Source organism: Anser brachyrhynchus (genome assembly GCF_964034855.1).
Source record: "Anser brachyrhynchus genome assembly, chromosome: 13".
Lineage (NCBI taxonomy): Eukaryota > Metazoa > Chordata > Aves > Anseriformes > Anatidae > Anser > Anser brachyrhynchus.
In genome coordinates this window covers 2,014,405-2,083,755 of record NC_137708.1, presented here as the reverse complement: position 1 = coordinate 2,083,755, position 69,351 = coordinate 2,014,405, and the positions used below count along the sequence as shown (strand labels likewise).

Here is a 69,351-nt window from a genome sequence, read left to right as displayed (position 1 = left end):
ACTGTTATTGCCTCCAGTCTTTTTTTTAGAAAACAAATAAACAGCGAGTATTTGTCAATCTCAGCAATAAACTATAGTGGCAGCAAACTTAATCTGGTGTTAATTAGGCTTGTGGAAAACTAAATCAAGCATCAGAAACCACAGATTATTTTAGGCTTCCTCTAGCATAAACACAAAGGCTTGAGGATCCATAACATATTATTTTTGTTGACAGTTTTCCACTTTTCCCCCAATTTATTTCATGTATCCGATAGGCTGCTCCTTGATTGCTTTTAGCTCTGTCTTCTTTTGGCCTCAGCGTGGCAGTTTGTTAATCCTTCCTATTTTTGTGTATTTAAGCAGGATTACAAACTTCAAATACATTGTAAAAGGAACCTGTATACAATCTTTCAAAATCACTTAAGTGGGCCAATGACAGAAGTACCAGCCTTGCAAGTAAATACAGAACATTTCGGAAATCATCCCCAGTGTTTATTTATAAGCCATTTTTAATTACTCAGTGGGAATGAATGAAAGAACTAGAAAATGGAAGACGACAGAGGGTTTTGCATTAAGTTACAGCTCACAGAGAACAAGGGAGTGATCACAGCGCTTTCAAGTCGGGATGGTTTGAGTGTATAATTACACCCTGCTGGTTTATTGACAACCTAATAAAATTAAACTGCAAACTATTTTTCAAATAGCATGAGGAGGATCTCTTGAAACGCTCCACGCAGCACAGAGGAATAGCAGATGTCTTCCCTGGGGGAGCAGCAGGTAAGGAAGGCAGGGAAATAGTAGGGCAGAACACTTGCCCAGGACCAGGACAGTGACTTTAGCACCACCAAGGAGGAGAGAAGCAGGCCCCAGCTTTTGGTCCCATCTGGGATGCGACAGCAAGGGGCAGCCGGGCAAGGAACCTGCAGGAGGTGGAAACTGCACGCAGAGCTCCCTGGCCTGCATGAAATGGGAACACGGTGCTTCGGAGCGGGGCTGCACGCAAAGCGAAGCTGTCGGTGACTTTGTCACTGAGCCACGACGAGGTCGAGGACTTCTTCAAACTGTTTGCCATGGTGCAGCCTCCAAAGCAGTCCCTGCACCCGGGGCTGTAACTCCTTGCAGGTGTCACTCACAGCAGGGTGAGTTTTCTTCTGGGAAGTGTCACGAGTGCGGCACTTCAAAATAAAAGCAAAATAAATAGAATTATTCAGGGTATCTGCAGCTCCCAGGCTCTAGCTACAGGCTCGCCAGCAATTTGATGATGCTGTGAGACCAAACCGGAGGTGTGGACAGCTTTGGAGGACAGCTCCAGGGAGGCTGGGCGCTGCGGTGGGGGCAAGGGAAAACGTTCTTCTGGAAATACTCTGCCCAACCCCAGTACAAAACCAGAGCGCTTTCTGGATTGGTCTCAGGGCCGAAATAATGAAGTGGGCTTGCAAAATGTTGGCATTTGCCAGAGCGATGCTGTGGGGAGTCCCTGGAGCCTGCACAGCTCCAGCACGGCTCAGCAACAAGCAGAGCACGGTACGCTGCACCGCAGGAATGCAGGGATCTGGAAACGGGCAGCGTGCGCATGCAGCTCCAGTTTACACGGGACTGAGGAATAATTAATCGGCAACAAATAAAGGAGAAAAAAACACATGAAGGAGACAATCTCATTTCTGAAAAGCCTGTCTCAGGGGATGAGCAGAAAAAGCAGCGCGCTGCGGCCAAGCTCGAGAAAACCCTGCAAAAAGTCGCCCTGACCGTTAAGGCACAGGGATGGGAAATCTCTTACAGATGATGGCAGTTTAGTCAACAGCTTGAACACATTCCTTGTCTCATTATTCAGCTGAGAAGCTGGAGGTCAACTTGTCTCAGACGAGCAGACGTGTTACGGAGACAAAAGGAGCAAAGTTCTCCGCGAGCCCCTGCGACTCGCTGGGAGAGCTCGAGCATGCTGGCTGCACACCAAAATCCAGCACTTGCTGTCACTGCACAACTCCTCCTTGGATATTTAACTGCATTTTTATTGATTGCTTATAAATAAGCGTGCTGGTGTAGCTGTGAAGCGTCACTTAAAGCTGGCTAGTAAAGAGTCAGTGCTGGGACTGCCTGCCAGAAGAGCTTTCCACAGCGCAGAGGGAAATAGCAGCAGTACCCGAGAAGCACTGCCAGGAATCCAGGTGATGGAGGCAGGTGGCAATTTAGCATCTTTGAAAGTTTTTAAACTATTTATTTTATGGTCTGGGAAAGGTGAGAGGTCCCCACCCTACCCCAGCCAGCTGATTGTGACCCTGTGGCCTTCCTAAAATCTCCCTTAGAGATTTTAGATTCTTAAAGTAGAGAGATTTCCTTAGAGATTAGGGTGCACCAGAAGGGTGCATCCTTCCGAGCAGCCCCTCGGGGAGGTAAGCAGCTGCTGTGACTACCTAAAAGCTGCAAAAAAATGATGCAAGCAGTAATTTCGGAAGTGTAGGTGCACGAGTGTGGTGTGCTCATCTGTCTTTAGGGCAGTTGCACGGAAAATACTTTGAGTTGTGTAAGGCATGTCCTTAGGGAACAAATCCGCGAGTGCAGGAGGCAGTGCTAAGGGAAGGAGAGATGCTGTGATGCCATCGATTTAGCTAAAAATTGTTTTATCTGCATTTCCCACAAGAAAGCCCAAGGCAGGGCAGGCTGGCTTCCCAGGCAGCTCGTGCTCACAGCGGAAGCACAGGGCCACGCCGATGGCTTTGTCCCTCTTGTCCTTTCCCGTCACATGGCTCAGCCCCACATTTACAGACAAAAACAAGGGATTTTCCTCATACTGCTGAAAAACTTCCTTGCTGTATGCTGCATGTACACTGCACAGCAACACCTGCGTTCAGACACTACCAGCACCACCTTTACAGACCTCACTTTTCCCAGTGTTCATTCCTCCTCGAGTTTCTCTTCCAATAAAAGTTAGTACTAGATGGCCTGAGAAAGAACAGCGTGTTCATTTATCGGGACAAGATGATTTTCAAGCTGATTTGTATTAATTTTGAAAGTAAGATTTTTTGTTCCCATCCCTTTCCAGGAAAAACTGAAGTCATATGAGAGCAGACCATGCATTGCCTGGTTTTGATCACTTGGCATACTCCGAACCAAACTCCTCAAAGTAAATATTTCCTATGAAGATCATTAAGGGTGCGACCAACATGTAAGGAACAGCAACAGGAAAATACTGCTTTAAACCTAATACCACATCATGTTGCATTCATTAGTTACTTGACATTGTAGCTGGAACAGGAAAAAATAAAAAGGCACGGAGCAGAAAGATACTTCAGTTCATTAAACGCTTCTGAATCAGTACAATTACCCCCAAAATTGCGGTAATTCCCCACATGTTGAACAAATGCAGCAGCCACTGCTGCCTGTGCACTGCCTTTTCCCAGTGGGCACGGGAGGAAGGAGGTGTGGGAGCTCCGGCTCCGCTCAGGACCACGCCACAGCCTGTCGCCAGAGGGACATCCAGCATCCCCGAGGCGTGATCCGGGAGATGACACCGTGCTCCCTGCATCGCCACAGAGCAAAAATCATTTCACCAGGACACGGCCCCCAGCCGGGACAGCCCAACCATGGCCCCCCGGTGGCCCGGCCTGGAGGTCCCAGGACAGCCGGCCGGCGTGCTCGTGGGCCGAGAGCCCCATCCAGCCCTGGCCATGCTCCTGGGAGCTCTCCAGCTTGCAAACCAGCCTTACTTTACATTAGTTTATATTTAGCAAGAAAAAAAAGCTGACGCACTCCGGCGAGGTTCTGGCGGAAGGAAGATAAGGCAGCGGTTCTCCTTCCTCCCCGGCTGCCCAAGGGAAAGCCCGTGTGTTATCTGGTGGAGGCAGGGCGGCCCAGCGCCTGCTCCCAAGCATGGGGCACGGTGTCGGGGAAGGGGTTGTAAGACACACTGCAACACTTTGGTAGCTGAGAGTGGCCAATGGCCCTGATGGCCATGGCTCGTGCCGTGCTGCTCCCCACGGGGACCTGGCTGCCCTCATGGGTTTCGGAAACAACTCCCAAGCTCTCTTCCCTTTAGTCACCGTCCCTTCCTGCCATGTTGTGAATAAATATAGTAAGAAGGAAGAAACAACCCCCTGCAAAGAGGAGGGAAGGAGATGTGGTCTGAAAATATGCAAGAAAATAGAGTGAACAGGAGCGGCTTCCCCATGGCATCAGCTGCAGGCCTGGTGCCCAAAGGCCCAGGCCGCACGGGGCCGGCGCCTCAGTCCTGCGGCCACCAGCAGGGAGGGGATGGCCCCACAGCCACCAGCACGGTGCTGGGCAAAGAGGACGACAGGCATGAGCGGGATCTTCCAGCGTTTCATTTCTGCCTTCCAGAACATCGGCCATTTGGGCATTTCGGGAACGCTACGGCCCCGCCTGCCGCTCTGGGGCTCGCGCTGGCGTTACACTGAACTTACCCTGCACATCAGTGAGCAACCCCTTTCATCGCCTTCGATTTTTATTTCACAATAACTGAATTTGCTTTACTTTGCCACAAGATGGAGCCTTGAGATTAAACTCGATGTTTGAGGGTTGATTGTTACCTAAGAAAATTAAGCCATATTTAGAGATGCATGTGTTTAATTTTCTTAGATGATTATCTGTGGTGTTTTGTTTTTTTTTTATGAATCATATTTTTCATCATCTCCTATTAGTCAGATATGAGGAAACGACGAAGGCACTGCCGAAATAGGTGCCACTCTGGCATAGCTCAGTTAGGGGAAGATGCTGAACAATGCAGCTTTTCTTCCTCAAGAAGAAATCAAACAGACACCGCGCAATATTCGGGATGCTGCTGCAGGGACAGTGGGCAAAAGAAGGAGCACGATGAGGAAACGCTGGGGCATGAATGAGGGATAAGAAAGAGATTTGGATGTCTTTTCTTCTCTCATATTTATCTTCTGGTTCAATTTTACATCTGAAAAATCCCCTAGTTAGATACCCTACGGTGATTTCTGAAGGGCAATAGAGAAGTAGAGCTGAGAGGATTTTTCTGTGTGCTAGCATTCGCTATGAGCAGAACTGCAAGGGCGCAGCCGTGCCGGCAGCACGCAGCGCTCCCGCTCGCTGTTTGTCCATCTGTCTGTGTCACGTTCCTCCCTGACCTTTGCCAACAGTTGCTTCCCCAAAATACAAAGCTTGTCTGTAGAAATTGTATTTCTCTTTTGATTTCACTTCCTTTCAGCCTGGAGGGATTGAACTTTTTGTTTTGCACTGTGCTTTTTTTTTTTTTTTTCTTTCTTAAAGCTATTGTGGAAAAACTGGGAAAAGAAACGAGGTCTGGATTTTTCTCTGACGGCACTAGGTCTCTAGAAAAGTCTCTGAAGCCGGTGGGAGTGGGTTTTACAGCTGCCTCTTGGCTTCCCAGGAAAGAACCGTCTCCTGTGTTTGGGCGGCAGTCCCGAGAGCAGCAGCTGCACGGCTCCAGCGCACCCCACCCCTGCTGGGACCTGCGCCAGAAGGAGAAGGTTTGGAGGAGAAAGACCAAAAGTTCGAATTTGATTCAGTGTTTGCCAGAAGGCAGGGGCTGATAAGGCTTTCTGGGCCCTTGGCGTCCCCCCTTCGGACTCAGCAGTGACATGGAAATGGCTGAATTCAGCCAGGGGAAGGCAGATCGGCCAATGCTGTGAGCAGATAACAAGCTGATGAATGAACCTCCTCTCTCTGGTCTCCAATAAGCCCCGGCCCATCTGGCTCCCCGCAACACAGCAGGGCAACCTCTCTTGTCCTCCTCCATAGGGTGAGCAGGATCAGGGCACGGCTGCCCACAGCCTCAGAGAGCTTATCCACCGGGCCCAGGCAGCAGAGGACTTGGGTGGAGGGTGTGGGTGATCCTCTGCATGGATCCCAAAGGAATGGTCCGGCTCACGGACCAACAGTCTCCCGCTGTTCCACTCTTAGCATCACATCTCTAGACCACAGAGGAGCAGTGAAGGCCTGAACCCCAGCCACTTGCTATGGTCTGAGCAGAGAGAAGGAGGTGCCATGGATGACCATGGCCACGGCCACCCCAACGCCGCGTTTCACTCTTCCAGACTTTCCCCTGCTCTGTAACTCAGCCTGCTGCCATCCTTTCAGACAGAGCTTAGCACAACGGTTGGACGCCTGCTGCTCGTCCTGCCGAGCAGCCAGCAAGTTCCATGCTCCACACCAACATGCCCATCGCAGGCTGACAGCACAAGCCCAGCAGCGTGGTTGTGCTGCAAGAGGCGGGGATGGGAGCGAGGATGCTGGCAGCAGCCGCCTCTCCTGCCTGCGGCACGTCCAGGTGTTGGGCAACCCTCCCTGGGAGCTCCACCCTTGGAGAGCCCTTGGTCTTTTTAGATAGAAGCCAACGCCCTTTCACATGGCTTCTTGTACCAGCTGCATTTTACAATACATATTATATATAATGTATTGTTAATTATAAATGTATTATAAATTTTATATATATATATATACACAACAAATGCAGAGCTGAGAGCACATGATCCCTGAAATATTTGTCTGTTGAAGAGTTAAATACACACTGTGCTTCTGTTACATATGGGGTCTTAGCATGCTGATTTATAGCATCTTTTGTAATCTACGACTGTCTACTTTGTGGTTTCCTGTTCAGAAAATACAGCTAGGTAGGCAGGAGACACCACAGGCAGAACCTGACTGCAGGAACACGTGCGGTGGAGGACAGCAGCACCTTGCTGGGCCACGGCTTCTCCTGGGGACGAGGCAGGGGAGGGTGGGCTGGGGGGGCTGAGCACAGCTGGGGAGCGCTTGGCCACGGGGCTGCACGGCCCAGGGGAGGGATGGCCAGGCAGAAAGCAGCATGGCAGGAGAGAGAAGCATCGGGGCAGCAGCCATGGGTCTGTGACACGTTTGTAACACGTGGCTCCCAGGAGCAAACACACACACGCACGTTTATTGCTGCTGAGTTTGCAGCAGATCCTCTCATACCGGTACCAAACCTTCAGAGTCAGGTGTTGTAAATAATTTCTTTATCTGTTTTCTGATTGCAAATGACAGTGCTCTCTCAGTAAGACATAGACTCAAGGAGACAGCGATGTGCTCAAGCACCGAGGCCGTACTTCCTCAGCATAAGTACGGCTCCAAATCCACCCTCAGTGCAATGCTGCCTGATGGCTGCAATGCTTTGCACAGAGGACCAGAATGGGTATGTGAAGTGTAAAATATTTTTAAAGAGCACCGGATTTTACATTTTAGCAAGCCCTTCCTTCCCCTTTCCTCCAGTGCTGCTCTCCACCACTTTCCTACCCATGCCACTTGTTCTTTCCTCTCCAGCTCTTTGCCCTGCACAGCGCTGTTCCAGCACCTCCTTCCTTGCTGATCAGACTGATGAAAGCACAGTGAGCAATGTCGTTATGAAAACAACAATCTGTGCTCTATCGTCAGTGGAATGACCATTTCTAATGTCCGCATGATGGAAAACAGGGCTGAAGCTGCATGCACCTTATCCTTCTGGTACAGTAATTGAACAGAAACTGCCCCCAGTTAATATTATTTCTAATAGGTCTTGAAATGAACCAGACACAGTTCTGCTAATTAAGGTGAAAAAGAAGCTCATCCAAATAATTGAAGCAATGTTCTCACAAAGCAATTCCAAAGACACTTCTATTTGTTATATTCTGTCTACTTATTATTCTCAGTAGGTTATACAGGATGTAAGTGGAAGAATTCTAACATTCTCATTAATTTCCGTGACATCGTTTTGTATCACAGAACACCATCCAACTCTACCTAATGAAAGTAGCTAAATTTCAGGAGAGTGGCGATGCACGCTTGACACAGGGTTAAATTTGGATTCAAGATAGCTCCATCTCCAGGCCTCCGGCAAATGACAGACAGTAAGCAGGACACAGCAGGGGAGATCATGTCCTTCACTAATGGAAATATTCACTTGGGAAGAAGGAGGAGAAAATAACCTAGAAATAAGGTCATCGTTCTCCAGACAACCCCCTGGGAAACCCGCGGAGTGCTGAGACTGAACTAATTTTCCTGCTGAGCATGGCGGGCATGTGGACGCCACTTCACCGGGCAGCAAGAGCAGCAGGCTGTGAGCAGCAGAAGCAGCCCTAATGTAGGCTTTGGGAAATATCAAAACCCCAAGAGACTGTGAAGAGTCATTAGCCCTTAGGGCAAATGATCCCATGTGAATTTCCAGCATATGAATTTCAAGATTATCGTTGCATGAAGCTGGGACATAATTTGGTTCCGTGTGTGTGTGAGCATTACCAAAGGATGCAGCATTGCAACATAACTGTCGAGAACTGTATTCTTCTGTGAGGCAATCCTTAAAGAAGTGGAAGTAAACACACTGCTGCCTCTGCATGGCTCTTCCTGCAGGGCGACTGCATTGCCGTCTCCAGGAAATGAAGCGCCGACACAATTCACACCAGAAAGGCTACCGAAATTCTAAGGAATTCAAAACTGCAGAAGAACAGAGATGGGTTTGCCAGGGCAGAACATTCACATTCCTGGAAACCCTCCGTCCTATACGCTCAGTTGCATGACAGGAGAACAGCCGAGGGTCAGAAACAGGGCAGCAGGAACAAGACATCCTCCACATCACTGGAGCTGACCCCCTGGGCTCTGGCTGAGCACTGCCTCCTACCAGTATCACTCTGCCCCTGCCCCAGCACGAAAGGAAAGCCCTGCTGGAAAGCACCTGGGGATTACAGCAGATGCCAGGCTGAGCGTGAGCCAACAGCGTGCTCATGTCTTGAACAAGGCAAGCCACATGCTGGGCTACGTTAGGATGAGGGAAACTATTATTCCCTTCTACTGAGTGAGGCCTGGAGGCTGCATTTAGCTTTACGGCTGCTCAAGGACGCAGAGACACCAGAGAGGGCCCAGAGCCAAACGATGGAGGCCCAGGGCACCTGAGCTGCAGCCAGAGGCTGCTGAGAGGAGGCCGGGGGTGGCCCTAAGAGCTGCCCACAGCTATCTGAAGGGCATTTGCAGAGATGCCAGAAGCAAACTCCTGCCAGCGGTGCCAGAAGGCAAAAGCAAGGCGCAATGGCCACAGGTTGTGGCTTGGGAGACACAGGTTGAACATTAGGAAGCCAAAACTCAGTCGGAAGGCAGTGTGGTACGGGAACAGGTTACCAAGGCAAGCTGGAAAGTCTTCATCCTTTGTGTTTTTCACAATTCAGCTACACAAAACCCCACCTAATGTTGGTGGTAGTACTTATCTGAGTCAGAGTTTGAACTAAATAACCAACCAAATTCCCCTCCAACAAACATTTCCATGTTTCTATGGTCTTAAATCTAGGCCAATACACATGCCCTTAACAGTAGTTTTGTGAGATTTCAGTATATCCCAAATTGGGGATATATTCAGTATATATTCTGAACTGGGGAGCTTCATACAAAAGTGCCATACAAGAAAGCGCCGTATTTATTTATTTATTTGTTTGTTTGTTTGTTTGTTTGTTTGTTTTTCGGGATTTCTTAGTCCCACTCCTTCAAAACCAGAATGCTATTCACTCTGCTGTCTGCTGGAGATTCAACACGTTCAAAAATAGCATTGCATTGGGTCCCATCAAAGACTGCCAACATCACCAGGTGTCTCCTCAGCATGAAAACAAATTCTTTGAAGAGATTTCTTGGAACAGGAAAATAAAGTACCACAAGTTATTTCCTGTATCGTGATGTGGTATCATACGAACAGAAAACACCTTCTGCAGTAAAACCCGTAGTCTGCAAAAATGCTGTAGACAGTAGATTTCCTTTCCATTAGAATCAAAAGCCACCTTCTCAAAACTAATAAGAAATAGTAATGCTATTAGGATTTGTTCTGACAACATAATATTTCATATATGCATCAAACTTAGCACGTGTAAGTGTGCGCTTGTGTATAAGTGTGTGTGTGCATGTGATCATGTTTCTTCCTCTCTTAATGCTTCTTCCTCTCTGCACTGCAAAGAGGAAACTCAAGCTGGGCTTCGTAGCCTGCGTCTTACAGAATGAGCTTTCATCTTCACCCCGGAACAGACACCGCAACCTTGTTGAGGCTTTGCCTCTCAGTGCTGTAAGTCCCTTTGCTCAGAGATAAAGACCGTGACAGGATACCACTATCACCTGTTCTGCTCCTTAACAGAAAATCTCCAGCCCATTGCACAACTTTGCCTACAATCTGCAGGAAAAAAAGAGCAACAAATCTCTTTAACTGACAAGATTTGCACTCCAAGCTGCTGTTGGGACAGGTGTTCTGCGGTATTTCTATTTTTGACAGTATAGGCTTCACACAGATGAAAAGGGACACCTGTACGCTAAAAAAATGCCCGGAGGAGTAGATGAGGGTGAAGACAGGTTCACTTTCCATAAGTGCATCTTTTCTGAAAATTCGTATTATATCATTAGTTGAAAGAAAGTAAAACTGCAGAGCAACTGGCTGCAAAATTAGCAATGCATTTTTACTCAAAGGCAAGTACAATGGCAATTTTTGTCAGCATTAATGGACAGCAGGTTGGTAAGTAAGGTGACAAAATATTTTGTTAAGTTCTTACAAATTTGTTATATTGCTATAACATCTAAAATATATACTTGCTCTTCTTCAGATAGACAAGTAACAGCAAACAGGGTGTATTGGAGGAAAGGTGCCTCTTTAACTGTAGTATAGCTTTTTTTACTAACTATATGCTATCAGCTCCAATTTTCATATACCTCTGCATGATTAATGAAACTCTGCTAAAGCCCATGAAAGATCCACCTACGAGTTTTCACCCCAGCTCTGAAACCTCCTATAGTCTCTTAGTGCAGTGCTCAGACTGGTGCCTGATTATATCATCTTGTAAATAAGCAGAGTCTCCAGCTGGAATGTTGTCTAGCTATAAATCCTTTATTAATACCATATTAACAGATACAGCTGTTCAATATGCAAGCGGTACGCATGGAACACGTACGGATGTAAACAATCAGACCAAACCCCGGCTTCTTTCAGAACTGCCTCCTCACTGAAAACCTGAATCGGTGTTAAGCTGATCACACAGCGATCATTCACACCGTTTAGGAGCGTCCCATCTCTGCAGGCAGTATTTTCATTATGCCAGACAAGAGCTGTGTGCAGAGCTCTATCGACATGTCCCGAAGTACAACCGCACGTAACGAGTCCAACAAGCTGCACCGGGCATTGCACAGTTCTGACAGTGCATTAGGGATCTCTGCCAACACAGCGCTGTTGATTTGGGAAGATGATCACACGGCCGCAACATACGCATGGCTCTAGCTTAACTGCACTTGTAGGCAAGCACGCCGAGCTCGGCACAGCTTCGTAAAACATAGCCAAACAAGCTGCGCCTGTGTCCGTGCTTGCACCAGAGCTAAGTTCAACCTAAGCCTGTGTTCACAAGCACAGTCAACGCGTGGTTGTTTTGCTGCTGTTGATAAGCGAGGCTGGACATTGCAGCAATGCCTGCCAGGCCCCGGCTGGGGGGCGGAGGTGTGGGCCGTGCTGCTGCTGCGCTGCATTCCTGCACAGGGGCTCTGCCACCGCCCCGCCGCCACTGCGAGCAGGCGGGGGGGGTAGGACACAGAGAAAATGCCAAGGATGGAGGGGTGGGGTTAACCCCAGCACTTTCCCATTTAGGGTGCCTAATAAGTAACAGCCCCATGGTTCTCGCCTAGGCTGGGGTCCCTCGCCCGAAGCAGCCCCAGGCAGGTGGACTCGCAGCATGGTGCCATCGAGCAGCAGAGCAAACTGAGCCTCAGCAAGCCCACCTTGGCCAGAGGGAGAATTGCTGGGGGCATACAGTCCGTCTGGGTGGTTCTGGGGGAAAGCAAAAAGGGGGGACCTGAGATGACACCCCTCAATGCCCAGGTAAACAATAATCTCTGTCCAAAAATGCCTATTCGGTCAGTTCGGTAGAAGATAGCTTGAGCTTTGAGTGTTTATTGCTTTTCCTCTAATACCGGAGTTTAGCAACGCTTTTTCAGACCTGCCAAGATGCTGGGGCCCTCACATCCCTCTGGTGTAATTCTGCTTGCTTCACTGCAGTTACACCAGAGGTGAATCCGGCCCTTTAGTCACTGGGGTTGCTGATCACTCTGGGCGTGCTGCTTGCTTTGCAGATTTTCTGGAGGACTGGAATTTCTTGCAGAATTCTGCTCTGTGAGGCATCTGCTGTGTGGGCAGCCGGGTCCTCTGCGCTGCTCAGTCTGGGCACAGTCATTAGAGGATATGCTGTTGACGTTGCTGCTTGGTCGGTAATCACCTCTCCGTCTCTGTCTCCCTGAGGCTCACTTTTCTGCTCATCACTTCCGCAGTTTGTCACTACAGAGAAAATGGGCTCCTGACTTTCTCCTGAATGCAAATAGGCTACTTTGCATTTAGCTAATATCCCTGTTATAGTATTTGGTAATGAGGTGATCAGTAGAAATGAGTAATGTTTGCTGGCTTTGCCTCAGATATTAATCTAATGCTGCTGTAACAAAGAAAAGCACTCCGGGAAGTCAGTGGAGCAAACACGGTAATCTCTGTCCAGAAACTGGTCTCTTCAGTCACAGCCCCAAATTCATCACAACCCAGGGGGAAAACCTTTCCCCTGTGAAAGTTTGTATTGGCAGCTGGCAGCGTGGCAGTTTCGTAGTCTGAAGTGCTGATAGGTTCCTTATCAACAGCCTTATAAACACGAGTGAGGTAGAAATGCAGGGACCAAAAGAGGAAAGAACCACGATCTCTGATTTGAGAAGCAGTGAAGACAGCGAATATCAGAGCTAGGGAGTGAAGGAAAAGAGGCTGAGGAGATGAGGAAGGAGGAAGTCTTACAAAGAGGGATGAAAAGGACCAGAGTTTAAAAACAGGACTTCAAGTATCTGGGTAACTATAAACAGCCAAAATTAGGGAAGGTTTCCTTTTGTAAACGTTAGCACCCTTGTAGCTTCTCTTTCATTTTTAATGGTCTTATGTGATGTACTCATTATTTACCTTTTGTTGCCCTTCTTTCAGTGACTATGCTACTCATAAAAAAAAATCATTTGATAGATATAGTCTATATTTTAAACTGTTATCAATTACTTGTATTAATTACTGTTTCTCTGTGTGCTACCTTGCTTCCAGGCTGGGGCTCAGCAGTGCAATGCTCCTGTATGTGTATTGAATAAGGGCCAGTCACTGTACATGTGAATTTGTGTAAAGGGCAGGAAGAGTACCAAGCCCCTGCTGCCTGAATGTGCACTTCAGTACTTAGCTATGTACATGGTTTTCAGTCTAACAAAAAACTTAAACACATGCTTAATATTAAGCTGTGAGTGACCATTGAAATGTAAAGCGTGTGCTTACATGTCTTGCCAGACTGCAGCCCTCTTGATCATACTTTTGTTTGAACTAGAACAATGCACATGACTGAAGACTGTGCACACACGTAGTGCCTTCTACTTCAAAGCCCGAGAATACGAGCTATGACAAATGTAATACCATATTGTTCCCAAAAGGTAAAAAAGCATTCTGCTGGCATACATGAGAAGGAGATAGAATAAACATGAACACGCTTTGAAGCTTGTGGTTTTTAAAAAGTACATCAGAATAGTTTAAAAACTCCTACACATTGAAAATTAGTTTTAGTGCTACAGCAGGGTTGCTCAAAAAGATGGTTCAAGTGACGTTATCTGCTGAATCAATGATTGGCTCAATAAAACATACTGCTGCACATTATAATTAATATTCTTAGACTGTCTGGTCTACTTATGTCATCACTACCACTACAATGAGAGGTGTCCGTGTTTAATATCACTTTTAAGAGACGTGGTTCACAGCAATTCATGAGCAGGCTTAAAGGCAAGAGAATCATAGCCAATACGGCACACCCATTCACCCTTCTTCTTTTGGCCGAATTCCTCCAGTCTCTAAGACAATCCGATCTGTACATTTGTTACATTTTAGAGCGGTATTGCTTTAACGTTACAAATCCAGAAGAATTAAAAAGATAATTAAGGATGAGGGGATTACCTCTTGCCTTTCAAGGTGATTAAGATGATCACCTGAATAAATACCTAAATAAATAAATAAATAAGCAAGCCCAGGATGCTTTAGTAGAAGGAAAATCAAAGATATTACTAAATTCAAAAGAATAAATGATGCTACTTGTTTAGATGTCTTGGAATTTCCAAGCCTAAACTAGAGCCAACATGTGGGAAAAGTCTGAAAGAAAACTGGGCCAGTACTAAGAGGCTAATACAAAAGCATTTTACAGACAAAACGATGAAGTCACCCATGGAGATCTCTAATATTTATTCGGTAGAACAGCCTGATGATTTCAGGATGGCAAAAAAATTGAATTGCCTTATGTCTGTGCATCTCAGGGCGGAATTTGTCTTCCCAGGCCTGTTACTTCGCATTACAGCTGGTCTACAAAATACAATCAGAATGTTGTACAATGATTTTACATGGAAGGAAAAGTTACTGACTAAATTGACAGCTATTATCAGTGCATAAAGATAGGAAAAAATTGTCTGATGATACTGGAATAACTTTTTCCTGGACATTGCACATTTTAAAGAAGTTTTGAACATATTAAGATATTTTTTTTTCACATGTGGGTTGTCACAGATGCTACAAACAGAAATGAAAAAAAAAAAAAAAAGATGAATCTTATGACAGTTCCAGTTTTGCAAATTCAGTGAATTCAGGTTAAAAAAAAAAATGTATTTGAATTGTTATCTGAGCACAGTCTTTCAAGGTGCATCCATCCCTTGCAGTGCATCACAGGATGTAGACAGTGAAGCAAGCAGGATGTACAGACACTAGCCTTGATAAATAGCAAGGGTCTATTCCAGCTTCATTTCTGTGTCATTTTTTTAAGTAAAGGTGTTGGGTAATTGGAAAATAAAGTCAGTTTGTTTAAGCACTAAATAATTAGCCTAGATTGAGATACTGAAAATTTCTTATATAATAGATAAACTGTCAGCTTATAGAGCACAGATATTGCATTGGCCACACAGGAAATTTCTCTAATCTCTTTTTAAATCTGTGTTTTAAGGACTATGCTAATAGTATGCTTTAACTCATTCTTAACATGCTAAGGCTATGAAGTACGAAAATTAAATTTTAGCTGGTTTCTTGGCAAAATGAGGTAAAAGTGTTTTCTGTTACTAGACAAAGTCAGGTTAAATAAACATAAAAGCCTGTTCTTCTCTGAACGAAGTCAAAGTCAAAATTCTTACTAACATGAAAGGCGGCAATATCAAACCTATGATCTTGAAAGGAAATAACAGTGATATTGCATCTGTAGAATAACAGGAACATGCTTTGAATGCTGGAATACACACTGCATTTTGTTTACACTTGGAAGAATTACTTATTGCAATATTTGCATAGGGTTCAGTTCTGTTTAATTACAGCTGTCTGCGGGGAAGAGTTCAATGGGATAGGCACCAGATTCAAAACAGATTTCTTTCAAGAGCCGTAAAGTCAAATTCCAATGAGGCTGACACAGACTTTCATCATATGAAGGAGAAGATGGTTTCAGACATTCTAACATATGAAGCCTTTTCTTCTTCTCCCCCTTTGGAGACATTAATGAATGGTGATGTTTTGTCTGTCTTCTAGCCTCCTTAGGCCATATTTCGTAGGAGACGGGAGGTGGCTGTTGGTGCACTTGACTAAAAATATCCTACCCCAGTGCCATGCTGAGTATGGCCCCGAGACGCCTCCTTTTCACTGGTGACGTGCTCTGGGGGCAAACACATAATATTAATCATTTATGGGATTACCCACTTGAGCAGCGTGCAGAGAGGGGCCCAGATAAAAGGAAGGAGGCTGGGGGATCGTGCAGCGGGTGCCATCTCCCTGCTACTGTCCCCTCACCGCGTGCTACCACGTCACTGGTGGCCTCTCCCAGATTTGAGGCCATTGTTAGGATGCGGGTGTTTTAAGGCAGCGGTGAGGTCTGTACCCTTGCCTGCAAGGCTCCAGGTGCGGCTGTGGAGCTGTACGAACCCCAGTGGGGAGAAACCGTGGTGCTTCTGGAAGGTTCCCTGACAGCACGGGTTGCTCGCTGAGGCCCGTGCTGAGGGCTGGGGAGGCAGATCGACCTTGGCACGGGGGACAGGTGAGATGCTGTGCCCATCTCACCACCCAGGTGCCCCGGTGACTCGTTTATCCCCCGCAGGGTGCCCGCAGGGTGCCATCCTGCCGCGTGTTCCCCCAGCACCCCCACACGCGGCGGCGGCGGGCACCCTCACGGAGCTTACGGCACCCCGTGTAATGGCGCCTGTGCTGCGTGGACCTTACAGCACCCCGTGCAACGGTGGTGCCTGTGCTTCCTTGCACTTCATTCCCCGCTTTCTGGGGGCAAGCAGCGTGGTTTTAGGGCTGAAAAGGGACTTTGGCACACTGAGGGCCCCCCACACAGCCGGACGCTCCCCCCCACCCCGGGACTGCAGGGGGCGGAGCTTCGAGGAGGCCCCGCCCCCTTTGATCGGAGGGGGCGTGGCCACGGCGCTCAGGCCCCGCCCCGCCGAGCGGAGCCCGTTGAGCGGCGGAACGCGGCGGCGGCGGCGCCATGGTGAAGATCGCCTTCAGCTCCCCCTTCGCGCAGAAGGACGGCGCCAAGAAGGAGGCGGCCGAGGCGCTGGTGGCCGACAGGGTGCGGGCGGCGGGGCTCGGCGGGGGGCGAGGGCCGAGAGGGCGAGGAGGCGGTGAGGGAGGGCGAGGAGGAGGAGGAGGAGGAGGAGGAAGCGGCCGCCGCCATTTTGTGACGGCTGCCGGCGCTCCGGGTGCGGGGTCCCCTCACGGCCCCCTCACGGTTTCGGCCGCTCGGGCGGCTTCCAGGCGGCTTCCAGGCGGCTGCCAGCGCCTCCCGGCAGGGCTGCGGGGCCCCGGGGCGCGGCGCTGCGGGTGCGGGGCCGGAGCTGCCGGGCCGGAGCTGCGGAGGTTGCGGCGGAGCGCTGGAAATAGAAACCCGGCGCCCTGCGGTCGGCTTTTCCTTCCCGGCCGCCCGCTGTCGCGCTGCTGACTCGCGCTGAACTTTGCAAGTTTGTGGGAGGCTTTGTTTTGGAGGTGCCTTGCGTAGCTGCCAGCGGTTTCAGTCAGCTGGAGGCCGGCCGCTAGGTAAATAAAGCGGTAGGTCTAGAAGAGCACCGCGGGCTGAGTTTATTCCTTTTCGTGGAGAGGAGCTGTTGTGTTCTGGTTTTTAACCGACTGGTAACCCAGCACACACCGCCAGGAGCCGTGCCCTCACCTGGAGGAGCCTCCCCTCGACACGGGGAAGGCTGTGCCGTGGCGTTGCTGCCCAGCGGGCTCCCTCGAGCTGCCCGAGCCGTGCCCCGTACGGCTGCCGCCACAGCACCGGCTGCAGGTCGAGGAGGAAGCTGAGAAACTGCGCGCAGAGGGCAAGCTCCAAATTAGAGAGGTCAGATAGCTCCTTGTGGGACAAACTCATCAGCTGCTCCTCAGGCAGCTTTTGCAGTGCGTGTCTTTAGCGGCCTCTGCCATGCAGCTTCTGAGTGTAGCCCTAACGTTGTCTTATGCCCTCCCTTCTATTCTCACGATAGCTAAACTCCTTCAGTTTAGAAGCAGCTTACACCGTTTTGTCGTGCACACCACAGTATTCTCGGTCAGTCCGTGTGTGCATACATGTCTGACTATTTTTCTAATATCTCTTCACTCTGACTTCAGGGCGTGCAGACAGCGAGGTCACAACTCTCCTTGAAGACAAACTTGTTCTAATGCTTATTCTTTTGATGGAATATTTGTGGAGAGCAAACAAGCTTAATGGCTAACAATGGTTGAACCAGCACAGCAAAAGTCCCCTAGACTACCTGCACCAAACCCTTGAGCTTGCAGAGTGCTCTCCTGGCGGATACTTTGGAGTGGACTGTGTCAACAGCGTCTCTTGACCTAGCTGCCCATGTTAACAGGAGTGATTTCTTTCCTCCGTTATGCCTAGTTTTCTTTGCTTGTCACTGCACAGCTTAGAACTGCGTTTTCCTTGCAGGTATTTTATTGCTCATATTGGTTTTGAGCAGAGGCTGTGTAACCTGTTGGAGCAAAGTCTTGGAATTGTGTTCTCTTATCAGCTCTGTCAACTCGGTCGTCTGAGATCCAGGCTTCTGACATTGCTTTTTAATATGATAAATAGCTTGGCTTTGTTTGAAACAAGTGTGGCGCAAGTGTAGCTACTTAGCCCTTGACATCATCCGAGCGCTGGGACGTCTGTAGTGCTGGAACCTGGCGCAGGCTGCTGCGTTCAGCTAATGATAGGCCTTACTAACGATGAGTAAGGAACGGCGAGGTGGAGGAGATGGCAGAACACGATGAGAACAGAACCAGCCTTGATCTTAAAACCAAGCTAGCTCTGAAAGATGGCTTCCACATAACGACATGTAAATGTGGCGTAATTCTGACATGAAACTAGTTGAGTTTTTTGTTTTGACAAACACTTAACCAGCCAATTGGAGCAGCTTATGTCTTGCTGAACCAACGCTTTTCTGTTTGGAGGATGAGAGCGTGGAATGTAGGAGTGTTGACTTTCACTAAACAGAGTGTTTTTTTGTTTCATTAGTCGCATAGCTGATGTGTTTGACTTTTAACACTGCTATATCTTGCTGAGCATGGAAATATGCACAGCCTTTGTAAAAATACTGTGACTTGTTTTGATCACAGGTCGCTTTGATGTATTGTGTTGTACAGGAGTGCAAATAAGGGGACCAGAATTAGGAATGGCCGTGGAGGCAGCTGTGCTGAATCTAGGAACAGCACAGAGGAAAACCGTTTTTTTTTTTCACCCCATGTGAAATCTTTTTTTTTTTTTTTTACATTTTGAATTGAAAGAGCAGGTTGTGAAAGCAAACTGTTAAATGCTGTAGTCGTGAATCATTAAACGGACTATGTGCCAAACATGTAGGTTATCTGAGTATTTGTGGCTTTTTTCTTTCTTCATAGACTAAAGAGTTTATTTGTCCAGGTGAATGTCTATTCTGTTTGCCTAGGATTTGACAGTGCTTTTGTTCTTCTCCCAACTTCTCTTGTGTGGGCTTTTTGACTGAAAGCCTAGGAAGGCACCTAAAGAACAGGGCTTTAAAATGTGTCAGATATCGCCCCTAACTCTGGATCGGCATTACACAAGTGATCACCGTGTTATGTAATGGTGAGAGTTGTTTCCCTTGGCTGCAGTCCTCTGTCTGAAAGCGCACCAGGAAAAAACAAAGTCAGTGAACTATAGGCTTTTAGGCTGCTATATACAAAACGTTACTCAGCCTTCCACCAAGGGAGCAGGATTTTGAAGCTGCAAGGTAGGATGTACCACAGGAGTTTATTCTTATTTGACATAATTTGAGGCTGTGCTTGAGCCGATGAGTGGTTCTCCTTCACAGTGAATGTGCATATTCTGAGAAAGTTCTGAAACCCAAATGTGGGATTTATGTCAGATGTCTCTTTCCCAACTAATAGACAAAATTGCGTCTTAGCTTCCTGTGTTAGTCCAGCTCTGTTAAGAACAGTAATGCTATTTTTCTTCCATCTGATGGAGGAGGAGAGGATAGGAAGTAGGCTTTGGGAACACTGTGTTCCTGAAAATGACCTTGCTCTACAAATCTTGCTATCCTTGTACAATATTGTGGCTGCAGCGCTGTATCTAATTGTTACAGTTATTTAAATTTCTTACAGCTCAAATAGTTTTTTTTTCAAATAGCTACAGTTTCTGGACAGAGGTTTGTCTAGAAAGATTATTGCAATGAAGGAAATATCCTCTGTTCAGTGCTGTGTGAAAACACATCTTGATATGATACAGCAGTATTTCGTGGAAGTGCTTTCTTACTTTATGATGCTTGACTTCTCAGCACACACCAGAGGAAATAAAATCGTCGGGTTGTAGGGCAAAGTGAAGCACTTGGTAGCTGTCTACGTTAAATTATGGGCGGCTACACTTTTTCAGTTCTTATCCTTCTCTGTTTAAAGGATCCGGAAGTTGCCACACACGGAGGTGAAAACTCCTCTGGAAGATGTCTGTTGACTCTGCTGGGCTTAGCGTTCATCTTGGCAGGAGTTGTCGTCGGTGGAGCCTGCATCTACAAGTCCTTCATGCCCAAGGTAGTGTGAAAGTTCTTTTTAAGCATGGCTAAACAAAAAGTGCAACAATAAATGGGTTACCTCTGTAATAGAAATCTTTTGGTAACTGGGACCTCAAGGCTTCTGTACCCTTTATAAAAGCTTCAGGTCTCAGACTTGCACTTCTTTGTAACATAGGTGGTGGAAGTGTAGTTTTAAAGCAATATTCACTGTAAAAAAATAACTAATCTTGCTCTTACTTTCAGCATAAGGTGTACCGTGGCGAAATGTGTTACTTTGAAAATGAAAACCGGGATCGTGCTGTGGAACCGTATTTCCTCCCTATTGCCGAAGAAGCTGACATTCGGGAAGACGATAACATAGCCATCATCGATGTGCCTGTTCCGAAATTCTCAGACAGTGATCCAGCCGCGATTGTCCATGACTTTGATAGGGTAAGTACGTGTGCAGCAGTAAGAAATAACCAGTTCACAGCTCACTGGGAAACTAGAGCGAATGCTAGTCAGGATAGCTCCAAGGTTTTCATTCCTGAGACCTGTAAATGCAGGTGATTCTGGCTGAGTGCTCTGCAAAGTTGTATTTAAAAAAAAAAAAGTGGGGGGGGAGGTGGCAGATTATGTTGGTAATTCTAGTCTCTGCATTTTTTTGCACCCAGTGGTAGGGATGAAGTGACTAGGAAGACCTTAATGCTTTGTCTGAACAATTACTTGTAGAGAACAATCACTTATCAGCTGTTGGATTCCTCTTGTCTGTACTGTTCTTAATTGGACTCCTTCAGTTATGACAGCACACTGCCAAGTACTTTCTCTGTAGTGATAGAAACTTTACTCTTGTTAAGAATTAGGACAAACTGCTTTTATAGTCAGCTCCCAGTTCTGTTGTAAAGTGTAATTAAGAACTTTGGAAAAGTGATAATAGCGAAGTTCTTACATTGGAGGCTTGTATCAAAGCAGTGCATTCGGCCAGCTGTTCATGATCTTCATCTTTTTGAAGTTACTTCTTAGACTTTGTAGAAGTGTGCTAATAATCAAAAAGCCATGGTTAATCAGTTGAAAACCTTTTTTCCCTCCAAAACAGCTTTTGACGGCGTATCTTGACTTGCAACTGGGTAACTGCTATGTGATTCCGTTGAACACATCCATAGTTATGCCACCAAGGAATTTGATGGATCTCTTTGCGAAACTGGCGGTATGTGGAGACTTGGTTGTTTAGTTATGCTGATGAGAGAATTCCTGATAAGAATGCTGGATGTTGCTCCTGAACTACAATCTTTTGCTAGAACAGTCCTCTTGCCATCGAAGTACATAATCCCCCTGGCTCAGTCACTGTACTAAAGTTAAGGCCAGCTGTCAGTGTATATTATGTTGAGTAGGTTCATGGGTAATGCTCTTATTAATACATAGCTTTATGAAAGCTGAAAGCAACTAGTAAATAAGGTTAAATTTAGCTATTATAAAGCAATTTGATGAAGTTCCAAGTGTCATTGAAAGCCTAAACCTCAAAGTTGCCGCTGGAAAGCTCGCTTGCCCTGCGAGTTTTAATGAAAAGAACAATTGTTCTGTTTTACTGGCACTGTAGTTAGGAGCTCACCGCAAGCATTTTGACTGTCCAGTGACTAAAAATGGTATTCTTCTGTGAAGGCTTATCTTATGGGTCAATCTGATAGAGCTTGCTGCTACTTCCAAATTAAATGTGATACTGAACTATCGTGTGTCGAATATACTTTTTTAAAAAGTCATCAACTCCTCAATATCTAATGCTAGGTGCCACCTGATGTAGCTTAGCTCATTTATTTTTTTTTAGCTTAATGAAGATCAGCTTTGTGTGTCCCCTTGCCCCTGCTTTTAGGAGTTGATGGCGAGGGGTGGCAAGTTATTTCAATAGTGCTATAACATTTTGGTGAAGACTTCATTTTTCATGTTTGAGGCAATTATACCTAATACAAAGAAAAAAAACAGCATGACCTACAAAAGTTAAGTATTATGAAAGTTTCCCTGTTTTAACTGCAAACTTTGTTGCATACAAATAAACTTGAACAGGTTCTCTTAATGTTGACTTCATATGAAGCAAGCAATTTGCAAAGCACTTGAAAGCAGAGTTAAGATTAACTGCACTCTACTTGAATGTAATTGCAACTGTTTGACATGGCCTTTGTCAGTTTTTAACTTCTCTGGTGTGCAACTCTTCAAGACTAGCATATCTTTAATATTAAACTGATGGAAAGCTGAAATCTAGGCTTCAAGTCCTTCCAAAGCAAATAAAAAAAGTAGTGTCAGTTGTTACTGTTATAGTATATCTCAAGGTATTTTCTCTTTTTAGACTGGTTCTTACCTGCCTCAGACTTACCTAGTCCGTGAAGAAATGGTGGTTACGGAGGAGATAGATAATGTATCTGATCTGGGTATCTTCATTTACCAACTGTGTGTTGGAAAAGAGACTTTCAGACTTCAGCGCAGAGACCAGATAACAGGTAAGTTTCCTTCTGTTAAAAAACAAAACAAACCACTCCTATTGGAGTAGGGAAAGGGTAAATACACCGTCAGGGTTTTTAGACCTGGAAATCTGCATGTTCAGCATAACTTCTGAGCTGAGGCTACTGTTAGAACTGATGGATATTTTTTTCCCTATTTTCAAATACAAGTCTAAGTTTCAGTCAAGCATGGTGAGAGAAGCTTCTGGTTACAGAGTTAGAAGGTTAAGTGCCCAAAACAGGTTTGAACATAAGCAAATCTGTTCCATTTTTGTGGTTGAAGCCATGGATTAGTTTGGCCTAAAAACTCATACAGCCCATCAGATTATGTGGGTCTCTGTAGGTGTTGATTACTCTTTCACTGTCCTTTCTGAAACTGGGTTGCAGGAGCACCAAATAACAACATCATCTTCTTGTTCATTTGCTCTGAAAAATACTGAACACCTAGATCTGGACATCCCAGACTTCTCCTCTGAAAGAGGAAGAGCACATCATGGGAACTTCTGAGCTCTATTTCTGCTTCGCCATGTCTCTTTGTGCCACCCCTAGCCATTCTGTGAAAAAGGAATGAATTTGTGTCAGTGGTTTGACATATTGGAAGGAGGCCTGAAGTGCAGAAATGTGATGCTGTGGATTTTAGTTCATTGTAGCTCTCAAACCATTTAGTCTGCTGCTCTCATCAAATGCAGAGCAAACTAATCCTTTGTCAGTTACTGCCTTTCAGAATGCAAATGATGGGTTTGTCAGAACTCTCTGCTCTAGTTTTCCTGCCAAACTCTTGGGCAAGATTTTCCTCTCCCCAGTTACAGCTTGCAGCGTCAGGAGCCACATCTGCTGTTTGCTGGAGACTACGTCCTGTTACTACAAGACGGAAGGCTCTGTATGTGGCAACATAAAACAGTGGTCCTAAATAGCAAAAGCAGATGAAGAAACAGTAAATGTTCCTTTTATGGGAGGGAGAGGCATGTGTCAGAGCTGTTGTGAACAAGTCTGAACTGACTGCTCTTGTGTCTGAAAGACTGTAGCCTACTGACAGTACTGCAGAGAGTGTTTTGCAGTGTTTCCTTAAGATCGTCTTGCTATAGCATGTTTCAATTCATGTTGCTGACAGCTCTGCTGCACGGTAAATGACTTCCACAGAATACTTCCACAAAAGGATTCTAACAAGCGAACAATGCCCCTTAGTACAGTTTCTTTCCTGTAACTGACCTTGTTTTGCTCTTGGTAGGGGGAGAAACTTCTAGTGAAATGGAGGAATGCTGCTGAGGAGAAAACTGTTCTTGTTCTCCGGATTAGATTTCTAGTACACCTTTCTTCAAGTATGCACAAAACCAGGCCAACTTAAATAATTAGACTGCAGTGGATAAACTCCTGTAAACCGTGTGGAGAAGACTGTTCACTTAGCTGATGCTGCATTTGCACTCAGATTTTGTGGAGTTTGTGGAGTGCTTTGTTAGATCAGACAGTTCCCTGGAGGCCTAAGTGAAGGCGTGAGAGACTGGACAGGTCTTCCTGACTGTTGGACGTGTGCATCCGGTTGGATAGCCATCGGAAACTTCTTAGCTAAGATAGAGGTGAATTGAGGAGCTAATAGTCCAGCTGTTAAGTGTTTACAAAACGAAACAGTACCCTGCTGTGTTTGATTTAGGAGAATGCTTGTGGGCTTCTATGGATAGCTCTGCTCGCATACTCTGAACGATTCTGTGCTTATTAAACAAGCTTAAAGCTTTCTTCTCTAATTCTTGTATACCGATGTGCTTCAATCAGCTTGTCTTTGATTTCAGGACTACAGTGTTCTCTTGTCCCCTATTAAAGCTTCACAGTTGATAGAGGTAAACTGCCTGTATCAGATCCAGTGCTGGCATGTCCCAGAATAGAGAAAATCACCTTAATAGTGTTAGGAAAAAAATTCAGTAAGACCATCAGCTGAGTGGTAAATCCTCATCTCTCTTCCCATGTGAAGACTGTGCTATAGAATTACTCTGTTAATGCATACTGGGGTGGAGAGAAGTGCTGATAAAGAACTATTTTTTTTACTTTTTTTTACCCCTCACCTTTTTAGAGTTTTTCAGCTCTTTCCCTGTAATTTCAGTTGTCTTTGCCTTACTTTCCTTTGTGGTTAGGAAGGGCTATGAGAAACAATCTGTTCAGTGTTCTGTCACTAAAGTAATTACAGGATGCTAGGTAAAATGACAGTATCTTGCTTTATTCTCTGTCTGTATCTAGCCCCCTCTTAAGTTGTCACTGTTCTGAGAACGGGGGAGGTTTTCTGATGGAAAACCAGCCCGTATCCAGCTCAAATGGTAATTTGTGGGTGTAAAAAACACTCTGCACAGAATGATTGTATTTCATTGTTGTTTGTGATGACTTAAACAAACAAAACCTGTAAATACTTGCTGCAAAGTTACAGGTCTCTTGCTTTACTTAGGCTCTCATCTTGTCTCGTCCCCAGGTCTGCAGAAACGTTCAGCGGAGAACTGTCACTCAATCAGACACTTTGAAAACTCTTTCGTTGTTGAAACAAAGATCTGTCAACAGTGAAAGGCGTTGGATGGGAGGTGACTAGTTCACACCTTCATTGAGAAGTCTCACCATTAGATGTCGACTTCTTAAATTAAAATGTGCAGTGATAATCAAAAGCCTTATGCATTTTCTGTGTATTGCTTGTATTTCAGAAGACAGTCACCATTTCAGCTTTCTTTGATCCTTGGTATACCTATTCTTAGTTTTCTGTAGAATTTAAATTTGAGTAAGGTGTTTTGGTTTTGTTTGTTGTTTTTTTTTTTTTTTTTTTTTTCCAGAAGGGTAACATCAATTTATCCATTGAATGTGTGTGATCTACAGTAATCTGGGAATGGCAGAAAAACATATATACAGAAATGTTAACCGACTCCTTGGCTGGAACCAGTTCTGTTCACCTTAACTTTCACAGGATGATTAATGTATTAATAATCTGTGGTTTGCACATCTTGTGTAGTTCTGTAGAGTAGCTCTGCACTCAGTCTCCTGGCTAAAAACCTCCTGATGCATATCATTAAAGGTTTATTTTAACATCCATGTGTGAAGCATGTAAAATCCAACCTCAGTGATCATAAACCTCTAACACTACCCTTTCTTTTTGTGCAATTACTGTATTGAATTCGTATGTATATTTGGAACCTTCCCTGAGCTTACACTTAATTCTTCTACCTTTGTTTGGTTTTGTGGTATTTAGTTCTTAGATTCAGATCGAGTTGCTCTTAAAGCTTGTCAGTATTTTGGTTATGAGTTGGTTTATCCTGTAACTTTCTATTTCAAGAATCTGTTCTGGTAATAGCTCACTTGTGAACGTGACTGTAGTTGTAAACTTAAACTACTGGCTTATACAAGCTTTTTAGATCAACTTTTTATGAGCAAGTAGCAGTTACTACTGCAGTCAGAGCATTGTTCCTTTTTTGAAAGCTGTAGTATAAAGACAGCGAAGACATAGCATCCTGCAGTTGATGAGAGTTTTATTAAGGGACTTTATATTGGCATAAATTCTGCAACCCTGTAATAAATGTTTCTCTAAAAATTCGGTGTTTGTGTGACTTCCTCGTGCTCAGAAGCAGAGGGCACTGCGCAGGTATATGGGCCGTGAGGGGGAAGTGAGGGTTGTGGGTCTGGGGTAGCATTCGGTTTTCTCCCTTCTTCCCCGTACCTCCTTCAGTCCGTGAAGCCTGATTTCCTCTTCCTGTTAACTGTGGAAATGCTTTGTGGTGCAAAACAAACTTGAGGAACAGAGGGAGGAAGAGATGCATCACTACAAACTTGATCCCCCCTGGTGTAGTTGTTAGTGAAGCTTAGTGCTACTAGAAGTTGAATTACTTACTTTTTGAATTCAGCTTACTAGTTGAATACTGGAAGTTGAATTCAATTCAGAAGTTGAAAGAGGGCAGCACCTCTCAGTTGTGGTATGGTGAAGAAAACTGGGTGAATTACAGCACACATCTTTCAACGTTGTTGAGGAGGCTGGTGGCCAACAGTATGCTTGTGTTACTGTATTTATGGCTGTGCGCATGAGATGAGTCCTTTCAGTGTATCATAACTCCAAGACAGCAGAGGATTAATCAACATCTTACTGAAGCACCTTTCAGCTTTTTCCAGCTTTAAGCACAGAGCTAGGAGGCAGTGAGATATCTATTAGTCTGATTGCTCAAAGAGCTGAAGTATGTATTGAACCCTTCTGGCTTTCCTGGAAAATATGTGACTTCTACAGCTGGAAGTAAAACAACAAGCAGGCTTTCTGCGCTGAGAACTAGCGAGTAAAATGCCACTACAGGAGAAGCTCCTCTGTCATTGTGAAAGTGTGCGGGGGAAAGGAGGAGACCAGCTCTGGGGCAGTAGGGAATTTTGTTGTTTTGTCTTGGAAATTAACACAGCTCTTCTCCCTAAGTATAGGGCAATGCAGAGCACGTGTCCCAAAACCAGAGCTTTGCTCTCTTTGTAATCAGAGCATTTGTCTGTAAAATAGCGAGTGTAGTGTGTTTGTGTCCTTAACTTTGTTACTGAGCTACAGTGCTGTAGAAACCTCTTCATTTGTTAGAGTGCTAGGTGTGTTTTACCGGGGGAAGCAGCAGAAACTTGTCAGTGCGGCTGCAGACTTGCTGTGTGCTTGGACAAGTTACTGTGGGGAAGATTTCCGGATCGTCTGAGAGGATATCGAGGGTGGGGTGGTTGTCTGGGTTGGTTTGGTAGTGGGAAGATTTATAATGAGTTAGTTGCAGAGAGCAAGAGCATCTGACTGCAGCATTAAGCTTTGGCTTTATTGAAAACAGAGACGGTAATTCTTCCTTCCAGCTCTGAGCAGCTGTTTGGGGAGAGCTCTCAGCGCACGAGCCTTTAACCTGCTGCCTATCTTCAGACACGCAGCAGGAATGCAAGAAATGCTTCCAGATAGGCTGCAGCGGTTTCGCTTACCTTCGCCTGGTAAAGACTTTAGAAGAATGAAGTCAGTTCCTTAAAAACCTATTAGATGTTCTCGGCAGTGAGCCAGCGTATTGAGAGGAACGTGGTGTTCTCCTTACCTCCCTAGCGCTCTGCCTTTGAGAAAGCAGAGCTGCAGTTGCAGCCGTGCGGCCCTAAGCGCTCTGTGCTGTGGACAGGCGTCCCGACCAAAGGGCTGCCGCTGCCAGGTGGCTTCTGAGAAGATCCTGGGAATGCTGCTTATTTCCAGATCCCCTATCTTTGAGGAGCTCCTGCATTCAGCTCTCTGGCCTGCAAGAGTCAGAAGGCTGCCTTGGACCAGTAGGTGGCACAGTCAGCAAGGCCTTGTGCTTCTGAGCTGCCTGGGGCTGGGCTGTAAGGTGCACATAGCGGGTAAAAACTCGGTGCCTCAGCACGAGCTGGGCACTGGTGGGTGACTCAAACTGCCGCTGTCCCTATTTAGACTGAAATAGGGGTTTCCAAGTAACTGCTGTAACTAAACATAAACGTGGTTTGGTGCAGGCTTCCTTCAGCTGGTGTTGAGCCTTTGCTTTTAGGCATAGCTCATCTTTACTGAAGAACTACTTGGTAACAGTAATGTGTAAACGTGTGAAATACTACTTAATATCTGAGTAAGACTGTGCTTCAAACATGAGTATCGTAACTGGAGGGATAATATTGCCAAGATGCAAACGCAAACTCATTTACAGTAGTGGCTTGTTTTTACAAGTGTGCCGACTAAAAAAGTAATCAGCGTGCCCAGGACAATCAGCAGCCTCTGTGCACTTGCGTACAGACAATTGTCTTTATGCTAGCTTGCAGGTTATCTTTTATGATATTGTTTTTAAACTAAAGCTTTAAATACCATTACGAATGTTAAAATGGATTCCAGTGCTTTGGATGATTCATCTTCCAGCACTACCTTTGAGTTTTTTTCAAGTTTATTTGTTCTCTGATCAGGAAGACACATGAGAAGACGGCAAGTAAGAGCAAACGAGTTTGTTAGTCGGAGCAGGTGCTGTTGACCATTGCAGAAGCCTGAAGGCTTTCTGTTTGAATGTGACCCGTAAGGTGCAGGCAGCTGGTGGTGGTGTGAGTGGCAGGCAGACATTGCCATTCGAGGAGATGCTACCCTACACTAGAACTTCAGGTTCTTCTTCATCCTGATTTTGTGGTTCAAAACAAAACAAAACGAACAAACAAACAAAAAACCATAGGAATTAAGTCGTTGTTTGCTTGTGTAAATACCTTGAGATGAAGATCCAAGGAAGGAAAAATGGGGACAGTGATGAAACATTCAAAAGACATACAGAGGCCTCAGCATGATATGAAATTAATTAGAGCTTTAGCACCTCAGACTTGTTAAGCCGTTTGGCTAAAAGTGGGACATATTTCACCATAAGCTCAGCTCTATACCATGGGCTGTTGCAGCACAGCCTTGCTAGCAAGGGTGTGAAAGACTCGCCTCACAGCTATATCGAAAGTCACGGCGTGCATGTAGGCACCCAGAGAAAAGGAATCTGCTAGGACTTCAGCAAGACTGGGCTGACTTCTGTGGACTTTATTAGTTCTTTGCATCACACGAAAAGCTACCAAAAACACAGGCGTGCTCAGAAGAGTTTATGGTGGGTGATGGCAGAAATATCCCAGCTCTGAAATCAGCACTGAATTTCCCCGAGGAAGTTTTACTGTGTTTTTAATCCTCCTCCTGCGCTTGGGATTCGTTCCTCCCCGATTGTTTTGGCTCTGCTTGCAGCAGGGTGGGCTAAACTGGACACTCCCCTTCATAATGGCAGAGCAGGTGCCAGCTTTAGTTTTTGTAGGTGGACAGTTTTGTTTCTTGGCCCTTTCCAAAGTGCTCAGGAAGGCTAGAAAGAAAGAAAACATTATGGTTTTTAGGTAAAAACGTGCCCGATCTGTTGTGTTTAATTTCACATTCTTCTAACGTGCCCCGGGCTAAAAATCCTAGAGCAGAAAAGAACACATATAGGGCCAGATACATACAGTGCGGTTAGTTCGTGAAGTCCCTGCGGGGGTACATGCTAGCCGTGTGGCTCAATTACCGCTTCTGGGAAGACTGCGCTCGAGGTAAGGCTTGGAGGAATTAAAGCTGCTCTGGCTGTCCTCGTTTTAAGCTGGATGGGGGATGGCTTGGCTGCCAGCTATGGCACGGTGCCCAGATGCTAGCATTGATTGAAGCTTTGAGACTCTGAGCAAAATAATTATACGTATATATAATTATAGTCACACTATTTCATTAAAATGATTTCTTTATTATGTGTTTATCTTCGTTCTATTGCCTAGGCAATAGAACTGGGTGTATTTCCTGTCTTGAGAATAATTAAAGCCTTGCCACCTAGCACTCCACCTCCAAAGGAAATTAGTTCTTATAGCTCCAACTATTTTGTTTACTTAAGCTTGTTTTCTGTCATTTTGTATGGTGGCGCCTCTCCCAGGTTTCACACTGACAAGTGTGAATTTACTGTCTCAAGAGCCATGCTGACTGTGGATGTAGGTGATCTGTGTGTGTTACGGACGTGTTCAGCTTCTCTGGAGCTGTTCCATTTTAGGGCATGCTGACATTTGAAGTTGTTCCAGGTTAAGCCCGTATGTGGACACCTTATTCTGGAACAAGAGCTTCCTTCCTGTGAGCCTGATCCCTTGCTGGAGTGGAGCCAGGTGCTCTCCTGCTGGCGTTAGAGTGCCTGCCTGTGGGATCCATCAGGAACAGCTCCACCGATAGATAAACCCCCAGATTGTTTGATGATCAACAGTCCCTCGTTTTGGGTCGGCGGTGTGTGTGCGCTTGCTTTCTTTGGGGAGGTGGGGCCCTTTATTTTATTTATTTATACTTTTTTTTTTTTGTGAGATGGTATCAGTTGTAGCTACGTTCTCATTTGGAGATCAGTAATTCAGTACTTTGGCTTCCCTGGGCTTGACAGCGACAGCTGCTTTGTCACCTCAGATCCTCAGGAGCCCCCCTCACTCGTTAATCCTTAATGCTTAGACAAATAGGAGAGATGTAGGAGCTGCCATTCAGGCCGCCCTGCCCGTACCGGTGTGCCTTATCACCGGTGCAGCATGAAGCTGGCAGCACTTAGGGCTTTGCCTCCTCACCTAACAGTAAAAGAGGAAGTCAGACTTTTTCACACGAAGTAAATGACAGCGCTTCCGTGGCTGTGATCTGAGTTTATGATCTGAGCTGTAACTGCTGTTTTTCACATAGGTTTGCACCCTGAAAAGAAATGAAAGCATTCATCCTTATCTTGTACATCTGCGCTGCAGTATAAGCTGCTTTCCTTGATGTCCTGAGTTGTTCTGCTCTTGTCAAGACTCTGGTATTATCGCTTTGGACAGGTTATAAGCCATGGCTGAAGCAGGTGGATAGCTGCGACGCAGAAACGGCCCTCCAAAGATGCCGCCTCCTTCCACTGCTGACGGTCTGAAGGCGCAATCTGTGGTACGGGCTTGCTTGGCTGGAGGTGCCTCGGAGGTAGAACTGTCTATGGGCTGAGAGGAGCTTGCATCTGGAGGTGCTGACTGCCACTGTATTTCTGGGGCCCTGTTTTCGTGGTAGATTACAACCCTAGATTTTTGGAAGGGAAGTGACTCACGCTAACAGGAGGGAAAACAAAGTGTCTGGCTGAGCGCCTCGAGTGTGAGAGAAGGAGCTCCGTATCTCAACAGCTTCTGTATCTCCTATTTATAAACACCCTATTTGCAGGTACACTGGATATTTTCATATCCTAGACTCACAAAATTCATTGTTCCTTAGTGGAGCTAATGGTTTCCCTATACAAAACCTTTTTTTTTTTCTTGATTCTCTTCCTCTTCTGTGTTTTCACCCGTGGAAGAGGCTGCACTGGCTGTGCCATTGCACTGGGGGGCATGGGTGCGTGCTTCAAAGCCCTACTATCTCAGCCTTGCAGCGTTGCTTCTCTGTCCATCCTTTTGCCTTTGGATGGATGGTGTTGTAGTCCCCGTTTGCTAATCCTACCAAGGGTTTGTCGTGCAGAGATCAGATTTTTGTTCTTGCTTTGGGCTGTGCTGCGCTGGAGCGGTGGGCTGAGCGCTGGGTGCGCTCCTTCCAACCAACGTGTTTGGGGCTGATCAGAGGAAGAAGAAAGTTAAGAGAAGGGTCAGGGCTGTTTTCAGTCAGTATTAAAAGGTCTGTTGCCAAAGATCTTAAACTCTTCCAGGTAGGCAACGTGGGGCCTCAAGGAGCAAATGACCTTGGAACAGGAAACCGAGCGCCTGGCTTTGGCTGGAGGGAGACGGTTGTTGTGCCCCAAAGGACAGATCGAAGGAACAGAGTGCAGAGCATCCTGCTGGGAGAGCTCAGGACCAGAGATCCAACGACCAGCTCCATCACAGGCCAGGTTTGGAAGCAGTCGCTTAAACCAGAGGCTGAAGGCAGAGCTGGTGCCAGGCTGCCCAGCTCCCAGATGCCCACACCGGCAGGCAGGGTGCCCTTGGAGGTGAGTCTTTGGTTCCAGGGCAGTGGGTGCTGCCCCGCCGTGGGGGTTCAGGGCTGAGTTTTGTCTGCAGGTGCCTGACATCTTTATCACTAGGAGCACGAGGAGTTAAACTGCACACCTATCGTGATGTGTTGCCCTGGGATTTACATAGCGTTAATCTGGAGCTTCGCTTGGAGGGCGGCACAGGATATCTCTGGAAGGGTCGCCATGGAAAACCCAGCCTGGCAATGGCCACGTCTGGAGCGCTGAGCAGGCAGTGAGTAACCTGACGCGGCTTTCATATTGCAAGCACATCTCTGAGAACAAACACCTGAGTCCCCAAAGCGAACTCGTTCTGCTGAATGAATGCAAATGCAGGCAAACTTGCCCTCACATGGCCCTTGTAAATGCTAACAAATCCCTGCCGAGCTCACCCGGGGGGTTGGCACTGTGCACATCAGGGCCCTGCGCTGGGCTCAGACGTGGCCTTGAGCCAGCACAGGAGTATGTTCCCGTTGCAAAATACAATCCAGGGTAAGCTTCAGAGGTGTGTGGATGTTCAACGGGAATCTGAGGGCAAACCCCATCAGCAATGAAGTCATCGGCAGGGCTTGCAAACAGGATTTCTTGTGCGTTTAGTTCAGTGCTCACGTGCCAAATTCAGCTCATTTATTTCCCTGCTACTCACTGGGCTGTCCCGTAGCCCGGTGAGTAGCAGGACTATTTGCCCCACACCAAACCACCCTGCTTGCTCATCCAGGGCAGCTCTGGCGGTTGTCTCCTGCCTCGGTGACAGGCAGAAGTTCAAGATGGTGCCTCTGGCCCTGGGGCCGAGGCACAGAGGGGTCCTCTGCTCCCCGGCGAGACCGTGTCAGCCGCCCCACATCCCTTTTACTGGTAAAAGGGAACTGTTTGACCCTTGCTTGTAAAAGATTTCCTGGAATTTGTAGCGTTATTTCTAAGGATATCCTTGTTCTATGGCCGGTGTGTCCCCTGGAACCTTTTGTAGCCTGTGGCTTGCTTTAAAGATAGCAACGTAATGGCAGGGTGGAGGATAAATGCCTCCTTTACTGTCCTATAGAGAGAACTTGGCCCTGTCCCAAGCCAGCGACTGCTGTAGAAGATCCCCCTGAGCCAGGAAGCAGCTGAAGAGCTTTTGAGCTAGGTGCCACCAAGGGTTTAATGTCCCACAGGAGAGCTCTGGGCTAGGTCTGCTGGGCAGATGAACCAAGAGAAACTCAAGGTGAGGTGGCTGGCAGAACGGCACGGTGCTACTGGTGCTGTCTTTGGGCTTGTGACGGTGCTGCTCCGGACTGCTCGCCAGCGGGACCAGGCTGCGACGGAGGCTTTGATGGTTGGTGTTAACTCAAATAAGAAACCTCTCATTAAACTAGAAACTCAAAGCCATGTGATTCTTAGCTTCTGTTTTACATAGGTCTCCTGGGAACTTTCTTTCTAGCTGCACAGCCCTCTGTCTGACCACAAGGAGTTACCATTTCTTTAAATATCAGCTATGTCATGTAATAGTGGGGTTTGGGCAACGTATCAGCCCTGTGATTCAGTGCCGTTATGCAGGCTTCCAGCAGATTAGAGAACCTAGTCAGCAAAACAGATCTTAGGGGACTCGAGAGTTTGAGATCGATTTCTTCCTTTAGGACGTCTGGAAGGGAAGCAGGGAGACGAAGCTGGGCGTTCGGTGCTTGCAGCAGACCACCGGTGACTGCACGTCGTAGCTGGTAAAAGCCATGACCTTTCCTTACCTGGAGACCCAGTGATATATCGCCTTCTTGCATCACAGCTGAGCTCACTGGGAAAATGGGTAGGCAGAAGAGCTATGAGATTTGTTAATTCTCACAGTACAATATGGGAACCCATTATGTTATGTTCATCCTACCTTTGCTGGTCGTTTGTTTTTCTATTTGTTCGTATGTTTTCCCCTCCCTGAATTCTAGGTTTGGGGGGGGGAAAAAAAAGGCAGGGGGAGAAAAATTCATCAGACCTGCATTAAAAATTGTAATCCTGACCACTGTAGCTCAACCACCTGCTTTCCATGGAGGTAGCCAACCTCCAAGAGCCTTCATTCTCCCCCTCACTTTAACTTTGTGCTGCCACCTCCGTGTCTGCCCAGAGCTGAGCACGAGTTGTGACCAGGTTGAGAACTCCTTGACGCCTCCTGGTGCCGCAGCCTGAACGGGCTCTGGGGACATCCGTGCGTGTTGCCAGCCTGGCTTCCTTGGGTAGCCACCGCTCAGCCATCACGCCCCCGGGGGCAGGGTGGAGTTCCCTTATCGGGGAGTGCCAACTGCCACCAAAAAAACCCCACATCAGCCCTCCCAGCAGCTGGTGGTGTTTACGGATCGTATCCAGTGTTGGTTTGACGCAAGGTACAAAAATAGAGCGTGCAGCAGGAACAAGCACCTTCCCCTTTGAGGAGACAGCACTAACCACTGAAAGTCATGTTTGGGTCTGTTCCCTGTACCCAGCACCAGCTACTGGTCTGTCACCTTTTCTTTTTTCCACTGCTTTGATGTGAGGAGCAACGCGTCCTCATACAGAATGGCCAAGGGCATTTTCATAGCAAGGGAAAAAAGGAATTAAAATCCCCTCTTGGACTGAGGAGGAATTTTGACCACTCCTCTTCGTGTACCTACAAGGAGGGGCAGTGACAGCTTTATCCCTTCTCTGTGTCTTGGGACCAGGACCTGCTCCTTCCAGTGAGATTCAGGTGATGCTAAAACCCCTTTACACTTAAATCTGGGCCTGAGTATATCAGATGGATATGCCTGGCCCTGGGCTAGGCACCCCCTTCTGTTGCCTGAAGATTGCTCTCTGAGCAGAAGGAGGATGACAACTACAAAGGAAGGTGTACCAATGCCCAGAAGTAGTCTGTTACAGCTGGAGATTGTTAAATGCAGTGCAAGGCTTTAATAGAGCAGAAAACAATGAACACTGGAGGAAAGATGTGGTAAGAAAAACAACGATCCCCATCTCTGACTGCTTATTTCAACTAGAATGTCATGTTTTCACCCCAAGTTCCTCCTAGGACCGTCTAGCTTCCCAAACGATCTCCTTTGTGGCACGTTTTTTTAAATTTTGAGAATCCTTGGGGCCTTCTGCTTTATATCAGCAGTGTTACCCCTGCAACTTAATTCATTAGTGCAAATCACTATAGAGAAGGGTGAGTAAAGCGCTTTTATTAGGTGGTAGCTGTTGGTCCCAACCAAATCATCACAGCAGCAAGTGGTGCTACCAAAACTGCTGGCGAGGATGTGGTTTTGGGGGCTATTTTATTCTGGATGGCTTTAAGTAAAGGAACATTTTTCAAAGCTGGATCTGGAAACTCTATCTCTTGGCCCCTGGTGTATAGCATATGGCTTGTATTTGCATAGGGCTTGGTTTATCAGCCCAAAATCTAGAGCCCCGCCGCCCTGGGTGTTAGCTAGCAGCGTGAACCCAGGCACTGCTGTGACCGCTCCAACTTCTCTGTTCTTTGTCAGGGTATTCATCAAACCACCTCTGATGATATTTTATCTTCTTTCTTGTTTTTGTGTTGGATGGGGTTGATTTGTATCTGGCTCAGTCACTGTGGTTTTAGGGTATGTCCACGAGCTGTGTTCCAGGCTGCCCGGCCAGCGGTGCGGGCTTTTTGTGGGGGTGCCGAGCTGTTCTGGGGACGCCGGGGGTGATGCTGATTTTTGGCCTCTAACAGCAAAGCAAAAAAGGAAGCGAACAGCGAGGTGTCGGAACTTGCTGCTGGTGCTTGCTTGATTGCATCAGAAAAACCTAACGCTGAGTACAGAGAAATGGGGAGCGTTCGCTGGGCACTGACAACAAGATGACAAAATAACAAATAAATGCAGTGCTGATGAACGGAGGGAAGCACATTGGGGAGCAAAAACCGTGCTTAGGTAAAGAACTGTACGGAAGGGGATCTTTGAGTTATGTGGAGAGCTCACAGCGCTTTCTTCAAGCCCACAATCAGCAACGGGCTCCTGGCTCCAGTGGCCTCCGACCCGTCTCAGTCATCTCGTGGAGGTCTGAAAAGGAGGGCAGGAAGAGGGGAGGGCGCACACAACCCCGCTTCTGCAGCAGCCCTGGCTCGCAAGTGCAGCTTTAAGTCTCAACGTGCAGGAGCCCTGTCACGTCTCTTCCTTTGTGTCATTGTTAGCAGGGGAAGCTGTGCGAGGCGGCACCGGGCTGTGATGAAACGGGCCACGGCTGGGGCAGGCGGTGCGTGGGCTCGGAGGCGCGCGGCTGCGGGGGAGCTGATGGAAACGGGGTGGCGAGACGTTCACAAACCAGCACGGCCAGAGCCAAGAGCTCCGCTCCAACCCATGACCCAGCCATGCTCTTCTCATGCTGGGCTTCCCCAAAAAACCCTGCCTTGGTGCTGCTCCCAACACTCAAAGGTCCCCAAGCATACCCGAGTTTTCCAGGAAAATGCTTTGCCTTCACTTGTGGAGGGTTTGATTTTTTTTCAGGGTGATGGTAAAGGCTCCAAAGCTTCAAAGTTGAGAATAAACTTAATCCAACAATCTGAAGAAAAAGATAAAGTGTGGGGCAGTAGGCATGCCTTCCAGCCTCGGGGTGAGTCCTTGGAGGACTCTTCTTCCATTGCCAGATGAAGAAAAACTCCCCTGAGATGTAACTGCTAGAAGTAAGAAGAGGATGCACCTTTCCTTTGGGCCTAGCACGAGCTGCACCTAAGCAGGGTGTTGGGAGGACACTGGAGCATCCCTCTGCTCCGAGCCAGTCCTGAGCCACCCCTGGGCATGATGTATGCCTTCTGCTCACCTACGTGAGGCATCATCTTTGTTCCCCAGGTGTCTGCAACACCGCTGGCCAAGTGCTACGAGGTGATGGAGAGGGCAGCTGAAGCAAACCCTGCCTGGAGCATAGCTGCCACGGATGGCAGGGCAAGGCAGGCAGAGCACCTGAACCCGGCTCACGCGAGCTACCGCGACCATTGCAGCAGACTTCCTGTAAAAAGAGACCGTTAATAGTAATATGAATAAACCACACCGTGGAGGAAATGGCTGCTCTTGCGCCTACAGTATTTTCTAAGTGGGAAAATTGAAGCACGTTGAGTTTTTTCTCGTCTGATTATTTCTGAACTTCTGACACTCTTTCATGTGATTTCTCTCCCCGCTCCGAAGCTAAAAGTGGCTCCGTGGGGTCGTGCTGGGCTGTCCTGCTGCCTCCCACGCGGCCGGGGGAAGGAGGTCAGTGGTGAGTGCGCATGCGGCTGGCACAGCAGAGGTTGGGGATTCGCCCTCTGGTGCTGGGGGCTTCATTCCCATCCCAAAGAAAACACCACTCAACTCACAGCCTGATGGACCTAAAGGAAAACACTCCGTTTGGGGTGGTTCTGAAACATGTAGGTGTTCATAAAATGGCACAAAAGCTTAAAATTGTGCATTATCTTAAAATACGAGCACTGAACTGATGCGTGCCTGACATGCCTCGGTCAGCTGGGAGCTGTTGTGTGTGCTCGGTTGTGTTTTCTCCAGGTGCTTGGGAGGCAGCGGTGCTCCAGGAGCTGCCCCACGTGGTCTGTAAGCGGGAACTTACTCGTGATGCAGGCAGCTGAAGGTTTGAGAGCAAGCCAAGAATTGCATTTAAAATTGGGAAGAAAAAATAAAAAAAAAAAAAATAAAGAAAAGATTTATTACATGCAACAGGAAATGCAAGCAGATACTGGAAAATAAATAGTTTTTTTTTTATTGTTGTGAACAAATTACAGTGTGCTGCTCGGTTTCTGCAAATTAGTGGTGCATACTCAGCTGAACGCATGTACAGACACAGGCTGGCAGCGTGGGTGGGGTGGTTTATTATATAGAGGGATTTTAAAAGTTTTAAAAAAAAGTCTTTCCGTGTTCCAACAGTCTCTGGAATTCACATCATTTTTCTACAAAATGTTTTCATAAATAAAATCTATAAAACAGTATTTGCATTAAATAAAATCTAATATCACAGTATTTTTACATTTCAAAATGTAACATTTCAAACGTTCACATAACAACAGATTATACAAGAAGGTGCAAATAAAGTATCAGTGGAGCACGAAGCTTCTGTTGTTTGATTTTAAAGATCTTACTATTAAAAATACATCCACATTTGAATATTTCTCTCAGATTTTTAAAGCCACCTGTGAGGTAGCTCCTTGGACTCGGCATACAGTGAGTTCCCATCACAGTAAACTTCAGAAAGCTCGGCTTCCTGTGCCCCGTCTTAACGAAGCTGGTGCTAATGACTTGAACTTCACTAAGGTGGCTTTTTTACGACTACAGGAAGTTATCCCAACCCCAAAATCATCGACTCCTGGACGCAGGGGCAGTTCACCGTAATACTGATGATAACACCACAGCAGGTGTTATGGTGCAGTCTCTTGTCAGTGAAAGGGGAACCGTTTACCCCGTTTTTGGAGAAGAAAAAAAAAGGAGCTGAGAGGCTCACCGGACCTTTACCCTGACTACATACCCTCAAAGCAGAGCCCTGTGTTTAAAGCTTGTCACAGGCAGCAAAAGGGGCCACTGGTGGCATTTTGCTACTTCTTACCCTGATCCAGAAATGACCTGATGGTTAAAAATGGCTGATGGTAGGGAAAAAAATAGTGTCTGGGCACTTGATTGGCACTGTGATTTGGGGAGCCGTCAACTGATGCACCCCCAGGATCGAGTCCTGGGTGTTTACTGACGCAGCCAGGCCTTCGGGGCGACCTGAGGCCTCAGGCACATGTAGACATTAAAGTTGTTGTGCCAAAACGTTGCTTCAGAAAAATATAACACTGGGCCACGTGCTAACTTTAGGACTGAATTCTTGCTGGATAGGGAAACTCCGATGTCTTGGCAGCCTCTTGTGTGGTGCCAGGGTTTGTGACCGGGATGTGTGCGGGTGGCAGCGGGGCAGGGCTGCGCGGCCTGATCCTGCCAAGGCCCAGCTCGGGAGCGGGGCCTGTGGGAATTACATGGTGGTGCTTACACAGAGAACATTTGCAACCAAAGTATTAAATCATCGGGGGGGGCTGGTCAGGCTTTTTTTGTTGTATTTTTAGCTCAAATCCTCCCTGGGGCCAGCAGAAGCATGCCTGAGGAGCCGCTCTTGGTGTCACAGAATCACAGACTGGTGGAGGTTGGAAGGGACCTCCAGAGATCACCGAGTCCTGCTCGAGCAGGGTCACCTGGAGCACGTGTCCTGGGGGAGCAGATCGGCCAGAGGCCAGACCTGCATGAGCACCTGCGGTCCGGGGCCGTGCCCGGGGCAGCCAGCGCTAGCAGTCCGTGGCCTCCTCCTGCAGCGTGGCCTGGGAGTGCTTCTTGCCGCAGCTGTGGCTGTGCAGCTGCACGCTCTCCTGCAGCTCCTGCCGGGACAGCCGCCTCCGGAACTCGTCCGTAGTGAAGTAGTAGAGGATGGGGTCCACGCAGGAGTTGAGGCTGGCAAGGCACAAGGCTACGGCGTGAAACAGGGAGATCACCTCCTGGACGCGGCAGTTTTTAATCTTTTTGGTTTTGACAAAGAAATCCAGTGGAAAGCTGATGTGATAAGGCGCAAAGCAAATCAGAAATACCAGCGCGCAGGTGAGAATCATCTTCAAAGCCTTTTTTTTCTCTCCAAGATCAGGCGAAGCGACATTTTTTTCTTTTAATGATAAGATAGTCTTCCACGAGCAATATACGATGATAAAAAGGGGTGTTATGAACCCCACCAATTCACCTAGCGTCATCATTGCAACGGCGGTGGGAAGGTCAACTTCCCGTACGGGGAGGTCCACAAAGCACTTGTTTGCAACATTCGCTTCTTCGCTTCTCAGCAGAGGGAAAGGCAAACAGCCAATGCAGACCACGATCCACCCAGCAATGCTGATGTACACATCACAAATGCGTTTGCAGTCGCTGAATCTGAATGGGTACATAAGAAACAAAAGCCGCCTCACGCTGATGCAAACCAAGAAGTAGATGCTGGCGTACATATTGACATACTTCAGGTAGAAACAAAGCATGCAGAGGCCTGATCCAAACTCCCACGTCCCAGTCAAGTAGTAGAAAATCCTCAGAGGCAAGGATAAAACCTGCGATAAGTCAGCGATGGCTAAATTGATCATAAATATTACGGCCCGTTTAGTCTCTTTCATGTACCCGTAAAAGACCCACAAAGCCAATACGTTTCCTATTAGTCCAGGGACAAGGATGAAAGTGTACGTAGCTGCATAGTAGGGCTTGAGGTTGGTGCTGTTGGAGCAGGTTGAGCTGTTCTCCATGGCTGGGCTCTAGATTCGTGCTCAGCTCTGGTTCCTTCCCCCAGAGCCCCCACGGGCTGTGCGTAGATGGCAAGCAGAAGAGCTGCGAGCTCAGAAGCACCTCTGTCCCAAGCTGTTGCCTTCCTGCCTTTCGGGCACTGGTCACCTTTGCTCTTCATGAAGTCTTCTGCTGTGCCAACGTAGGCATGTGCGGTCAGCACTCCAGCACAATAACATGGTCCTCACAAGCACTCTGCAGCCAGGTTGTCCTGAGGTTGTTGGTGCTTAAATAAACAGGTGTAAACCTCCTTCAGCCCTGGTGTTTGTGCATGAGGCTTCAGCTGGGCGATCCTGTCCCATCTGGTGAGGAGCTCTGCTCTGGATTCATTCAAGTCCTGCTCGTATAGTACGTGTCCTTCCTGCTTTTTCAGAAGTTACCCGACCTTAATGCAGCTGCTTGCAGTGCTGGCAGAGCTGAGATCCCCGTGGAGAAATCCATCTTTACGTGTTGAAGCAGTCGACAGTCCAGCGCCAGGTCTGCACCCTCGGTCACCTTTTGGGTGGCATTTCAGCCCCTTCCCTCAGCGCAGGAGTCTGACGGCAGGCGCGGCCCCGCAGCTGAAAGACAGAGAGGTGCAGTTACAGCGCTGCACGGAGCCACGGGTCGCACGCAGCAAAGCCTGCAGGAGGACTGCAGGAGAGGGGGGAACATCCCTCTTTAACAGCAACCCCTCGCTAGCAGCACTGCGGTGGTCAGCTCTTCGCCCCTCTACCCCGCTCCACCTCTCACCCAAGGGAAGCCGGTGCCAAACCACTGAGGAACAGATAGAAAATGGGTTTAATTGCTGCTGCACACAGCCCACCCTGCAGCAGCTCCATCATGGGGCAGATTCAGCTCGTGCCTGCTTTCTGCAGCCCACAGCCCAAGGACCGTCCTCCCCGTGGGTTCGACACTCCCGTGGACTCCGGGAAAGTCCTTCAGAAACTTCCCACACTCACCACGGCTACGAAGAACTGAGAAGATGACGGGAAGAAATGTGCTGCTCGTGTAAATGGCCCTGTGCATTTTCATGTAAATCTTCCATCAGCACAGACGCCGGTGCTGCACCTTGGCGGCGTGGGAGCCCCGGGACGGCGGCTTTCACCAAACCGTCAGCATTTGCAGGCAAAAGGGCGGCGTGGGCGGCGCGGACGGCGGCTGTCAGCTCCCTGCCAGGGCTTTCTCTTGGAAAGGCAGAGAAAAGGCTCAGCCTCCGCCACTCGTAAGGTGCACCAGCACAGGTGCTGCCGCAAAGCAGCACGCATTCTTTTTTTTTGGGGGGGGGGGGGGCGGCAACTTTTTCATTTTTCTTTTGAAAATAAGACATTCGTACTGTAAGCAGGGACAAGTGGCCTGTTTATTAAATGCTTTTTGCCACAGAACAACACACACTTTCTCCCAACGGTGTTTTCTGAGCCTTTCCACTAGCCACCTTGTGAGCAGGCCTGCTGCGGCCATCGGAAATACCAGGTGTCATTTCCCCGTAAACTAAGCTGACTGTAGGATGACTTTGTTTAAAAATCGCATAGAGGGCAGCTGATAATATCTGAATATGTCAGACCAAAAAAAAACAAAACAAACAAACAAAAAAAAACAACCAACCAACCAAAAACCAGATCTAATAAATATAGAGGGAATTCAGATCTTTGATCGGCCTTTCTCCAGGTCACCTTTTGCTTCAGCATGAAGAACCAAACCTACAGGTCCAAGTGAGGAAGGTGTGCTACCACGTGATGTGCACAAGGCACATTTATAGATTAAAAATTTCATCCTGCTGCAATCCGTGATGCTTGTTCCTGTGCTTTGAGGCACAGGTGCTAAAATACGAACTTTTTTAGTGAGGCTGATGTTCAGCACTTGTCGGTGTGATTGCACCGCAACTTTGGAGTAGCTTTCTGTGAAACTACAAAATCTGCCAAAGGAAACTGTTCTCAGGGCAGCTTTTATGTGCCCATTTATTTTATTTCTCTTGCCATACCATTGAGTGATGAGTCCAAACACACTGAGATGTTTTCCTCTTTCCAGGGAGCCCACATCCAACTCAGCCAGTAGAGCAAAAGGGCTCAAGAAATAATCTCATTCAACTCCAGAGGCTCCCATTAACGAGCCGTGGGGTCAGCTAGCCTCCTCTGCGAAGACTTTCCAGTCCTGCTATTAATTCTGAGGCTGACCTCCAGGGCAAAAACCTGCACGATTAATTCTAGAAATGTGAGTAATCTCTCAGTCATGTAGGAAAACTAACTGGTGCTTACCTACTCGTTGGTTTATCAGTCATGGGTGGGGAACTGGGGCTGAGGGCTTCGGTTTCCATTTGCTTTACTGGCACCAGTAACCGAGGGGCGTGAGGATAGGACAGGGTTTTGGCAGCGCCTGGTGCACTCCCGTGAGCTTCCCAGGGAAGGTTCAGCATCGTGCAGCGTGGGTAAAGACCCCTCCAGGACAAACCGTCGCTGGGTACACAAGCTGCCTCTGTAGCTGCCCGTGTTTCGCCCTCCCCACTGCCCAGGGACTTTCCTGCTACCCCTGCCTGGGCAGAGATGCTGCTGCGGCCCCGGGGGCCCCGAGAGCCCCAGTGCAGGGGGGCAGCATCACCCGCCCCGTGGTGGTGAGAAAGTGCTCTTTGGAAATCCCGGGCAGTCACATTGCACAGCGCAGTGGTTCAGCCAAAAGCGCTGCGTAAAAACCAGCAGGAGGCTAAAAAAAGCTTCAGAAAGAGGAAATTTTGCTTCACGTCATCTGCACTCGTCTCTCGTCGGCTCAGGGCGCCTGTTGGGGGGGGTGAGGCTCTCCCCAGGCACGACTTCCTTCTTCCTCCTGACCTTTTTTCCCCTCTTCATTTTGCCAAGGAGACCCCACAGCCGGTCGCTTTAGGGTGCTTGATGAAGACGGTTCGTTTGTACTTAACGAGCCACGAACACCAGGTGAGGTTTGCAGCCAGCCGTTTACGGGCCAGGACGTGACAGAGCCGGGCACACGAGTCTGCAAGCTCCACCAGCAAGCCCTGCAGCCTTCACCCCAACAAGCAAAGGCAGCGCAGCTCCTAAAGCCCAGCACAGCTCCTAAAGCCCAGCACAGCTCCTAAAGCCCAGCACAGCTCCTAAAGCCCAGCACAGCGGGGATTTCAGCTGGCAGCTCAGGGTCCTGATGAAGCCATGTGGGTGGAGGTGTTGGGGTGTGCGCATCCCTCCCATGGGTGCCAGCAAGGGGGCACAGCATCACCACCTGGTGCCCGGGCTTTGTACGGCCCTGGAATTGTTGCTGTCCTGTTGTGGCAGTGGTAACCACCAGTAATAACAGTAATAATAGTAATAATCATCATCGTCATAAGTAATAAATCAAAATATAAGTTATGCAAATATAAACCCGTTCTGGGTTTAAAAAAAAAAAAGTCTTCTCTCTCCTGAAGCAGCTTTCTGGTAGACATTTGGGTTTCTACCTCCTTCCCCAGGGGCAGTTTTACCTCCTGCTGTGTTAACTGTGGAAATTTCTCTCTTTACTTCTTTGGTAGCATCTGCCCGCGGAAGCCACAGTGCGTTTTTGTTGGCCATCCTCATGGTCTCGTTTACTTTGCCTCTTCTGAAACTTCACCGTGCTTGGCCCGAAGCAGCACAGACCCTGCCTTTCTGCGTTCCTGGTTGCCCTGGCACAGAGCAGACACCTCCAGGGTTACATCAGGAGCTGTGTGCTGTGTCCCAGCTCTGGGTACCGGTGGTCTCCGGAGCATCCATCTGCTCGTGCAGCACCCGTCCTGCATTGAGCACCAGCCGCACGGTGGGTTGCCAGAATAAATTTGCCAACGCCGTGTTTGCGAGGCGATACCAACACAGCCAGCTTGTTTTGATTCAGCTGCAGAGAACCCGAGCAGGTGCCTGTTCATCATCGTCTGTGGTTACTCCAAACGTGAGTCACTAAAGTGCTGAATGCTCATTACGGGGAAAAAGCAGGGAAACAGCCAAGATGTTACAGGTTGGGGCTGTGGGGCATTGGCACAGCAGGATGAAGAGGTTTCTTTCTGTTGTTCATCCTTCACATCTTGTTTGCTCCTGCTCAGGATATCGGTGCTTCCAGCCTTGCCTGCGCTCCCCGCGTTCCCAGCCTGTGTCCATGCTGGCTGGGTGTGGGGGGATGGAGAGGTTTTGGCTGTCAGGTAAGCCAGCAAGGTGCCGAAACACCCCTGAGTACCATAAATCCCCACCACGCACTCCTGGGACTCCTTTTGGGAGGGATTGGGCATTTCATCTGCCCCAGAGTGCTGGCTGGAGCCGTGGGTCTGCCGTGGGACAGTCAGCCCGGCCGGCAGGGGGATTTCAGTTGGGTAAATCCCACAAATGTGCAAGAAAACATAAACACTCTGGTTTAATTCCTGGTGACATATACCGCTTTTATCTTTTAACCATCTGCCCAAGCTCTTCTCCTCTTTTGTTGGTATTTATCCCAGCTAAAAATGGAAAATGTACCCCAAGCAGCAGAACAGGCTGTCAGCCTGGTGCCCACACCCTTGTGCCCCTTCCCTGGCACCCGCCGATGGCCCTGGTAGGAAGAAGCGACATCGAACACCAAAGCCACAAGTTTTCCACCCAAACTGTTGGTGCACACGCTCGGGGCACAGCCACATGCCCGTGGCATGGAGCTGGAGCAAGCGGAGCCAGCGCTCCCGCGGTGCCGGCTCTATCCCAGCACCACGCACCAGGTTCGCCGGGCACCAGCAGGGACAGAAACCCTTTTTCCTTTTCCACGAGTTTTTGCCATTGGGTGGCAAAAATTGCTGGTGGAAAGTCAGCATGCTGCATGCTGCATGATGCAAAGAGCAGCCCATTTAGTAACACTCAGACATGCTGAAGTGGGACCTGAAGCAAGGAGTAAATACACCGCTTGTAGGCACGTGCTGGTGGAGCCCGCGCTATACGGTCCCCAAAAGCCCCCCTCGAGCTGTGTCCCTGCTCCCGTCCCCTCCTGGCAGCCACCAGCTCTGCCCAGGCTGGGAATCGCCCAAACCGGGCACAGGACCTCAGGGTGCTCCTGGGGCAGTGCTGGGGAATGGGGCTGGGGACCCGGCGGCTGGGCTGGAGCCATGCCCCTCTCGCTGCCGTGCTCGGGGCCTGTGGCCAGCACTTGCAGGAACTTCTGAAACATGGAGATGGCGAGCGGCTCCTTGCCCTGCCCAGGGTCACTTCCTGAGCACCAGCTCACCTGCCCAGCCCAGTCTCCTTGCTTTTCATCGCTTAATTCTGAGGACCCGTGGTGGGTAATTTGGCGCCCCACCCGCCTCTCCGCTGGGCACCCCCAGCCCTCTCTTAATGCAAGAAGCACAAAACCCACATGGCGATAATAACTAAAGAAAGCGCGATCTAAACCTTGAATCGAAGACAACGGGGGATGAGAAGCGTGCTCCTACCTTGGCAGGCTCGGCTGGCTGCGCCCCTGGAGCCCCGCTGCGGGTGCGCGCTTCCACCCCTCCCGGCACGCAAAGCAAAAGTGCAACTGCTGCGAGCGTGCAGCCTGCGCCGGCGCGGGGCCCTCCCCGCCAGCCCTGGTTTATTTCTGCTCGTTGTGCCAACAGGTCAGAGCTGGACCTGCTCTTTTCTTTTTTTGTTGCCTTTTTTTTTTTTTTTTTTGTGGTGAAGGGAGATATCGAGGCGCAGCTGGGTTTGGTGTGTTTTGGAAACTGCCGCAGCGGCGTGGTGGTTCCTGCTCAGCGCGGCGGGGCTGTGGCCCCAGCAGGGCTGGGGGGACCCCAAGGGCTTGGTGGCCCCAGCAGCGCCCCAGTGGCATTGTGCAGGCACCCGTGGGCACCAGCAGGGGCTCTGGGCACCAGCAGGGGCTCTGGGCCAGCACCTCCTTGCAGAACACCCCTTCTGCGAGGACATGGAGCTGATGAGACCGAAAGCTGTACTAGATGTTTCATCACTCAGTTTCTTTTCTCTTTCCCCATTCTCTCCTCTGCCAAAGGAAATTATTTCACTCTTTTTTCATTCCCCACCACAGGGGCCATGGGCACGGGCCAGGGCTGCTTTCCCTGTGGGTTCCCAGCACCGCTCCGCTCACTGGTGCCCAGCACAAACCCGCCTGGCCAGGGACAAGACTTGTGGATTCACACGTTTCTAATGCAGAAACACTTGCTCATCTCTGTATTTAGTTCTTCTTCCCCCCTGCTGATGACAAATACAGAAATGGAAGATCTGAAAAGCCATGAGAAAAATGAGCTTGTGTGCTAATTGACGTTTTCTTGGCCCTGGGTGGGCACACGTTGGGGTCAGTGGGCAGAGGGCCAGTGACTGAGGGTGCAAAGGGAATAAGATCTCCTTATGGGAACTCAGCGTTGGCAAAGGGATTCCTGCCCTGGGGCAAGCAGTGCAAGGGCCAGATCCTGTTGGGAAACCACAGCCTGGTACACAAGGGTGTAAAGTCTGTGCCACCCCTGTGCCCTCCTGTTCTGCCTCTGCGTCTGGTGCAGGGCACTCAGGAGCCCTTCCCATGTTAGCTACACGGGACGTCATTCTGGGAGGCTGCGAGCCCAGATAACTGCTGCTTTGCAGGGATCTGCCAACATTGGGGTGGCTGTCAGCTCTTCCATGTCCATCTCCCAAAGCAGAAAGGTGGCAGAGCCCAGGTCTGAGCCCCTGTCACCCATGGTATCGCCAGAGAGGACAGTGCTGCCCGTGGAGGTGGAAGGAGAGGGGTTGCTGGGGCAGGAGACCCTGCACCACCTGCATCGGGGGATGCTTCAAAAACTCCTTCTGAAGCTTATCACAGCCCCATTTGGGCTTCCCCAAAAGAAGGAGGTTCTCCAGGGTCATTGCTCTGCTCTGCAAGTGCTGCGCTGAGAGCAGCCTCAGGGACACAGAGGTGCAGGGACACAAGGTCACGGGGACACAAGGTCACAGGGACAATGCTCCGGTCCCTGCAGTGGCACAGCTCCTTGCTGAGGAGCATCACCAGAGCACAGAGGCACTTGCCTGTTTGAGCAGCTCACGCTCCTGCTATATAAAGCTTACAGCCATTGTTTCGGAAGCCTGGTGATTGCTTAATGTGGGATAATTAATCTTGTGTGGGAGCCGCTGCTTTCAGCGCCGTGCAAGCTTCACCACAGAGTTGTTCTCTTGGGCTCTGGGGTGGATCAATCTGCTGCTGCTTTCAGAATAAAAGCACCCGGGGTGTTGGTGCTTCAGCGGGGCTGGTGGCCTTGTGGCATTGCCCCGAGACCCTGCTGAGATGCAGGCTCATTCGCGCTGCTCCTGCAGGGTTTCTGTAATTGCATCGAGCGCTGGGAAGCTTCCCCGAGCGCGCTGCGCCTCCTGGCAGCTGCCTGCGCACGGTGCTCTTCGCAAAGGGCTTTCACCTTAGCAGTTGCAAGAGAACCCTTTTTCCCTCCCCAAAACCATGTGATGTAAAACCGGGCGATCCCCAGGCTTCTGAATCATAGAGCTTGCCGAATAACTGCCTGAAAATGGGGCTAGCTGGGCAAAGCGGGAGCCAGCCTGCAGCCGTGTGCTGCATCTCAGCTGAGCTGCACCCCCTGCAGAGCCTGCCCGGGGTCACGTCACGCCTCTGCCGCCTCGTGCTGCGGGGTTTGCTGCTGCTGCAAGAGACAACAAAGCGCCAGGAACAAAGGCAGCACCAAAAACCTCTCGATTCCTGAACAGCGGCCGGGTTCCGAAAACGTTACCTTTCCTTTTCCTGCTCAGATGTGCAGCGGGTGCTCAAGTTTGCACTCTCATTTCTGCGGAAGCCGGCCCGTTTATAAGAAAGCATGGCCCGCCTTTGGGGTGGCAAGAGTGCTTACTGTACAGACAGGCAGCTTGTTTCAAAAACACCTCTCGGAGCATAACCATATCCTGTTTTGCCAGCGCCCCGCTCGGCGCACAGCTGGCGCTCACGCTGCGCCGCGCTGCGGTCGTCCTTCCCATTTCATGTCACGCTGCAGCCGGCGCAGCCTCACCTTTACCGGCAGCCGAATGCAAGGCTGGAAATTAGGGTGGCTGCCTGCCCGTCTGCCCCAGTGCTGGCCCTGAACACCCAAGGAAGAGGCCAGGGAAGGGCACCCCCGTGGAGCCGGTGGTGCCGCTTTTACCATCCAGTGGCTCAGAAGTTCTGGCTGCGAGTGACTTTCCTCCCCAGCCTCCCTGTCTGCCCACATCAGGGAAATTCTGTCTTTAAAAAAAAATAAGAAATAAAAATCCCCTGTCGGGAGGAGCGGGACCTCAGTGTGGCAGCTCGTGCTGGAAACACCTTGCTGGCAGGATGGGGCTGTGACCGCGCCGCAGCAGAGCTGACCCGCGGCAGCCCCGGGCTTGCCAGCACTGGCACAGCCCAGGCTGGGTGGGCACCCAGGCATTTTCCAGGCCCTTTCCCTTCTGCCGTGAGCAGGCATTTGTAGTTTGCGCCGCATCGCTTCGGCCCCGGAGCTGACAAACAGCCCCACATTTCTAAAACCGTGCCACCCCGATAACCATCAGTGACCCGATCTTCAGCTGCTGGCTGAGCCGTGAATCAAAAAATTGGCCTTGGGTGGGATGAAATCACCGCCGTCTGGGAAGCCACTCCCTGGCAACAGCGTTTGCTTTCCGTGCATCTGGGTTACCCTCGGCGCTCAAGCCTGGCTGTGTCTGTTCCTGCGCCAGCCGCGGCACTTTCCCCTCGCTGCAGGGCAAGGACGGGAGGATCACCAAGTGGCCGGGAGCGGCGGCAGGGAGCAGGGTGCCAGCACTCACCGTGCCTGGGGATCAATCCTTCCCGGGTGTGCAGCGCAGGCTCTGCCACCAGCGGGGTGCTTTTGCAGAGGTGAAGTTGGGAGGCACGCGGTGCCGGAGGCAGGACAAGGTATTTTTAGCAGAGCGGAGCAGCCTTCCTTCCCTTCCTGCGGTGCCCCAGCAAGCATTGTGCGCGAGGGGCATCGCCTCGGAGAGCCTTTATTTAGGTACTGGGGAATTTTGTGTGTTTAATTAATTGCGTGCGAATGGAACGACTAATTGCATGTGAGATTTCAGGACACTGCGCTGCCGCAGCTGCAGGCAGAGCCGGGGGTCCCTGGCTGAGCAGCCGGGTTTGCTGCATCCTTCTCATGCCTGCCCGTGCGCCTTGCTGGCCAGGAATCACCGAAGCCAAAATTGTCCCAGACAGCCTGCAGGCTAGGGCAGGCGGATTTCACCTGCGGAGGTGAGCCTGCTGCTATCAGCCTGAGCCCTTGCCCCTTCCTTCCCCTTCTCTCCAGCACTGCGCCTTCCCATTTCAGCAGTTAGCTCATTCTGGTCCTAAATCTTGCTGGGGATGTCGCAGAGCTGCCGGCCGTGGGACAGGGCGGGCTGGCAGCCACCCGGGCTCCGGCAGGCAGGCGGCAGCAGCCTGCACAAGAAGGGAATTTCCTTGGGTTTGGGCCGGGTTTGGGTAAAACCCAGCACAGCCTTATCTGCCGAAGCAGAACCAGCAAGAGCAACAAGAAAACTTTCACTTAGTTCAAATTGGGGATGAGAACCAAGTCTTCTCCTGGCATAGCTTTGGTCAGGGAGTTATTAAAGCTGTTATTCAACAACAAAATCATTGCTATCCTGTGCGGGTAACCCCCAAAAGGGGGGTTCTGCTCTATTTCCACTGCCAGCTGCGGTGCAGGCAGGGCTGCTCGCAGGAATGGTTGCCGTTATCTGCACGTGACAGCTTGCTGTGAGTTTTTATTTTGCTTTCTTTTTCCTGTTTTCCTCTCGGAGGAAGGGCTGTGTTGCAGAAGCTGCCACAAAGCTGCGCAATCTGCAAACAGACTGGTGAAGCCCCGGCAGTAACGGGAGCTGCTGGGGCAGCTCCATGGCGCTGCCAGGAAGGTCAGAGCTGCCGTAGGGGCTTTGCCTTCGCTCAGCGGGATGTTGTAAATGCCCTGAGAGGTCACCGAGGTCGACCTGGACGTCCACCCCTGGCTCTCCAGCGTGCCCCTCTGAAGCAGCTCTTTGCAGCCCTAAAAAGCTTTTTTTCCCAACCCTCAATCAAGGAAGGAAACCGCATCCCTTAATTATTCTCTTCTTTTGTGAGAGGAGGAGACTCAGGCCAGCAGGGGACGGTGTGAGCTGGAGCACGGAAAGCCCCAAAAAGCATTTCCCCAGGTTGCGTGGGTCTCCCCTCGTCTGCCTTCGACCGGCGAGCAGCCAACTGCACCGCCTGTGTGCACCTCGCCAGGAACGCCACATGGGCTGGACATGTGCACCCAATTATCAATAAATCTGTTCTCTATTAAAAAAATCCTCTGCCTACGTTTACTTATGTAATCCTCTGAGGGTTTTTGGCACTGCAGTCACCAACGCCTTAGTGCACGCGAGCAAACCCCGCAGCCCATGGTGCCGGGGTGGTGGTGGGGCTTTTCAGAGCTGCTGGCAGCCCAAGGGGGGCCAGGAGCAGGACAGGCACCCCCTGCACCTCGTGCCATTGCTTTGAGAGAGGTGGCAGTACAGAATTAGCTGATAAAGAGAAAAAATGCAGCTGCCCAAGAAAAAGGTGCTATGGAAACGCTGCCCGGGGGTGGCCGTCAGGGCTCATTGGGGTTCTTTGGGAGCGGCTCGAGTCGGTCCCTACAACCACAGGAGGGTTTGCGAGGGGCAGCGCTGAAAATAACACCCACAGTGCCCAAAGACATGTTGAGAACATTTTATTTCCTCCCGAGTTTGAAGCCCGAAGGATGCACTCGGGTCAGGTTTGTAAACGTTTCTCGGTCCCAGCGAGGGCTGGACCCACTTCTGGTTTATGAAGCAGACCCGAGGGGCTTGTGTGACGTCTGTCGATGAGCAGAGGCTTTAGCAACACCCCAAATAACACAGGCTCCTAGATGGCAGCGCCAACTTCTCATCCTCTCTGCTGCAGTCCCAAGGTCCAGATTTAGTGTTGATTTTCTCGGAGGAGAGAGGTTTGCTCTGCATGCACACCATTACCCATCCTGATCCGGAGCCCGCGGTGTGGAGGGCACAGGCCCGCCCCGCGCCACCCCCGGCAGGATGCAGAAGGGCTGCCAAACACAATAAATGGGTACAAACACTGAAATGACAGCAAAGGCAGGGCACCACACCTAGCTGCAGTCCAGCAGGGGAGAAACACTGATGGTTGTGGCGGCTGTTTGAGATATTTTAGCGACAACACGACGGAGAACACTGTAAGGCGAACGGTCCCTGACACCAACAACACAGCACCCGAACGTCCTTCATCAAAACGTCCTCCTGGGCCCGATCCCAGCACCTGCTGCACACAGGGGTAATTCAGCACGTATGTGGAGACCCAACACGATCTTCACTCAAGCTACGGGGAGCACCTACGCGGAGGGGAACGTCTTCTTTTCAAGAGATGGACTCCAGGAGGAGCTCGTCGGGTGGCACCGGGGGAATTTCCATGCTGTTTATCCGGCCAAAGAGCTTGGGGAGGGACCAAAGCCCGAAGCGCGGCAGGTTTCTCGGCTTGGTGCGGATGTCGTGGCCGGCGTCCGCCACAGAGAAGCTGCTGCGGCTGCGCGCCAGGCGAGCCCGCAGGGCGGCACAGCCGTGCCGCAGCAGCTGGTCCTGGAACTCGGAGGTCATGAAGTAGTAGAGGACGGGATCCAGGCAGCAGTTGAGGCTGGCGAGGCAGAGGGAGATGGGGTGGAAGCGGAGCGTGCTCCTGTGCACGGCGCAGTCCGTGATGATGTTCTCTATCACCATCATGAAGAGGGGGAAGTTGATGTGGTAGGGGGTGAAGCAGATGAAGAAGACGGCCGCGCACATCAGGACCATCCGCAGCGCTCTCTGCTTCTCGCTGGCGTTTTGCAGCTGCGTTTGGCACTCCCGCAGCGACTGCCTCATCTTCCACGTGCAGCAGGCGATGATGCCGAAGGGGATGATGAAGCCAAAGAGCTCCGCCACCGTCACCAGCGCGATGGAGGCTCCCGGCGCCAGCTGCTTCACGGCCAGGTCCGAAAAGCAGGTGTTGGTGCTGTTGGACAGGGCCGGGCTCCTGACGATGGGCAGGGGCAGGCAGGCGGCCCCCACGAAGAGCCAGACGGCCGCGCTGATGGCCGCGTCGTAGCGGCGCTTCCAGTCCTTGGCTCTGAAGGGGTGGAGGAGGAAGAGGTACCGCTGGATGCTGATGCAGGTGAGGAAGCAAATGCTGGCGTACATGTTGAGGTACTTCAGGTAGAAGCACACCTGGCAGAGGAAGCTCCCGAAGGGCCACGTGTGGTTGATGTAGTAATACATCCGCAGCGGCAGCGAGAGGACGTGGGCCAGGTCGGCCACGGCCAGGTTGATCATGAAGATGACGGCTTTGCTCTTCTTGCTGATGAAGCGGCACAGGACCCACAGGGCAGCGCTGTTGGCCAGGAGGCCGGGGATGAAGATGATGGTGTACGTGGCTGCGTACAGCGTGGACTGGAAGGCCATCTGCGGGTGGGTGCAGTTCCCAGAGGACGCGTTGCTCTCCATCTCGGCCGAGTCTCCTCGCTCCGCGGCGGATTCAGGCGGGTGGAGGCTTTCTGCGGGCAGCAAAAACAAGCGCTGTGATGCCCCAAACCTCCCAATATTGCCCCTTATTGAATAAATGCACTTCAGGGTGGAAGAACAAGCTGCATATATACAAGGGATTTCAGTGGGGCTGCAAATAAATAGTGGCTTTGAGTGGGCTGATAAAATTGTCCTCTTGGATCCGTGCAGAGGTTCGGGGTAATTAGCCTCAGCAACCGATGGTGCTGGCAGCAGAGCGGAGCAGAGGCCAGCCAGGGAGGTGCAGACAGATCTATCACAGCTCTGGCTCCAGATCCAAGGCTGCTTTCCTAAGCTAATAGCCAGCCGAACGCACGCCAGCCCCTCTGTCGGTCCTGCTAACTCAATTTGGGCGCTCACGGCACACTGTGCAGGCATCGTGTTGTAGCAACAGAAAGGATCTGCCAGCAGCAGCCCAGGCCCTGCAGGAAGACAAATACGCTTGTCTCGGAGCTGCGGCAGGTTTTCTTTTCCCCATTTGCCTGATTCACCTCTCACCACCAGCGCGGGGGCACTGGCGGGTCGTGCGGGGCTCACGGGTACGTGTGGGTCTCCGGAGGGTGACGGATTTGGCCGTCTGGGAGCAAAGCCCCACGCCGTGCAATTTGCCTCCGGGAGATGTGGTGCTGGAAAGGGAGCCTCGGGCAGCCTGCAGGGTGTCAGGACGCCTGTGGTTTCCTTCCAGCAGCCCAGAGCCTGCTCTGGGACAGCCCCAGCAGCTCTGCCATCGCCACCAAGCCCCTCAGCAGCGGTATTTAATTAGGAAGCAGCTTCCCACAGCCCCACGCCTGGTGCTTGACACAAGGATGGGTTTCCCAAAGCTAAAGCACCCGCAGCGGGGAGCAGCTCCGGCACACGAGGTGTCAGGGTGAAGGCTCCGACCCTGCTCCTCCTCTGGAGGCAGCTCTGCAGGGGGCTGGCGTGCCTCCTGTGCAGGAGGAGGGTGCTGCAGAGAGGGGGTGCTCTAGCCGTGTACAGGGTGCTCCCTCCCTATAGATATATAGGGGGAGAGAGAGAGAGAGAGAGGATGCTCCCTCTCTAGATATGTCAGATGATATATATATATATAGGATGTTCTCTCTTTCTAGATTTATAGGATGATATATACACATAAAGGATGCTCTCTCTCTCTAGATATATAGGATGATACATATATATAGGATGCTCTATAAAGATATGTAGGATGCTATATATATATATCCCATATCTATATGTTTGTATCTAAAAGGCTCTGTATCTTACAGAGTACGCAGGCAGCAGCCTCTTGCTGAGCTGCCCACTGCCCGCACCTCTGCCAGGAGGGTCACCTACCTCCGAGCCCAACCTGGCCGTGGTGCCGGCTGCTGTTTGCTTTCTCCAGGGTTCAGCTGCAAGAACACGAGGCTGAAGTGAAAGCCCGGCGGTGCTGCAGCTGCCATGCTCGTGCACTTTTTGGCTGCTGACCGCACTTGACCCGGCAGCCCCGGGTCAGGGTGTTTCTGCTTTCTCTGCCGAGCTGTGGCAGGGAGCGGGGGCGTCGGGCACGAGGGGCCAGCGGGCAGCAAAGCCCCTTCCCTGCGGTCCCTGCAGCATCCTCGCCTGCCTGGAAACCCACGGGAGGCTCGTGCTTGATGCCAGCCTCGCTCCTGGGCTCGTCCAAAGGGTTCCCCTCTCCTGCCACAAGCGTCCAGCCCAAATCCTAAGAGACGTGGGGAGCCGTCTCACCCATTTTCTCCATTTTTTGGCTTTCCCTGGGAGCCCAGCAGTGTGTGTTTCTCAGCGGGGGGGCAGGACGTTGCTATTTCAGTGTTTGGTTGACGTCTGTCAGCACCTGGTAAGAAGCAGCGGGGAGCTTTCTGCAAGCCACCGCCAGCTCAGGCCCCAGCCAGAGCTCCTCCAGTGCAATACTTCCTGGCAGAGCGGGGATTTTAATTTATTGGTGCTGGTTTTCTGTTTTCACTGTGTGAGGAGCGTTCACTGCGCCTTGCCCCAGGCCCCTCCGGCCTTCCCTGTCTTTTGCCATCGGTGATGCTAGTTTTGGGGCAGAAACGCTCCCGTCTTTTGGCCGGGCTGTGCCTCAGCGATGGCACCAAGCTTTCACAAAATATTCCCTGCAATTCCTTCATTGTTTTGCTATTCCTTATTTACTTATTTGTTGCTATTGGTGTGACGGGTAAAGCCCTCTCTCAGCCCCAATTCACACACAGCCAGGAGCTGGGGGGCTTTTTTTGTGCGGCAAAGCTGAGTTTTATCCAGCTGCATGCTGAAATTAATTCCCGTCCTGGCGGGTTTACAGGCTGGAAACACAGAGAGAGAGGGGCAAGGCCATTACTCGTGGATGCAGCACTGCGGTCACTAAGCATCAGTTAGCTTTGCAGTTCTTTAGGACGCTAAGGCAGCTATTACAACACCCACGTTGCCGTTTCCGAGTGTGTTAGCAGTATATTTTTCTGGACGCGTACATGGCTGTCATTATTGGAAATTGCCTGGCTACTCTGAATCACTGCATGCCCCACCCAGCTCTACATTTCTGCGGTATTGCATTTACTGCTCCCAGAGCCACTGGCAAAGGCACCCTCATCTTTTCCACAGGTTTTTTGGACAGACAGTGCTGGACGGGGCTCTGGCCACAGCGGGACGGGACGGCACAGGACAGGATGGGACAGCAGAGCCTCGCTCTGGTCTGTTCAGTGCTGGGATGCTGGAGGGAAATACAACCAAGTCCAAAAATAAAATAAAATAAAATATAAAACAACGACAAAAACCTCCACAATTTTGGCTTGGAATAAGTTTCGGATTTCAAGTAGCGGAGGCTTTTTGGAACTTGTGCTTTAAGCAGCAGTTTTGTTTGTTTAATCCAGGCACTGATAGGAAACGCATAAACAGAGCTGATGGGTTACAGCAGCTTCTGTCCGCAACGACAAAGTTTTGGTATTTTCTGTAAAAGAGGCTTTGCCCCGCGCACTGCCACATGCAGCAGCCTCCTGCCCACATGCACACCCCCAGCAAGGCAAGGACACAGACACACCGACACTGCTGAGGATGTTGCACTAGCCTGTCTGATAAGATCTTGGTGAAAAGAAAAAAAGCCCACCATGACAACGTTGTTCGAAACTGCAATAGCTTCTATCTGCTGAAGAAAGCACGTAGCAGAAACCAAGCTTACCTCCCTGTAGCTCCCATCCTTCAGGGGGAAGACATCCATGCTAGAGAGCAGGAGGAGCGAGCCTTCTGCTGCTATTCCCTACCGGCTTTCGCAGCAGTCCCAGCCCCAGAGGCTCCCCTCCGAACTTCCACATGTTTTCGGAGCGCTGGAATCCTGCCGGCATCTGCAGCCCAGCACGGTGGCTGCAGAACAGGAAATCCTGTAGTTTGTTTCTCTTCGCCACACAAAATGTGTACAGCCTGTGACGTTAAAACAGCTGGAAGGACGATGACATCAGTGCATCCAGTGCCGCGGGACCGAGCCCGCGGACAGGGATTTCTTTCTGTCAGCTCAGAAGTTGTGTTGCACGAATGTGCCCTTCAGTCAAGCTGCTTCTCCTTTTCCCTGCTGTCACTCCCTTGCAAAAAAACTATAAAATACAGAAACAATTTATTTTTCCAGTAAGTACTCACTAAAGGAAAACCAAAAGCTGTATCAGTAGAAACTTACTGAAAGGTAGTAATTTTCTTGCATTTTCTTGGAAGTTTTGTTAACCTCAGACTATTTAGCCTACAGGCTAAATCTTCTAAGGGTTTGGACTTTGTTTCTGAAATAATATAATGGTTTCAGGTTGAAATTTGCCCCTAACTGTATTTTTATAAAAACATAGTGTCCATCATTCCCAATTTCTTTTTTCTTTTTGCCTCCTTTAATTCCTTTCCCATATGTGTAAGTATATATATATATATACACACACATACATATATATAGATATATATATACTAATTCTTGTACTGCCTGCTGAGAATGACCTTCCTCTTTTGGATTGCTGAAAACTGGCCCGCCTGCAGCACAGTGAGACTTCTTATGAGTTGCCTCATTTCCAGCTGACCGATTTTACATGATATACAGTGCCGCAGCTTATGGCCCAGGGCTTAGGAAGATGATACAGCTGCTGGCGTGTTTCCCTTTCTTGTTGTACATAATGTACAGTAGAATATAAGTGTTCTTAGATAATCTTCATCGGTCCCTTTCAAATATCCTAGCCTAGCCTAGCCTAGCCTAGCCTAGCCTAGCCTAGCCTATCTATTTTTTTTTCTTTAATTAGTCCTATGACCCTGCAAAATTAACAGGAACATAACTGTGGAAGAGAAGTGAAAAAAAGGAGCTATCCTAACATGTAACTGCAGTGTAAGCCCCGGCCCAGGGGTGGTGACCTTTCCCCATGGTGTCTGAGCCCTGCCACGAAGCTTCGCTTCGCCACAGCAACGTAGCAAAGGGAGAAGAGGATCCTGCACCTGGAGCTGCCTTCATCTGGTGGACGTGCACTTAAATCCATTAGCCAATGTCCTCAGGAAGGCAAAAGGCAAGGCCACTTTCTACACCAGCCTTTGTGGACGTGTCTATGGGCTTATTCATGACTGCTTGCTTTCCTTTGAAGAAACCCTACCAACAAATAAGCACCTGAGAAGCCCCACGTTCGTCGTCTCAGGTGAGAGCAAAGTGATTTGGAAAATGCAAGAGCTGCTTATCATTTATTTTCAATTCCTATGCATCTTTTTTCAGCAGCTGATGCTGACCCTAGGAAGAAATACTGATGCACGAGCGTCTGCAAAACACTGACAGATTTGTAAAAGGGAAGCTGGCCTTCCGCCAGCGCATCTCTCTCCGGAGGTGAAAGGTTTATCCCGAAGTGAAGCGGCTGCTTTACCAGGATATCCTGCCTAGGACATCCTCCTTCTGGACTGAGGCTCACAGCCAGCCCTGCACCCAGCCTCCGCGGCCCTATTTTTAGGAAGGTGCCTGCAGGGGGTAACTGGTTCCCGACCAGAGCAAGGGCCAGGCACGTCGGGGCCTTCCCCTGCTCATCGCTCGGTGCTCCTGCAGGAGACAGCAGCCTTCCTCCCTGCTCGCCAGCGCTGGAGGGTCAGCAAGCCTCAAGCCTCTGCCTCAAGCATCTACTGCACCTCTCCGCTCTACTTTCAGCTGCACGTATATTTTTGCCTAGCGTTTCTGCCTCTCTGGCTCATTAACAATACCAAGCATGCCTTTTACTCTGCGCACATTTATGTTTTTAAAGGCAGCAGGCACAAAGGAACTTCCAAATAACTGCGAGACTTTATCTAAGGCCTCCAGATAAAGGCTGTCTTCACTTTTAGACTGGTATCCTGTGGGCAGAAGGCCAAGCGCAGATAATCAGCATCTCTTTGAGCGCTCGGCGTTTAGAAATATCTGACAGGATGCACCTGAAGGATGTATGAAAAACAAGCGTGGGCCATTCGGGAGGAGGAGGAGGAGGAGGCTTTAGTCACACAAAGGGCACCTCGCCCTGTGCTGCAGCGTGCCCGGGGCCATCAGCTCAGGGTCCCTGGGGCTGGGCGAGTCCGTGTGCTTGCCCTACAGAGAAACACATTTTCCTTTGCTCACGGGTGAATTGCTCATGCGCTAGGGGAGGAGCATGCCATGCTCTGGTGCTGCCCAGTTTTCTGTGCCCACAGAGAGGCTGGAGAGAAGGAGCCCTTCTGCTCTGCCCTCTAAGCTGGGATGCAAACCGCCAAGGAGGGCTGAGGTGCCTTTCCCCATCGCCGCTCACCTAAGACCCGTCTCAAGCCACGCTGCTGCTGGCTGGGTCTGCTCTCATCCAGGGGAAATCCAGCAGGGAAGGGAGGGCACAAAGCCTGGTGTGAATCTTGGGCTCAGATCTTGGTGCGGGTGGCTTGGAGACCTCACCGCATTTCCACCCCGGGCAGCTCCCCTTCAGGATGAGGCCTCGCGTTAAGGTGGCTCCAGCAGTAGGCCCCAGTGGAGCCCTTCAGATCCAGCCTTCAAAAGCCTGCGTAGGTGCATCCAGCCTCTTCATCTGGTTAACTCCTGCCTTTGTGGCATCTCTGTTAAAAGAATTTTCTTGTCTTTGCCCGAGAAGCATGAAGACATCTTCTTTCTCACTTGCTGGCAAGTCAGGGCAGCGGGACCAGCGCAGGAGATAATCCAGGAGCAACATCACAAAATGATATTTCTTCCTGCCAAAATAATAAGCACATTGTGTGGTCACAGGAAACGGGGTGAATTACAGGAACTGGAGCTGGGCACATTGTGCCTTGGGTCGTGTGAGAGCGCTGGCAGGCAAAGCCAGCACCTGCAGCACCTCCTAGCCTGAGGGCAGCTGAAATGCTGTCCTCCTCGACCGCTGCGTGCTCTTCTCTTGAAAGACGCTACTGAGAGTTCAGAGGACTTGAACTAAAAGCTCTGAATTTCCCATATGAGTATGCAGAGGACACACTGATGGTCTTTGGTGTGCAGATTAGACAATGCGGTTAAATGGTCTCTTCTGGTGTTGGTGTGTAGGAAAGTTAGTCAAGAAGGTCATGGCAGCCTAGAGTGCAACAGTTCAAAGTGAAAAGAGATTAAGGAGAACTTGAAATTTTCTGAAAGCAGATAGGAAACCAAAGAGGCCTTGACTTGAACGGTTGCAAGTGTTAAGCGTGTGACATTTCTGTACAGGCTGGGGCTGCAGTATGTCACAGGGACCGGCTTTGTGGGAGACTGAGGGGGCTCAGAGAGAGCAAGGCAGGGGGACGGGGTGACAGCATGAGCAGTCGAGGCTGAGGTGCTCAGGGATGTTGCTGTGGTGACAGGGAACATTATCTCTTCCAGACCTACCAAACTTGTCAGGGGTGTCAGCACTGACTTGCTCATCACAGAAGTCAGGGGAGATAAATGCAAAGTGGCCTCAGAGCAAGCAAGAAAGGAGCGAGTGCTGCTCCCCGCAGGGCTGTCCTCGTGTTGGGAACCTCAGGTCTTGTATTTCCCATGGCGTTCCCCAAACAAGCCTTTCTTCCTGAGATGCAAGGTTAATGATGGGAAGGTCACCCTCATGCTTCAGAAACGCAGAGGCTGGAGCAAGCATTCCCCTGCCAGCTCCACCCTACAACCTGGAGTACGTGGAGGACTATAGTTACCAATTTTTTGGTAACCAATTTTTTACTTTACCTCAGTACCAATCCCATCTTAAATGATGTGAGTGCTTCTTCAGGCTGCACAGATCTGGATCTGCAAAGTGATTGCTGGATGAGATAGAGAGAGCTGGTTTCCGTGGTCCTGCCTGCAAGTAAAGGCGAGAGCAGCCGCTCCTCCTTACCCGGGTACATCAGGCAACAAAGCTACTCCCACCAAGGATGGGCTGTCCTCTGCATTGCACCCTCCTGTCTTCAAAACACACTTAAATCCAGTGTAAGTGTAATTAAAATAATAATAATAATTAACCACAGTCAAGGGGGGAACGCCTTTCTGTTTTGTATTTAAAAATAACAAACGTTGCTAGTAATCAATGCACTTCACCACGTGAACTCTGATCGATGGGAAGGAGGAAGCGATCCCATCCTGTTCTGTAGGTGTGACAACTATGAAACTCAGCTTACACTTGCAAAAACATGTTTATTTTTTAAGCATCAGTTTTGGGAAAGAACAATGTAGGACAAGCTACACAGTTGCCATAACAGTGACTTCAACTTTTTTTCACCTGATAAATGGAGATGAATAGCATGAGAGTGAAATCACAGTAAACAGCTTCCAGTCGCATGCTAGCTGATCAAAGCCTACAAGAATCTTCAAAACAACAGTTGCAAGTAAAATCTCCTTCATTGATGACATTGTACAATGCCTAGCTTATGAGACAATTGTTACCTTGACAAAAACTTCATTATGCATGCTTTACTGTGTACCTGAGGCAACCTCTGCTCACATTTTTCGACGGACCACTTGCAGCATGTAAACGTGTATGTATATCATTGCCATAATCACTGCCAGTTAAATCGGTGAAAACATTTCCATTGACTTCAACAGCAGATGGACTGTTTGCTTACTCTGCAGCTTTCTCACTAGAAGCCTGCAGTAATACTCTCTTAATGAAAGGTACTTCATTCAGATTGGCATGTTTTGGTATTCTCACTTGTCTGTATGCAAGATTAAGTTCATCATACTGTAGACCATAATTATCTTTTCACAAATGGGAAGAGAACTGTGATAGCTTATTGTATTTAATTAATAAGTTTTCACTGCCTTTTCAAGGAAGTCCAGCATTATGGTTATCTAAACCACTCTGTTTGCTTTTTCCCACTTTACTGTGAAACAGACAATTAAAAAACAGTAATATTCAAAAATTTTTGATTAAGTCAAAATGTAATTAGGTGAAATTGAGTAGTTAGATTTCAAATATACCCAGCAAGTGTTTCTGGTATTTTTTCTATTTTGTACTGACATCTAAGATGCTGCCACTGGTGCTTACCGAGAATTTTACATGCTTACTTTGGACAGTCACCAGTTTCAAAGGGAATAAATCAGTTGTATCCCTAGATATCATGAGGAAACCCTTGAAGTTACACAAAGTGGGTGAATTTGACCTAAGAGCTACCACTTATTAAAATAAGGGGTAAATGACATTGTTTCTTGTCACTGCTTTTAACATCTTTATAGCTGATGAAATTATAAAAATGTAAACATTAAGATCAGCAGAGGAGCTGATGGTAAAAATCACAGCGAACAATTTGCTGAAGAAATTAGCCTTTGCTCTCTTACTGAAACCACCTCGGCAAGGGCACCTTTTTCTTTTAAAAGACGCGTCAGCAGAACCCATTGAGAAGAGATTTCACAGCGTGATTCCACCACAGGCACCTCCGGGCTGAAGAAGCCACACACCAAAGAGGGCGAGGACCTAGATGGTACCAGTGGGGGCAATAAATCTAACGGGAACCGATGCTGAGTCTGGCTGCACACAACCCATGGTCGTGGCAGTGCTGCCCCTTGGGGTCTGAAGGTGAAGGCTGGGTGATGAAGCCCCCCGTGCTGATGGGGACAGCTCGGAGGGGAAGACGGTCACTCGGAGCAAGGAAAAGTCCCACACTACAGAGTGTTTGAGGAGCCATCAGGAGAACTTGTAGAGGGTGGCCCCCCACCGCAGTACCAGCTGTAGGTGTAAGGTACAGGATGTGTCCATAATTAAGGAGCAAACTTAGAGCTGGGTGAGGAGGAGGAATTGGTGGACAAGAGTGGGAAAGAGCAAAGCAGAGGTAAGCATGGTGACCAGTGGAATTCACTAAAAGCCAGGAGCAGGCAGCAGCAATCTGGGGCTGCCGGGCCGAAGCAAACAGCCACCCTTCATTTGTCTGCGTCCCTGAGTGGGGAGACCAAAACTTCCATTTTTTTCTACCGGTCACCTTCACATTCTTGCATAGATTGTGTATTTTTAGCAGAGAAGATATTTCAACAGATGTCGGTGTATGGATGAATGGTTGGCTTTGGTTTGACCATAGAGTCAGTGGAGTTGGAGAAATGGGAAAAAAAAAAAAAAGTTCCTTGTATTTTTCCACCATTTCCCAGCAAAATCTTTGTCACTCCCTTCTGTAGGTTTTCTGGTCCTGCTAGGTCAGGCATGGGCATCACAGTGATAGGTGTAGTCACACCCGTTGGGTCACTCATCGCCTTCCAACACATTGGTCTTAAAGTTTTATCTTGTACGTATCAGAAGATTTCCACTGCCACAAAACTCCCCTAAATACACGTGCAGGATTTTGGCAATGGAGTTGGTAATCGAGTATCACAGAACAGTCCTGGATTTCAGATGAAATATCTTAATTGCTTTAAGCTGTCTTTCCTTTCATTCCTTAATTGATGAGGCACTCTCTTTGCTCATGAGCCGACTCCTGATGACCATGCTGCTATGTCTTGATATCTGGTCCTGAAACTCTGAAGTCATAAAAAAATACAGGATTGGATCCAAACAGCAGTCCAGACTTGCAAGAGCTAAGCAAAAGGGTTGGGTGTGGAGCGTGATGCTACGCAGGAGGCAATCTGTAATAACATTTTCCTTCACCATCATGTAGAAAAAGAAGTTGATGTGATATGGTGCAAAACACACAAAGAACACAACGGCACACATGGAAACCATCCTTAAAGCTTTCCGCCTCTCGCTGTTGTTTTGCAGTGGTATCTGGAAGTCCCGAAGAGAGTCCTTTGTTTTCCAAGTACAGAACAAAATAATGATGAGGGGGCCAATGAACCCAAAGAGCTCCGCTGTGACTGTCATCGCCACAGTGGCCACATTGCTTTGAATCTGTCGAACTTCAAGGTCCGCAAAGCAGGTTTCGGAGTTGTTTACATAGCTCCGCATGATGGGGAACGGGGAGCACGCCGCCCCGACGAAGAGCCAGACGGCTGCGCTGATGGCTACATCGTATCGCCTCTTCCAGTCCTTGGCTCTGAACGGCTGGTACAGGAAAAAGTACCGCTGGATGCTGATGCAGGTGAGGAAACAAATGCTGGCGTACATGTTGAGGTACTTCAGGTAGAAGCACAGTAAGCAAAGGAATTTCCCAAAAGGCCACATGCGGTTGATATAATAGTATATTCGCAGCGGCAGCGAGAGGACGTGGGCCAGGTCGGCCACGGCCAGGTTGATCATGAAGATGACGGCTTTGCTCTTCTTGCTGATGAAGCGGCACAGGACCCACAGGGCAGCGCTGTTGGCCAGGAGGCCGGGGATGAAGATCATGGTGTACGTGGCTGCGTACAGCGTGGATTTGTACGTTACATTGGAATCAGAGCAGGTCCAGTTGCTCTGCATCATGTTGGGGCTGCTGGAAACATTTGGCACAGGAAATGGAGTGTAGGTCATGCCTGTAGAGAACAAAAACGAGAGCTGTAACAGCAAAGGCACTGCAAAAGTTGTCACTATTCACATTTCCATTTCTTATTTGACTATTCAGTATGAAGCAGAGGCTCAGAAATGTCCTCTGTGAAACATCCCACTACCTTCTTCAAAGCTGCCCCCCCAAAGGTCTCCTCTTATTCGTGCAGAGGAGGTGGGGCTGTCCCCATGGTGTCAGTCCCCTTGCCATGCTCTCTAAATTCCATGGGGAAAAGGATAGCAGGCTTGAAAAGTTTGACAGGTATGAATGCAGCTGCTGCTCCTGAAGCGTGCTGCCGCAGGCAGAGACCTAATCTGATCACCAGCTTCCATTTCTCACCAGCCTCAGACCAACACTTTTTCTTATCAAATAATTTTATTCCTAGCTACTCCTAATTTCTGTCTCTTCTTTAGTTCAGATGAGCAGAGATGTGCCACAATCTAGGCCACCTTTCTTTCGCCAGCTTTTTTAACTGGAACTTCTCTTCAGGAGGGCAACACAGGCAGGAGTTTGGTTTTATAGGGTATTTCCCTATAGGGTTACAGTTCTTAGTACAGTGATTTCCTTCTATGTCTAATATGATGGTTAAAATTGAATATCAGCTTCCTATTTCATGTGGTGCTGCAGACACTGATTCACTGCTTCTGACTCATTTCCTCACAGCACCACTTGCAAGGGGCATTTGCCAGAAAAAGTGTCTCTGTAGGTAGATATTAGTAACTCACCCCTGTTACTAATGGCTCTTTTCTGCATGTTATGAAGAGAGAGAGAGAGAGAGAGAAGAAGTTAGAGCCCTCAAATGACAAAGAACACAAAAAGCTTTTTGTTCTCAGCTTGTTAACCATAGCAGTACCTGAACTTGGCTGCTTGTACAGACACTGTTCAAGGCTGCTGTGGAAGTGTTTTAATTCAGACCCCCAAAACTCCCAGACGTGGCAAGGTCCCAGCAGGGGACAAAGGCCACCCTCGCTGCAGGTGGCTCTGGCTCACACACTGATGGCGAGCAGGGCCACCACTTAATGTTGGCATCTGCAGGCTTTCCAAACAGGCACTGCTGACAACTTTCTTGCTTTTCTTTTTGTCTCCTTCACCAAGACGGCACGAGTGCACCAAGGCGTCCCAGGCACACCTCCCAGGCCGGTTTGTCCCTCTCAGGCAATCTCTCCAGTCTGTAATTCACTCCCAGTCACCCTCATCCCAAGGTGGCTCTGGGACGAGATGCCCTGCCCTGCAGTGGGATGTCCCCAGCTGCCCCCAGCCCAAGACACCACAGCCTTGCCCCTATCACAAGGCCAGGACGTGTCCATGAGGAGGGAAGAGGGCTCAAAGGACTCTGAAAAGGAGGGGGAAGGATGCATCAAGCCTGTCGCTTTATCTCCACCAGTCTGAGGAGCAAAGCTGGAGGCCTCCCACTCTCCTTTCTGGTGCTTCTCAGAGGACTGAGGCAGGGAGTGGATGGGGCATGGAGATGAGCGCTGTGGTGTTCTCTCAGAGCATTGCTTCTCAGAGCAGTAAATTTGGGTTACATCCCATTTTTTGAGAGTGCTGTGAATTTCTAGAGCTCTGGAGGTTCGTGAACCCTTTCCTCCTGGTCCATCTGCAGCTCTAGCTGGACACGCTGCCTGCTGCCCCTGTATCTGGTGGGAGCACTGCTCGCTACGCCCAACTTCTCTCCCTTCAGGTGATCTCCCACCTGCCAAGAGGGAATTAAGCAGTCACTTTCATAGTTCCTAGCTGCCTGGATTCCTCTGGAAGACAAGGTTAGGCTGACTGGCCTGTGCTCCTCCAAAGCACAAGCACCAGTTGACCATTGAGACCACAGAGGGCTAGGTGCATTTGCAAAAGTTTCCACTTTAAGGACATGCACTTATTCAAATGCTGGCCAGCAGACACGTGTTCTTCAGTGAGCCTGAGTTCAAATGAGTCATAACAGTTTGCCTATAGAGGTTCCCAAATACATTCATCCTTTTTTATGTTTCATGTGACAAGTCAGGACAAGACTGCAACATCAGCTCTCAAGAATAATCAGGCTCAGGCTGCTGACTCAAACTGGGCTCTGAATGGAGATCTTTAGGGTAAACGTACATGTCCAGGAAGTACCTGCTGTAACATGAGGCTGATGCTGTGTGCACACATTTGACCTCATCACTCAGCCTTCGTTCTGATGGCAGATAACTGCACCCAGGCCGGCAGGTGGGCACAAGCCTGAGCAACAAAGACTGGAGCATGCCTGAGCCCACAGGGGAGTCCATAGCATGGAGACGTTCCCCCTCAGGCTTCATCTTCATCTGCTAATTGTCCACAAGGTGTCAGAGTTAATCAAGAGTTTACTCCCGTGTCCTCCTCTTTAAGGCAGCTTTCTAACCCCTACAGGGAGAGAAGGGGCTGGGGCTGGAGGCAGAGCTGGTGGTGTGGGCACGTTCTCATGACTTTGTGCTGCTATCTTCTGGGGTGATCTCAAACTGAAAAACTCGTGTGTTACTGCTATTAGTGAAAGAGCACTCCCGGGAACAGGCCTCATATTCCTGGTGTTTACATGGAGGAGGGTTCTGAGAAGCTGGAGACGGGCAGGCTGCTTTGAACCCCCGGAGCCAAAAGGTTACAGAAGCCACCCCGTGGAAAGGCAGGAGATGTCCCAGCCCCACCACCCCAAGCAAATATAATGCAGTGACTCGTGGGCAGGGGATGTTTGGGCCAGAAGCAGGGCCCGTGGGGCCAGTAAAAGCCTCTCCTCTGCCTTCAGCGACCCCTGGGTCAGGCCATTTACGAAGAGGTCTGAGCAGGGTGACCTGGCTGAGTGCAAAAGCATAAATGCAATTAATATACACATGGGTGATGTCTGCTGCTCATCAGCACATGGTGCTTTCTGAGAATGGTGACTTCATTACAGAGTCATAAAAATATAATGATATTAATCCTTCCCTTTAACTAAATTGCATCCAGGCACATGCACAGGGGACCACAAAATGGCTGTATGGCTGCACTTCCTCCCACTTGTTCAGATGGGAGAGAAGTCCTGCCCTGTTCCCCTTATCTTCCCGTCTGAGCACAAAAGCAGGCACGCAGAGGTGCCACTGAATGTCTGAAACTAGATTTTCTACCTGCAAAGCTGTTAAGAAGGCAAAGGTATTTGCTGCGTGATGTATGTACAGCACAGGTATAAGGCTGAAATCCTCAATAGCATTTTATCGTTAAATTCTTTATCATTATTATTCTTGTTTACATGCTGCAGGGAGACAGCTCGTAATGTAATATTGTATTCAGAATATGCAATTTCCAAAAAAAAAAATAAAGGTAGTAAATAAATACAGTATTGCCTAACTACAGTTTTGTACACTTAAATCAGAGTCTGTACTTCTGAGGCTGTTGCAATAAGGAAAGAATTAAGCATGCACGTAATTACTTGTAGCTGGATGTTTGGAAACCAAACAAGGCATTTCCAGGAAAAAAAAAAAAAAAAGTTCATCTTGGTAGAACTGAGAAGCACAGGAATGTCATTGCAGAGTGCTGTGTCTTTCTGGTGCCTCCATCAGCAGGCAGGTTGATTTGTTTAAGGCATAAATGCCTCTGAACTCTGCCCTCATTGTATGGCTTTGAATATCTAAGGCTTTTGCACTCATGCTTCAATCTGAAACCTCTGAAGTCAGAAGTGGAAAGTTCTACAGTTATGGGTACTTTTTCTGTTTTTCTCCTTCCACAGAAAAGAAAAAAAAAAAAAAAAAGAGCAGATCTGGGTTGTGTGATCTGCTGCGATGTTTTCGTTTCGATGTTTCATTTCGTTTCGATTCTCACTTCTTCAGCCCTGGCAGCTGAAGAAGCCGGGCATGTCCCGGCGGCAGGAGGCTGGCAGCTGGGTCAGGGACGGGGACAAGGGCTGTCCCACACACGGACCAGCAGCACGGATGCTATTCCCTGGGCTGCTGATGCTTGCACCGGTCCCAGCGCTCCCATTGACACATAACCTGACAGCAGAAAACCTGTCCTTGAGCAACGTTCTTCTTATTTCACGCAGCCCACTGCTCCAGCGGAACTCCTCTCCTACACAGCCCTGTGGCAGGCTGGTTTTGGCACTGACTCACCTTCAGTGCTATTCCCTTCTGATTTGCTTTAAGAAATCTCAGATTTTTTTTAGACCCAAGATGGATCGTGTCTATAACCGCCGAACTGCCTCTGAGCTGTTTTGCTGTGCTCCCTTCAGAGCTGAGCTGCGAGTGCGGGTGCATGCTATCCCACCGGTAAACCACGTTTTACAAAATACAGTTTAAAAGCGTCAGTCAATGAAGTAAGCTACGTTTTAGCCAGTGACTGCAGCCTGAATTACGATTCGAATCTGCCTCAGGACTCTTGAGAACAAAACCACATCCAAGCCACCTTCTTACATTGTCATACTGACTCTAACAGTAATGTCCCGCTATTGCAATTCTGTCAAAGAGCAGAGCGGATGGCACAAGACAGCATGTAAATTATTTATTTATTTATTTTTGGTGGCAATATAAATTGCTGTTAGAAAAAAAAAAAAGAAAAAAAAACACAACAGATTTGCAACAGTGAAGTTGTTTACTTGACCGTTAAGTATGATTTCCTTAAAGTAAATCTTACTTTCAAGTAACAATTAAGTCTTACTGTCAAGTATGATTTTGTAGTAAAAGATATCCTCTGAGAAACCATGAAAAAGAAGGGATCTGTGCCTACAGTGACTCTGGAGAACAGTCAGAGAACCGGTAATTGCCCACGCTATAAAGTTTTGCTTCATCTAGTGACAGCAGCTTCATGCAGCCACTGTTTTCACTCCTCCATGTGTTCACACAGAGGATTGGCGTGCAAGGAGAACTGCTGTTTCGAGATACAAGAGCTCCACAGATCTCCTCCTGGCTCCTAAGCCCTAAGGAAAAGCCCAAGAAGGGCAACGCATTCATAGGAGACCGTAAAGGCTCATTAATGCTTGTTCTAGATCGGAAAAAGAGAGCTTAAAATCAGCCTTACCTTGTCGGGCAGAACCCCAGCGGAGTGCAGCCCTGCAGGCAGGAGGAAGTGTGCTGGCTTGACAGCTCCGCACCAGCCTTGTTTACACCAGCCTGGAAGCCTGCATGACATCGCCGGGTGCTGCAAGGTGCCGCTGTGACTGCGCCCGCTGGCGCGCGTCTCTGCTTGGGTGGGATTTGCTCGCTCAAGCTCCCAGCCCCGCCGAGCCGAGCCCCGGGCAGGCGCACGCAATGTTGTCCCCAAACTAGGTCCGCGTGCCTTCGTCCCCGGGGTTTTGTCTGCTGCTGCTCCGCCAGGACGGCTCGGCACCCTCGGGATTCTGCAGGAAAGGGTCCTGAGGGGAGCCGTGCGGGGCTCCCTTCCTCTTCTGCCAGCCGCCCCGCTCTGCACCCTTCCTCCCTCCAAGCACGACTCCAGGCTAACCACGGAAACCCTCAAAGGTTTCTGCTCTCAGCTTTGCCCTCGCCTCCCGACCGAGGGGCTGCGCACACGCATCGCTGGGTGTGAGCCTCGGCTGGTGGTTGCTCTCTCGCACCACCTGCTAACTCCTGTTGCCGATGGAGTCCAACTTCCCAATGGCTTTTTATAGCGCTCTTTTGAGCCTTGCTTGACATTTCTCCTGCACTTAATACGCAGGCTGCTCAGATTACAGATGCTGGGGCTGCTGCCAGCAATGTCAAACGGTGGCACTTCTTAAAATGTTTCAAGCAACGGGGTTAAGTCTGGCCTCACCTTTATTCCAGGGGTTAAACACTTTAGTGAGGCTCAGACCTCACCCATAAGAGGGGGTCCAGATTTTCAGAAATCCACCGGCCCCCTGCTTGGTCCTCTCCACATCCCAGGAGCAGGGGAAAATGGGGCCAGCCCACAGCAAGCTCTTTGCTTTGCTGGCCATGCCTTGGAGTCCAGCGTGGGCAATAAATTCTCTAACAGGACTTTTCAATTTCATTACCGC

The 69,351-nt window shown here is 49.2% G+C and overlaps 4 protein-coding genes and 1 long non-coding RNA gene across 6 annotated transcripts; 2 read left to right on the top strand and 3 right to left on the bottom strand.

Moving 5' to 3' along the window:
• The first annotated feature begins 16,379 nt into the window (after window positions 1-16,379).
• Window positions 16,380-26,004, top strand: ITM2A (integral membrane protein 2A). The gene is made up of 6 exons (XM_080553441.1): window positions 16,380-16,559; window positions 19,871-20,002; window positions 20,227-20,415; window positions 21,059-21,169; window positions 22,301-22,451; window positions 24,904-26,004. Exons 1-6 carry the CDS (start codon window positions 16,476-16,478, stop codon window positions 24,990-24,992), a joined length of 756 nt encoding a protein of 251 aa, XP_080409567.1. The 5' UTR covers window positions 16,380-16,475; the 3' UTR covers window positions 24,993-26,004.
• Window positions 26,005-32,934: 6,930 nt separating this feature from the next.
• On the bottom strand, window positions 32,935-45,683 carry GPR174 (G protein-coupled receptor 174). The gene is made up of 2 exons (XM_080553440.1): window positions 45,524-45,683; window positions 32,935-40,706 (listed from the first exon to the last, which is right to left on the bottom strand). Exon 2 carries the CDS (start codon window positions 40,107-40,109, stop codon window positions 39,123-39,125), a length of 987 nt encoding a protein of 328 aa, XP_080409566.1. The 5' UTR covers window positions 40,110-40,706; window positions 45,524-45,683; the 3' UTR covers window positions 32,935-39,122.
• A 723-nt stretch (window positions 45,684-46,406) lies between these two features.
• On the top strand, window positions 46,407-50,352 carry LOC308176951. Its single transcript, XR_013938746.1, has 2 exons — window positions 46,407-49,045; window positions 49,830-50,352. It is a non-coding gene; the product is annotated as an uncharacterized lncRNA (long non-coding RNA).
• A 391-nt stretch (window positions 50,353-50,743) lies between these two features.
• On the bottom strand, window positions 50,744-60,002 carry LOC308176947 (putative P2Y purinoceptor 10). 2 transcript variants are annotated; one of them, XM_080553438.1, is made up of 3 exons: window positions 55,753-60,002; window positions 53,919-53,974; window positions 50,744-52,600 (listed from the first exon to the last, which is right to left on the bottom strand). In XM_080553438.1, exon 3 carries the CDS (start codon window positions 52,548-52,550, stop codon window positions 51,435-51,437), a length of 1,116 nt encoding a protein of 371 aa, XP_080409564.1. In that variant the 5' UTR covers window positions 52,551-52,600; window positions 53,919-53,974; window positions 55,753-60,002; the 3' UTR covers window positions 50,744-51,434. The 2 variants fall into 2 exon arrangements, with proteins under 2 accessions (XP_080409564.1, XP_080409563.1); XM_080553437.1 differs by lacking the exon at window positions 53,919-53,974.
• Window positions 60,003-61,962: 1,960 nt separating this feature from the next.
• P2RY10 (P2Y receptor family member 10) lies at window positions 61,963-68,963 on the bottom strand. The gene is made up of 2 exons (XM_080553439.1): window positions 68,397-68,963; window positions 61,963-63,402 (listed from the first exon to the last, which is right to left on the bottom strand). The coding sequence occupies exon 2, from the start codon at window positions 63,398-63,400 to the stop codon at window positions 62,384-62,386; it is 1,017 nt and encodes a 338-aa protein (XP_080409565.1). The 5' UTR covers window positions 63,401-63,402; window positions 68,397-68,963; the 3' UTR covers window positions 61,963-62,383.
• Window positions 68,964-69,351: the final 388 nt, after the last annotated feature.

Bases quoted from the DNA above. Each gene is read 5' to 3' on its own strand.
- LOC308176947 (XM_080553438.1), bottom strand. From the start codon at position 52,550: ATGGAGAGCAACGCGTCCTCTGGGAACTGCACCCACCCGCAGATGGCC.
- ITM2A (XM_080553441.1), top strand. From the start codon at position 16,476: ATGGTGAAGATCGCCTTCAGCTCCCCCTTCGCGCAGAAGGACGGCGCC. The intron at 20,416-21,058 runs GTAAGTACGTGT...CCTCCAAAACAG, and splicing joins TTGTCCATGACTTTGATAGG to CTTTTGACGGCGTATCTTGA. The intron at 22,452-24,903 runs GTAAGTTTCCTT...TCTCGTCCCCAG, and splicing joins GCGCAGAGACCAGATAACAG to GTCTGCAGAAACGTTCAGCG.
- P2RY10 (XM_080553439.1), bottom strand. From the start codon at position 63,400: ATGACCTACACTCCATTTCCTGTGCCAAATGTTTCCAGCAGCCCCAAC.
- GPR174 (XM_080553440.1), bottom strand. From the start codon at position 40,109: ATGGAGAACAGCTCAACCTGCTCCAACAGCACCAACCTCAAGCCCTAC.